General features: G+C 39.9%; 1 protein-coding gene across 1 annotated transcript; it reads left to right on the top strand.

The window, feature by feature from the left end:
• Positions 1–34,317: 34,317 nt before the first annotated feature.
• F9 (coagulation factor IX) lies at positions 34,318–66,596 on the top strand. The gene is made up of 8 exons (XM_021153368.2): positions 34,318–34,438; positions 38,716–38,879; positions 39,287–39,311; positions 45,344–45,457; positions 51,716–51,844; positions 54,608–54,840; positions 64,138–64,252; positions 64,597–66,596. Exons 1-8 carry the CDS (start codon positions 34,351–34,353, stop codon positions 65,142–65,144), a joined length of 1,416 nt encoding a protein of 471 aa, XP_021009027.1. The 5' UTR covers positions 34,318–34,350; the 3' UTR covers positions 65,145–66,596.
• Positions 66,597–72,089: the final 5,493 nt, after the last annotated feature.

Genomic DNA, 72,089 nt, shown 5'->3' with positions numbered 1-72,089 from the left:
CTAGGGCATATACACAAAGGATGTGCTATGATAATACCACAGGGACACTTGTTCAACTATGCTTATAGCAGCTTTATTCATAATAGCCAGAAACTAAAAACAGCCCAAATATCCTTCAGCCAAAGAATGGATACAGAAAATACTACTCAACTATTATAAACAAGGACATCAAGGGCTGGAGAGATGGCTCAGTAGTTAAGAGCACTGACTGCTCTTCTAGAGGTTCTGAGTTCAATTACCGGCAACCACATGGTGGCTCACAACCATCTGTAATGGGATTTGATGCCCTCTTCTGGTGTATCTGAAGAAATGGACCGTGTACACACATATATAAAATTTTTAAAAAGGACATCATAAAATTTGAAGGCAATTGAATAGAACTAGAAAATATCATCATGAGTGGGGTAACTCAGACCCAGAAAGGCATACATGGTATGTACTCATAAGTCATATTAGCTATAAAATACAGGATAATCATGCTAAGATCCACAGACCCAAAGAAGCTAATTAACAAGGAGGGCCTTGGGGAAAATAAAATAGACATCAGAGGTTGATTGGTGGGAGAGGGAGACAGGGTAGGGACAAGGTGTGAGGAGAGCAAGTGTCTGGGGAAGGGGGAAAGGGCTGGGAGAGGGAAGATAAAAATCAGTGGGGCGGGCATCTCTGGGACAAGTGGTAGACCAGGGATAGGGGAGGCTACTGGGAGGTTATGATGGTGACCCTCTCTGAGACTCCTAGCAGCGGAGGATATGGAGCTTGCAGTGGTCGCCTCCTGTAGCAAGAAAGAACTTCCAGTGGAGGCCGGGAGACAACCACCCACCCACCCACAAAACCTTCGACGCAAAATTTGCTCTCCCTAGAAGATGTGCAGGGATAAAGATAGAGCAGAGGACGAGGGGGTGGCTAATCAATGATTGGCCCAACTTGAAACCCACCCCTTGGGAAAGCGCCAACCTCTGACACTATTAATAATACTTTGCTATGCTTGCTAGACAGGAGCCTAACACAACTGTTATCTGCGAGGATTCACCCAGCAACTGATGGAAACAGATGCATAGTTCCACAGCTAAACATTAGGCAGAGCTCAGGGATTCTTGTAGAAGTCAGGGGAAGGATTGATGGCGCCAGAGTGGATCAAAGAAAGGGGATCAAGGACATCACAAGAAGACCTACCGAAGCAGCTAACCAGAGCCCATGTGGGTTCACAGAGACAGAACCACCAACCAAAGAGCATGCATGGTTTGGACTTAAGCCCAATACACATATGTAGCAGATATGCAGCTTGGTCTTCATGTAGGTCCCTTAACAATTGGAGTAGAGGCCAACTATGACTCAGATCTGTTACCTGACTTCGATTCCTTTCCCCTAGCTGAGCTGCCTTTTCTGGCCTCAGAAAAGTCAGAGAGGATGTTCTTAGTCCTGATGCTACTTGAGATACCAGGGCATGTTGGTACCCTGAGGAGGTAATGCCCCAACCTGCAGGCCTAAACAACGAGGGTCTCGAGGGAGTGAGTGAGAATGGATGGAACAAGGGATGTGAAGGAAGGAGACCTAACTGAAATCTGCTAAGACTCATTTATTTTCAAAAACAACTCAGCTTATAAAGCTACAAACCACAGTTACATAGCGCAATCAGTTGCTCAAGTACATGACAAGGTAGATGGAAAGTGCTTAGCAACCAGTTGAACAAAAGTAAAGTTCTAACCACAAGGTGTCTTTTTTTTAATTAGGTATTTTCTTCATTTACATTTCCAATGCTATCCCAAAAGTCACCCATACCCTCCCCCCCACTCCCCTACCCACCCACTCCCACTTCTTGGCCCTGGCGTTCCCCTGTACTGAGGCATATAAAGTTTGCAAGACCAATGGGCCTCTCTTTCCAATGATGGCTGACTAGGCCATCTTCTGATACATATGCAGCTAGAGACATGAGCTCTGGGGGGTACTGGTTAGTTCATATTGTTGTTCCACCTATAGGGTTGCAGATCCCTTTAGCTCCTTGGGTACTTTCTCTACCTCCTCCATTGGGGGCCCTGTGATCCATCCAATAGCTGACTGTGAGCATCCATTTCTGTGTTTGCTAGGCCCTGCATAGCCTCACAAGAGACAGCTATATCTGGGTCCTGGTGAGGATGTGTAGAAAGAGGAACACTCCTCCATTGTTGGTGGGATTGCAAGCTTGTACAACCACTCTGGAAATCAGTCTGGCAGTTCCTCAGAAAATTGGACATAGTACTACTGGAGGATCCTGCAATACCTATCCTGGGCATATATCCAGAAGATGTCCCAACAGGTAAGAAGGACACATGCTCCACTATGTTCATAGCAGCCTTATTTATAATAGCCAGAAGCTGGAAAGAACCCAGATGTCCCTCAACAGAGGAATGGATACAGAAAATGTGGTACATTTACACAATGCAGTACTACTCAGCTATTAAAAAGAATGAATTTATGAAATTCCTAGGCAAATGGTTAGACCTGGAGGGCATCATCCTGAGTGAGGTAACCAAATCACAAAAGAACTCAAATGATATGTACTCACTGATAAGTGGATATTAGCCCAGAAACTTAGAATACCCAAGATACAAGATACAATTTGCAAAACACATGAAACTCAAGAAGAACGAAGACCAAAGTGTGGATACTTTGCCCCTTCTTAGAATTGCGAACAAAACACCCATGGAAGAAGTTACAGAGACAAAGTTTGGAGCTGAGACGAAAGGATGGACCATCAAGAGACTGTCATACCCGGGGATCCATCCTATAATCAGCCTCCAAATGCTGACACCGACAACATTGCATAAACCACAAGGTGTCTTCAGGAAGGTTCTAACCACAAGGTCTCAAGGCTGGAAGGCTCCAACCACAGGGTTTCTTAACTATACTCTGGAAAGAAAAAACAAATCTCTTAAAAGCAGAAGTTAGAAATTATAATTGTAAAATAAGTAATGGCACAGGGACAAGATAAAGATCAGTCCCCAAAAGGGTAACAGGAAAGGGAGAGTGGTAGGGTGGGACTTGAGGGAGAGAAGAGAGGGGGCTGTGATCAGAATGATAAATAAATAAATAAATAAATAAATAAATAAATGGAAAAATTAAACATCCATAAAATAAAAATAATTGATGGGAGTGAGGAGGTGGGGGGGCATCTTCAGGACATGACCAAGACCTTAGATAAGGGAGGCATCCAAGAATCAATAGGGAGGACCTTAGCTGTGACTCACAGCATTGAAAATATGGAACCTGAAGAGGACACCTCCTGTACCCAGATAATAGGGACACCAACCCACCCACAAAACTTTTGACCCAAATTTTATTTTGTCTACAAAAATTGCAGGAATGGAGAGTGGAGCAGAGATTGAGAGAATGGCCAACCAATAACTGGCCCAACTTGACACCCATCCCATGGGCAAGCACCAATCTCTGACATTATTAATGATATTCTTGTTTGTTTGCAAGAAGGAGTCTAGAAAAGCTAGCCTCTGAGAGGCTCCACCCAGCAGCTGACTCAGACAGATGCAAGCACCCACAGCCAAACAGTGGATGAAGCATGGGAACTCTTTATTTGTTTGTTTTTATAGGTTATTTTATTTATTTACATTTCAAGTGTTATCTCCTTTCCCTTGTTTCCCCTCCACAACCCCCCTAGCCCATCTGCCCCTGCTTCTATGAGGGTGTTCCTCCACCTACCCACCCACTCCCACTTCATCACCCTAACATTCCCCTATACTAGGGCATCAAGCTTTCACAGGACCAAGGGCCTCTCCTCCCATTAATGACAAATAAGGCCATCCTCTGCTACATATGCAGCTGGAGCCATGGGTCTCTCCATGTGTACTCTTTGGTTGGTTGTTTAGTCTCTGGGAGCTCTGGAGGGTCTAGTTGATTGATATTGTTGTTCTTCCTATGGGGTTGCAAACCCCTTCAGCTCCTTCAGTCCTTCCTCTAACTCCTCCATTGGTGTCCCCATGCTCAGTCCAATGGTTGACTGTGAGCATCCAGTATTGGTCAGACTCTGGCAGAGCCTCTCAGGAGACAGCTATATCAGGCACCTGTCAGCAAGCACTTCTTGGCATCAGCAATAGTGTTTGGGTGTGGTGTCTGCATAAGGGATGGATCCCTAGATTGGGAAGTCTCTGGATGGCCTTCCCTTCAATCTCTGTTCCACTCTTTGTCCCTGTATTTCCTTTAGACAGGAGCAATTCACATAGGGACTCTTAATCAAGAGTTGGGGGAAGGATTGTGGGCCCCAAAAGGGATAGGTACTCCACAAGAAGACGAACAGAATTAACTAACCTGAACCCTTGAGAGCTCTCAGAGACTGAGTTACCAACCAACAAAATACACAGGCTGAACCTAGGCCTCCCCACACATATGTAGCAGATATGTAGCTTGGTCTTCATGTGGGTCTGGAACAACTGAAGTGGTGGCTATCCTAAAAGCTGTTGCCTATATGTAGGATATGTTCTTTTAACTGGGATGCCTATTCTGGCCTCAGTGGGAAAGGAAGCACCTAGCCTTGCAGAGACTTAAAGTGCCAGGGTGGGAAGATACCCAGAGAGCCCCCATCTGCTCAGAGGAGCAGGGGATATGGGAGGGGGAAGGATTGTGGGAAGGAGTGACTGGGAGTGGGGCAGTGAGCAGGATGTAAAGTGAATAAATTTTTTAAAAATCATATGAAAATTTCCAAAGCTTAACATAAGATTTGCATTTAATGGCCTATGGTTTCAGGAAGAGTCATTATCCACCTATTACTCTGTGTACTAATTTAAACATAAACAAATACAAACTAAAACAAAACAAAAATGTACCATCTGCTTACCAACAAAATAATATCTAAGAGTTAAGAAGGTTAAGGCACCAAAATCAAAGCAAGATTTCACACTTCACTTGAAGTGTTAAAATACTAATACAACAGACTACAGCAAGTGACATAACAATATTTTAATACCCTCAGTGATTGCTATAAAAATTATAAGATATTCTTTTAAAAACTATAAATAAAACAAGATGGATTCTTCAAACTTGCACAAAAATATGTGCAAATAAAAACAGACAGTAAAAACCAGAAATGCAAGAAGACAAGAAGTGAGGGGTCCCAATTAACCCTGCTTAGGTGTACCCACACTGCCCAGAATCCTCCTGAACCAGGTAAGAAATTTCCTACACCCTCTGGGAACCAACCCACCAGGTGCCAGTCTCCTGCAATTGGCCCATACCCATGCACAGCACCAAGAAATTTTGTGCCAGGCGTCCAGTAGGCACAACAGGCATAAACCAAACATGTCAATCTAGAATCCCCTGCCTAGGCCTAATTTTGCTGCCCAAGAACTTTCTGCACCAGGAGCTCAACCTTCATAGCCTTTCATGAATTAGGTCCACCTAAATTTCCCAGCAACCATGCTCTTTCTAGCCTCCTGCAGCAGCAAAGGATTTATTACTAAGTACAGCCCATTTACTGTCTTGCAGCAAGTTGGAGATTCTAGCTTCCCTTGCTTAGGTGAACCTATGCCACTCTGGAACTTCCTGCACCAGTGTCCTAGTTTTCCTCTCTGTTTCTGTCATAAATGCCATGACCAAAAACAATTTTTAAAGGAAATGGTTTATTACATCTTTCAGGTTAAGACAGGGAAGGTGTTCAATGCAGGAACCTGATGGCAGGAATTGAGGAAGACACCATGTTCTTTATTAGCTTAGTCAGTCACCTTTATTCAACCCAGGCTCACCTGCCCTGAGATAGCACCACCACAGTATGCTAGCCCTTACCAAATCATCAGCAGTCAGAAAATGCCCACAGACTGAACTACATGATAATTTGATGGAGGCATTTCCTCAATTGAGATTCTCTTTCCCAAGTATGTCTAGGTTTCTAGTAAGTTCACAAAAATTATGACAACCAGCCAAACAAACAAAAACCTGACATCTTGACTCTACTAAGTCCTCTCCTGAACATTGCAAACTTCTCCACTGAAAGAAGAAAGGCAACTCAAAGGACTGGAAAAAGGGAGGAAGGAGGGAAGGAAGGAAAGAAGGAAGGAAGGAAGGAAGGAAGGAAGGAAGGAAGGAAGGAAGGAAGGAAGGAAGGAAGGAAGGAAGGAAGGAAGGAAGGAAGATCTCAATGAACAATTTAACTCTAGCTGTGGAATCCCCATAAAACATCATGAAAAACCAATTATGGGCATAGAAGATTACATAATGAAGGCATGGAGAACATATTCAATATAATCATAGTAGAAAATTTCCCAAGCCTAGAGAAAGAGATACCCGTGTAGGTAAAGAGGCCTGCAAAACACCAAGTAGACAAGACTAGAAATGAAACTCCTCACAACATATTATAGTTAGAACATTAAAAAACACAGGATATTAAAAACTGTAAGAACAAAACATCAAGCCATCTGTGAAGCTTTAATAAAAAGTTAAAAAGTAAAATGAAAGAACAACACATCAGATCTATGAGACAAGGGATGTTTGCTCTCTCCACTCCTGTTCACCATAGTGCTTGAAGTCTTAGCTGGAGCAATAAGACAAGAGAAGAAAATCAAGGGAGTAAAACAGGAAAGGAAGAAATCAAAGTATACATATTTACAGATGATGTAATTCTATACATGAAAGACACTAAAAACTCCATCAGAAAATTCCTACAGCTGATAAAAACGTTCAGCAATGTAAGAGAATACAGAATTAATATAAAAAAAAATCAGTAGTCTTCCTATATACCAGTGACAAACATACTGAGAAAGAAATCAAGGAAATATTGCCACTCACAATAAACTCAAAATACTAGAATAAATACAAGCAAGACAGCAACGAGTACATAAAGTTCCAAAACAATTGAAAAAAAATCTGAATACTTATATGAAGACAAAAAATAAAAAAACCAGGCTATCACAATAATTTTGAACTGAAAATAAATAAGTAAAAGACATTTGTAAGTATTATGTTTATCTATTTTGGTAACTTCAAATAACTTTCAGAAAGGGAAAAATGTCTCCTGCAACTGATAATTGAGGTCTGCAAGGCCAGAACACAAAATCAATAGGTAAAAATCTATGAGGTTCTACTTCCCCACTGTTGGTGCAATATGCCCAGCTGAGCTCCTGCTGCCATGCCTTCCCCACCATGATAGAAATGTATCTATCCCTTCAAACTGCAAACCACAATAAGCCCTTTTTCCTTTAAAAAAATCAATTGGATTCTTACTTAGTAAAACTGAATATGTGAAAAAAATTAAAAACACAATAGCAAAAACTCCTAGAGGAAATTATGACTAATTAAAACAAGGTTTCAGGACAGAAGACTAAAATATAAAAGTCAATTGCTTTCTCACATAGTAGCAATGAACTAGTGGAATTTGGCATTTAAGACACAAAATGCCATACACAGTAAGACCATAAAAAACAAAAGACTTAAATATGACAAAATGGCTACAAGAATTATATAAAGAAGATTCTATGCTCCGATGGAAGAAATTTTAAAACCTAGAGATACTGTGCATTCATGGCTGATAATCAATATTGTCAAGATGTCAGTTCTTCCCAACACAGTCTATACATCCAGTGCAGTTCATATTTAAAAAATAACAGCAACCCATTTTATGGCTATTAACAGACTATTTTCAAGGTTATGCAGAGACATAATAGACCTAGAAAGAGGTCCAGAAAGAGATTCCAGAACTTACTTACAGGAAAAATTTGTCCTGCTGGAAGGTTTCCCAGCAACAATTATGTGATCCCAACCCCATAAGGACATAAGGACATCAGCATAAGGACATCAGCAATTGAACTTAGTAAGATATTTTTAAAAAGAAAAGAAGACAAAGTTGGAAAAAGATGTAAAGTTGGTAAGGAAATGTGTTAGGGAGATACAGGGATTATGCAGGTTGGGTGGGTAAATAGTTGGTAGACCTTATTTCATGGCATATGTGTAGGAAAGTCTTAAAGAATAAAACAATAAAACAAACAACCAGGCATGTTAGCCTACACCTATAATCACAGTTGTGAGAGGTGGACACAGAGATATGAGGATCCCCAGAGCTTACCAGCCAGCCACCCTAGACAAATCAATTATCCTGGGCTCTGTGAGAGAGGCTGTCTCAAAAAATAAGGCGAAAAGACAAAGATGAGGACACCCGAATTCAACTTCTGACCTCCACGCATGTGCACAAGGGTGAGCGCGCACACACACACATCACGGAGAATCCATTTCTCATACAAGGAAATACTTCTATGTCATATGATTGCTGTTTTTCATTATCTAAATTTTTCCACATTTTAATAAAAATACAAAAACACAAATCCACAACTCCCAGTGACCCCCCAAGAACACCTTCTATTATTATAGTCAATTCCTGAAAAACATGTTAAGAATATTTATGATTACCTTCTCATCAGAAATAATGAATGATGGGCTATAGTAACATATTTAATGTTCTTATATTGAGAGAAAAACACTCAACCTTGTTCTAAAACCAGCCAAATTATATTTTTTTAATGAAGGTAAAATGGAAATATCTTCAGATAAACTACAAGCTGAGAAAATGTATCGTGATACCTACACTATGAAAATTGTTAATGAAAATCCTTCAGAATGATGAAAATAACACAGCTTATTGGTTTTTTGTTCTATATATTAATAGCTCCAAAATGAAAATATGTGCCTAAACAGAACATATATTTCTTCATTTTAAAATTTCTTTGAAAGATTTTTTGCCCTTTTACAGTACAGCAAAAGTAAAAATTATATCATTTTAAGAAATCTACAATTCATAAAAGTAAAATATATCCAAACAATACCACATGGGACTGTAGAAGGTTCTACACATGTTCCTGCAGAGCACATGTTCCTGCAGAGAACCGTGGTTTATTCTCTAGATAGCAGCTTACAACTGTCTATTATTCTTGTTCTAGGGGAAATCTGACATCTTCTTCTGGCTTCCATGGGCATTGCACACACCTGGGGTACAGACATACATGCAAACAAACAGACATGCATATAAACTAGAAATGTCTCTAAAAATGCCATGAAGAATACAGGTAAATTGAAGTATAGTTTTATGGGATTTTTAAAATGTATTTAAGATAGTTTTTTTCTCATATAATATATCCTGATTACAGTTTCCTTTCCCTCTATTCCTCCCAGTTCCTCCAACCTTCCTTCCTCCCTCCCATCCATATCTACCCCATTTTTGTTTCTTGCTAGACAACAGTCAGTCTTCTACAGGATAAAAATAAAGTAAAATAAAATAAAAACTAATATATCAACATGAGACAAAATAAAAAAAAATTAGAAGAAGAGAGCAAAATACAAAGCACAAGAAACAGATACACAGTAGGAGACCCACTCACTCACACATTCAGGAATCCCATAAAAACACTAAACTGCCTTCAGCTATAATGCATACACAAAGAATCTGTAGGGCAAAATGAGAGATCAAAAATATAAACATAGCCGGGCGTGGTGGCGCATGCCTTTAATCCCAGCACTAGGGAGGCAGAGGCAGGTGGATTTCTGAGTTCGAGGCCAGCCTGGTCTACAAAGTGAGTTCCAGGACAGCCAGGGCTATACAGAGAAACCCTGTCTCGAAAAAACATTTTATATATATATATAATTTTTAAATGAGCCCTGACATGAGATAAAGAACCTTCAAATATGAGTTTACTATCTGTTGGCCATCTCCGGTTGGGCATGCAGCCTACCCTTACGAATGGGTTGTTTCCCCAGTGAGACTCCCTTGGGAAAAAGTAAAGTTTCATTTGCAAGTAATTATCAATTAGAGATCATTTCTGGTTAGTGATGAGAGCATGGTACAATTCTTTCAGCTCTAGGACCCCATCTGCTGCAGACCCGTACAGGCCCTGTATAAGCTGCCTCAGTCTCTGTGAGTTCATATGTGCACCAGTCCTGCTGACTGAGAGCACCTTGCACTCTTGGTGTCCTCCATCCTCTCTGGCTCTTACATTTTTTCAGACTCTTATTTCGCAGTGTTCCATGAGCTCTGGGGAAGAGAGTTGATGGAGACATCTTGTTTAGGGCAAAGTATTTCAAGATCTCTCATTCTCTGTGTATATTGCCTGGCTATGGGCCTCTGTATCTGTCCTCATCTGCCGCAGGAGGAAACTTCTCTGATGATGGCTGAGCAAGGAACTGATCTAAGAGTATAGCAGAATGTCATTAGGGAGTTATTTTATTGCTATGGTCTTTTAGTACATCAGTAGTATTTGTTTTTACCCTAGATCTCTGAGCTATCAAGTCTCAGGTTCCTAGTCACCAAAGCAGTGTTAGGTATGAATTTGATCTCATGGGGTGTGCCTTAAGTTGAAACAGATATTAGTTGGTTATTCTCACAAGCTTTGGGTACCACTGCACTAGCATAGCTTGCAGGCAGGACACCACTGTAGATCAAAGGGCTTGTAGCTGGCTTGGTGTTTATGTTTCTCCTTTGGTAGCATGCAGAGTACATTCCTGTTCCAGAGACACTGGCACATAGGAGTAAATGCTCTAGTTGGGCTCGAACTCAGGTTCTCCATGTCTAAGGAATTGTGTAGGCATTGTTTTCAGCAATAGGGCCATGCTATCAATTTGTGGGGAGCAATCACAAACTGTCTTAGTGACAGCCTGAGTTCTTCAGAAATTCCCATTCCCATGGGCCATCAACTTTGGCCGTCAACTCAATTAGCTTTAAGTCATTCCTGGTACTTTAAGCTTCCTTTGGTGATAAAGGAGGTTTGCCTCCCCCATTATTGGGCTATTCCCTTTACATTGCCTTCATATATGTATGTATTTTAGGAAGCTTCTACTATATTAGTTTTCCATACTGCCCCTTAAGTAGCTCTTAATTTTAGACATCTCTCTATATTATCTCCCTCAGATCCCTCTCCCATTCCCACCCCAGTCTATTCTCCCTTTCCACCCCCTCAATCCATCTATTATTATCTACTCTATCTGTCCCACATTCCCTTAATCTATACCTAACTTCTATGGTTCTATGAATTGTAGCTTGGAAATCATTGAGTTAACAATCGTTATCTACATGTAAATGAATGCATAACATTTCTGGGTCTGGGTTATCTCACTCAGGATAATCTAGTTTCATGCACTTACCTGTGAATTCCATGATTTCATTTTTTTCCTAGCAGCTGAGTAGTACTCCATGTGTAACTATACCATGTTTTCATTATCCAGTCTTTTGTTGGGGGACAGTTAGGTTGTTTCCAATTCCTGACTACTATGAATAGAGCAGCAATGAACATAGTTGAGCAAGAGTCTTGGTGATAAGATAAATTATCTTTGGAGATATGCCCAATAGGTGGATCTTGAGGGAGATCAGTTCCCACTTTCCTGAGAAACCACAACACTGATTACCATAGTGGATGTACAAGTTGGCACTCATACCACAATGCATGAGTGTTCCTTGTACTCCACATTCTTGCCATCATGAGCTGTCATCTCTTTATTTGCCTTAGTCATTTTGACCTGTGTTTAACATGAAATCTCAAAGTACTTTTAATTTGCATTTCCCTGATGACTTAGGACATCAATTTCTTAAGTGTTCCTCAGTCGTTTGTGTTTCCTATTTTGAGACTTATCTGTTCAGATCTATATCCCATTTTTATTTGAGTTGTTTTCTTGATATCTAATTTCTTGAGGTTTTTATAATTTATTTTTTATGTTAGCCCTCTATCAAATGTGGAGTTGGTGTTGGAAAAATCTTATCTCATTCTGTGGGCTGCAACTTTGTCTGATGGTGTCCTTTGCCATATAAAAGTTTTTCTTTTTATTATTGTTTTTTCTTAAATTTGCAAAACACATGAAACCCAAGAAGAAGGAAGACCAATCAGTGGATATTTCGTTCCTTCTTAGAATGGGGAACAAAATACCCATGGAAGGAGTTACAGAGACAAAGTTCAGAGCTGAGACAGAAGAAATGACCATCCAGAGGCTGCCCCACCTAGGGACCCATCCCATATACAACCACCAAACACAGACAGTATTGCATATGCCAGCAAGATTTTGCTGACAGGACCCTAATAAAACTATCTCTTGTGAGGCTATGCCAGTGCCTGGCAAATACAGAAGTGGATGCTCACAGTCATCTATTGAATGAAACACAGGGCATCTAATGAAGAAGCTAGAGAAAATACCCAAAGAGTTAAAGGGGTCTGCAACCCTATAGGAGGATCAACAATATGAACTAACCAGTACCCCCCCTCCAAACTATGTATCTAGTTGCATATGTAGCAGAGGATGTCCTAGTTGGCCATCAATGGTAGGAGAGGCCATGGCCTTGCGAAGATCATATGCCCCAATACAGGGGAATGCCAGGGCCAGGAAGCTGGAGTGGATGGGTTGGGGAGCAGTGCAGGGGGAGGGTATAGGAGACTTTCGGGATAGCATTTGAAATGTAAATGAAGAAAATATCTAATAAAAAAAAGAAAAAAGAAAAAAATTATTATTTAAATGCATTTTATACACCAAACATATTAATAAGATTGAGTATTTTGAGAATCAGATAATACATAAAAAAATTTGTACAACTTTTATTTTTTTTCACTGTTTTTTTTTATTACATATTTTCCTCAATTACATTTCCAATGCTATCCCAAAAGTCCCCCATACCGCCCCCCACTTCCCTACCCTCCCATTCCCATTCTTTTGGCCCTGGCATTCCCGTATATTGGGGCATATAAAGTTTGCAAGTCCAATGGGCCTCTCTTTCCAGTGATGGCCGACTAGGGCATCTTTCGATACATATGCAGCTAGAGACAAGAGCTCCAGGGTACTGGTTAGTTCATCATGTTGTTCCAACTATAGGGTTGCAGATCCCTTTAGCTCCTTGGGTACTTTCTCTACCTTCTCCATTGGGAGCCCCGTGATCCATCCAATAGCTGACTGTGAGCATCCACTCCTGTGTTTGCTAGGCCCCTGCATAGTCTCACAAGAGACAGCTATCTTTGGGTCCTTTCAGCAAAATCTTGCTAGTGTATGCAATGGTATCAGCGTTTAGAAGCTGATTATGGGATGGATCCCTGGATATGGCAGTCTCTAGATGGTCCATCCTTTCATCACAGCTCCGAACTTTGTCTCTGTAACTCCTTCCCTGGGTGTTTTGTTCCCAATTCTAAGAAGGGGCACAGTGTCCACATTTTGGTCTTCATTCTTCTTGAGTTTCATGCGTTTATCAAATTGTATCTTATATCTTGGGTATCCTAAGTTTTGGGCTAATATCCACTTATCAGTGAATATATATTGTGTGAGTTCCTTTGTGATTGTGTTACCTCACTCAAGATGATGCCCTCCAGGTCCATCCATTTGGCTAGGAATTTCATAAATTCATTCTTTTTAATAGCTGAGTAGTACTCCATTGTGTAAATGTACCATAATTTCTGTATCCATTCCTCTGTTGAGGGACATCTGGGTTCTTTCCAGCTTCTGGCTATTATAAATAGGGCTGCTATGAACATAGTGGAGCATGTGTCCTACTTACCGGTTGGGACATCTTCTGGATATATGCCCAGAAGAGGTATTGCTGGATCCTCCGGTAGTACTATGTCCAATTTTCTGAGGAACCGCCAGACTGATTTCCAGAGTGGTTGTACAAGCTTGCAATCCCACCAACAATGGAGGAGTGTTCCTCTTTCTCCACATCCTTGCCAGCATCTGCTGTCACCTGAATTTTTGATCTTAGCCATTCTGACTGGTGTGAGGTGGAATCTCAGGGTTGTTTTGATTTGCATTTCCCTGATGATTAAGGATGTTGAACATTTTTTCAGGTGCTTCTCTGCCATTTGGTATTCTTCAGGTGAGAATTCTTTGTTCAATTCTGAGCCCCATTTTTTAATGGGGTTATTTGACTTTCTGGAGTCCACCTTCTTGAGTTCCTTATATATATTGGATATTAGACCCTTATCTGATTTAGGATAGGTGAAGATCCTTTCCCAATCTGTTGGTGGTTTTTTTGTCTTATTGATGGTGTTTTTTGCCTTGCAGAAGCTTTGCAGTTTCATGAGGTCCCACTTGTCAATTCTCGATCTTACAGCACAAGCCATTGCTGTTCTATTCAAGAATTTTTCCCCTGTGCCCATATCTTCAAGGCTTTTCCCCACTTTCTCCTCTATAAGTTTCAGTGTCTCTGGTTTTATGTGAAGTTCCTTGATCCACTTAGACTTGACCTTAGTACAAGGAGATAGGAATGGATCGATTCGCATTCTTCTACATGATAACAACCAGTTGTGCCAGCACCATTTGTTGAAAATGCTGTCTTTCTTCCACTGGATGTTTTTAGCTCCCTTGTCGAAGATCAAGTGACCGTAGGTGTGTGGGTTCATTTCTGGGTCTTCAATTCTATTCCATTGGTCTATTTGTCTGTCACTATACCAGTACCATGCAGTTTTTATCACAATTGCTCTGTAGTAAAGCTTTAGGTCTGGCATGGTGATTCCACCAGAGGTTCTTTTATCCTTGAGAAGAGTTTTTGCTATCCTAGGTTTTTTGTTATTCCAGATGAATTTGCAGATTGCACTTTCTAATTCGTTGAAGAATTGAGTTGGAATTTTGATGGGGATTGCATTGAATCTGTAGATTGCTTTTGGCAAGATAGCCATTTTTAAAATGTTGATCCTGCCAATCCATGAGCATTGAAGATCTTTCCATCTTCTGAGATCTTCTAGAATTTCTTTCTTCAGAGACTTGAAGTTCTTATTATACAGATCTTTCACTTCCTTAGTTAGAGTCACGCCAAGATATTTTATATTATTTGTGACTATTGAGAAGGGTGTTGTTTCCCTAATTTCTTTCTCAGCCTGTTTATTCTTTGTGTAGAGAAAGGCCATTGATTTCTTTGAGTTAATTTTATATCCAGATACTTCACCGAAGCTGTTTATCAGGTTTAGGAGTTCTCTGGTGGAATTTTTAGAGTCACTTATATATACTATCATATCATCTGCAAAAAGTGATATTTTGACTTCATCTTTTCCAATTTGTATCCCTTTGATCTCCTTTTGTTGTCGAATTGCTCTGGCTAGGACTTCAAGTACTATGTTGAATAGGTATGGAGAAAGTGGACAGCCTTGTCTAGTCCCTGATTTTAGAGGGATTGCTTCAAGCTTCTCACCATTTACTTTGATGTTGGCTACTGGTTTGCTGTAGATTGCTTTTATCATGTTTAGGTATGGGCCTTGAATTCCTGATCTTTCCAAGACTTTTATCATGAATGGGTGTTGGATCTTGCCAAATGCTTTTTCAGCATCTAAGGAGATGACCATGTGGTTTTTGTCTTTGAGTTTGTTTATATACTGGATTACGTTGATGGATTTCCGTATATTGAACCATCCCTGCATCCCTGGGATGAAACCTACTTGGTCAGGATGGATGATTGTTTTGATGTGTTCTTGGATTCGGTTAGCAAGAACTTTATTGAGGATTTTTGCATCAATATTCATAAGGGATATTGGTCTGAAGTTTTCTTTTTTTTTTTTATTTTATATTTTTATTACATATTTTCCTCAATTACATTTCCAATACTATCCAAAAAGTCCCCCATAGCGCCCCCCACTTCCCTACCCACCCATTCCCATTCTTTTGGCCCTGGCATTCCCCTATATTGGGGCATATAAACTTTGCAAGTCCAATGGGCCTCTCTTTCCATTGATGGCCGACTAGGCCATCTTTCGATACATATGCAGCTAGAGACAAGAGCTCCAGGGTTCTGGTTAGTATATCATGTTGTTCCAACAATAGGGTTGCAGATCCCTTTAGCTCCTTAGGTACTTTCTCTAGCTTCTCCATTGGGAGCCCTGTGATACATCCAATAGCTGACTGTGAACATCCACTCCTGTGTTTGCTAGGCCCCGGCATCGTCTCACAAGAGACAGCTATATTTGGGTCCTTTCAGCAAAATCTTGCTAGTGTATGCAATGGTGTCAGCGTTTAGAAGCTGATTATGGGATGGATCCCTGGATACAGCAGTCTCTAAATGGTCCATCCTTTCATCCCAGCTACGAACTTTGTCTCTGTAACTCCTTCCCTGGGTGTTTTGTTCCCAATTCTAAGAAGGTGCACAGTGTCCACACTTTGGTCTTCATTCTTCTTGAGTTTCATGCGTTTATCAAATTGTATCTTATATCTTGGGTATCCTAAGTTTTGGGCTAATATCCACTTATCAATGAATACATATTGTGTGAGTTCTTTTGTGATTGTGTTACTTCACTCAAGATGATGCCCTCCAGGTCCATCCATTTGGCTAGGAATTTCATAAATTCATTCTTTTTAATAGCTGAGTAGTACTCCATTGTGTAAATGTACCATAATTTCTGTATCCATTCCTCTGTTGAGGGACATCTGGGTTCTTTCCAGCTTCTGGCTATTATAAATAGGGCTGCTATGAACATAGTGGAGCATGTGTCCTTTTTACCGGTTGGGACATCTTCTGGATATATGCCCAGGAGAGGTATTGCTGGATCCTCCGGTAGTACTATGTCCAGTTTTCTGAGGAACCGCCAAACTGATTTCCAGAGTGGTTGTACAAGCTTGCAATCCCACCAACAATGGAGGAGTGTTCCTCTTTCTCCACATCCTCGCCAGCATCTGCTGTCACCTGAATTTTTGATCTTAGCCATTCTGACTGGTGTGAGGTGGAATCTCAGGGTTGTTTTGATTTGCATTTCCCTGATGATTAAGGATGTTGAACATTTTTTCAGGTGCTTCTCTGCCATTCGGTATTCCTCAGGTGAGAATTCTTTATTCAATTCTGAGCCCCATTTTTTAATGGGGTTATTTGACTTTCTGGAGTCCACCTTCTTGAGTTCTTTATATATATTGGATATTAGTCCCTTATCTGATTTAGGATAGGTGAAGATCCTTTCCCAATCTGTTGGTGGTTTTTTTGTCTTATTGATGGTGTCTTTAGCCTTGCAGAAGCTTTGTAGTTTCATGAGGTCCCACTTGTCAATTCTCGATCTTACAGCACAAGCCATTACTGTTCTATTCAGGAATTTTTCCCCTGTGCCCATATCTTCAAGGCTTTTCCCCACTTTCTCCTCTATAAGTTTCAGTGTCTCTGGTTTTATGTGAAGTTCCTTGATCCACTTGGACTTGACCTTAGTACAAGGAGATAGGAATGGATCGATTCGCATTCTTCTACATGTTAACAACCAGTTGTGCCAGCACCATTTGTTGAAAATGCTGTCTTTCTTCCACTGGATGTTTTTAGCTCCCTTGTCGAAGATCAAGTGACCGTAGGTGTGTGGGTTCATTTCTGGGTCTTCAATTCTATTCCATTGGTCTATTTGTCTGTCACTATACCAGTACCATGCAGTTTTTATCACAATTGCTCTGTAATAGAGCTTTAGGTCCGGCATGGTGATTCCACCAGAGGTTCTTTTATCCTTGAGAAGAGTTTTTGCTATCCTAGGTTTTTTGTTATTCCAGATGAATTTGCAGATTGCACTTTCTAATTCGTTGAAGAATTGATTTGGAATTTTGATGGGGATTGCATTGAATCTGTAGATTGCTTTTGGCAAGATAGCCATTTTTACAATGTTGATCCTGCCAATCCATGAGCATGGGAGATCTTTCCATCTTCTGAGATCTTCTATAATTTCTTTCTTCAGAGACTTGAAGTTTTTATTATACAGATCTTTCACTTCCTTAGTTAGAGTCACGCCAAGATATTTTAAATTATTTGTGACTATTGAGAAGGGTGTTGTTTCCCTAATTTCTTTCTCAGCCTGTTTATTCTTTGTGTAGAGAAAGGCCATTGATTTGTTTGAGTTAATTTTATATCCAGCTACTTCACCGAAGCTGTTTATCAGGCTTAGGAGTTCTCTGGTGGAATTTTTAGGGTCACTTATATATACTATCATATCATCTGCAAAAAGTGATATTTTGACTTCATCTTTTCCAATTTGTATCCCTTTGATCTCCTTTTGTTGTCGAATTGCTCTGGCTAGGACTTCAAGTACTATGTTGAATAGGTATGGAGAAAGTGGACAGCCTTGTCTAGTCCCCGATTTTAGAGGGATTGCTTCAAGCTTCTCACCGTTTACTTTGATGTTGGCTACTGGTTTGCTGTAGATTGCTTTTATCATGTTTAGGTATGGGCCTTGAATTCCTGATCTTTCCAAGACTTTTATCATGAATGGGTGTTGGATCTTGTCAAATGCTTTTTCCGCATCTAAGGAGATGACCATGTGGTTTTTGTCTTTGAGTTTGTTTATATACTGGATTACGTTGATGGATTTCCGTATATTGAACCATCCCTGCATCCCTGGGATGAAACCTACTTGGTCAGGATGGATGATTGTTTTGATGTGTTCTTGGATTCGGTTAGCAAGAACTTTATTGAGGATTTTTGCATCAATATTCATAAGGGATATTGGTCTGAAATTTTCTATCTTTGTTGGGTCTTTTTGTGGTTTAGGTATCAGAGTAATTGTGGCTTCATAGAATGAGTTGGGTAGAGTACCTTCTGTTTCTATTTTGTGGAATAGTTTGTGAAGAACTGGGATTAGATCTTCTTTGAAGGTCTGATAGAACTCTGCACTAAACCCATCTGGTCCTGGGCTTTTTTTGGTTGGGAGACTATTAATGACTGCTTCTATTTCTTTGGGGGATATAGGGTTGTTTAGATCATTAACCTGATCTTGGTTCAACTTTGGTACCTGGTATCTGTCTAGGAACTTCTCCATTTCATCCAGGTTCTCCAGTTTTGTTGAGTATAGCCTTTGGTAGAAGGATCTGATGGTGTTTTGGATGTCTTCAGGATCTGTTGTTATGTCTCCTTTTTCATTTCTGATTTTGTTAATTAGAATACTTTCCCTGTGCCCTCTAGTGAGTCTGGCTAAGGGTTTATCTATCTTGTTGATTTTCTCAAAGAACCAGCTCCTTGATTGGTTGATTCTTTGAATAGTTCTTCCTGTTTCCACTTGATTGATTTCGCCCCTGAGTTTGATTATTTCCTGCCGTCTACTCCTCTTGGTTGAATTTGCTTCCTTTTGTTCTAGTGCTTTTAGGTGTGTTGTCAAGCTGCTAATGTGTGCTCTTTCTAGTTTCTTTTTGGAGGCACTCAGAGCTATGAGTTTTCCTCTTAGAAATGCTTTCATTGCGTCCCATAAGTTTGGGTATGTTGTGGCTTCATTTTCATTGAACTCTAAAAAGTCCTTGATTTCTTTCTTTATTCCTTCCTTGACCAAGGTATCATTGAGAAGAGTGTTGTTCAGTTTCCACGTGAATGTTGGCTTTCTATTATTTATTTTGTTATTGATGATCAGCCTTAGTCCATGGTGATCTGATAGGATGCATGGGACAATTTCAATGTTTTTGTATCTGTTGAGTCCTGTTTTGTGCCCAATTACGTGGTCAATTTTGGAGAAGGTACCATGAGGTGCTGAGAAGAAGGTGTATCCTTTTGTTTTAGGGTAAAATGTTCTGTAGATATCTGCCAGATCCATTTGATCCATAACTTCTGTTAGTTTCATTGTGTCCCTGTTTAGTTTCTGTTTCCATGATCTGTCCATTGGTGAAAGTGGTGTGTTGAAGTCTCCCACTATTATTGTATGAGGTGCAATGTGTGCTTTGAGATTTACTAAAGTTTCTTTAATGAATGAAGCTGCCTTTGTATTTGGAGCATAGATATTCAGGATTGATAGTTCCTCTTGGAGGATTTTACCTTTGATGAGTATGAAGTGCCCCTCCCTGTCTTTTTTGATGACTTTGGGTTGGAAGTCAATCTTATCTGATATTAGAATGGCTACTCCAGCTTGTTTCTTCAGACCATTTGCTTGGAAAATTGTTTTCCAGCCTTTCATTCTGAGGTAGTGTCTATCTTTTTCTCTGAGATGAGTTTCTTGTAAGCAGCAAAATGTTGGGTCTTGTTTGTGTAGCCAGTTTGTTAGTCTATGTCTTTTTATCGGGGAGTTGAGTCCATTGATATTAAGAGATATTAAGGAAAAGTAATTGTTGTTTCCTGTTATTTTTGTTGTTAAAGTTGGCATTCTGTTCTTGTGGCTGTCTTCTTTTAGGTTTGTTGAGGGATTACCTTCTTGTTGTTTCTAGGGCGTGGTTCCTGTCCTTGTATTGTTTTTTTTCTGTTATTATCCTTTGAAGGGCTGGATTCGTGGAGAGATAATGTGTGAATTTGGTTTTGTCGTGGAATACTTTGGTTTCTCCATCTATGTTAATTGAGAGTTTGGCTGGGTATAGTAGCCTGGGCTGGAATTTTTGTTCTTTTAGTGTCTGTATAACATCTGTCCAGGATCTTCTGCTTTCATAGTCTCTGGTGAAAAATCTGGTGTAATTCTGATAGGCTTGCCTTTATATGTTACTTGGCCTTTTTCTCTTACTGCTTTTAGTATTCTATCTTTATTTAGTGCATTTGTTGTTCTGATTATTATGTGTCGGGAGGTATTTCTTTTCTGGTCCAGCCTATTTGGAGTTCTGTAGGCTTCTTGTATGTTCATGGGCATCTCTTTCTTTAGATTTGGGAAGTTTTCTTCTATAATTTTGTTGAAGATGTTTGCTGGTCCTTTGAGTTGAAAATCTTCATTCTCATCCACTCCTATTATCCGTAGGATTGGTCTTCTCATTGTGTCCTGTATTTCCTGGATGTTTTGAGTTAGGATCTTTTTGCATTTTCCATTTTCCTTGATTGTTGTGCCCATGTTCTCTATGGAATCTTCTGCACCTGAGATTCTCTCTTCCATCTCTTGTATTCTGTTGCTGATGCTTGCATCTATGGTTCCAGATTTCTTTCCTAGGGTTTCTATCTCCAGTGTTGCCTCATTTTGGGTTTTCTTTATTGTGTCTACTTCCCTTTTTAGGTCTTGTATGGTTTTGTTCATTTCCATCATCTGATTGGATGTGTTTTCCTGTTTCTCTTTAAGGACTTCTACCAGTTTGGTTGTGTTTTCCTGTTTTTCTTTAAGGACTTGTAACTCTTTAGCCATGTTCTCCTGTAGTTCTTTAAAGTCCTTCTTGATGTCCTCTACCATCATCATGAGATATGCTTTTAAATCCAGATCTAGTTTTTCAGGTGTGTTGGGGTGCCCTGGACTGGGCGAAGTGGGAGTGCTGGGTCCTGATGATGGTGAGTGGTCTTGGTTTCTGTTAGTAAGATTCTTACCTTTACCTCTCGCCATCTGGTAATCTCTGGAGTTGTTATAGTTGTCTCTCTTCAGAGGTTGTTCTTCTGGTGATTCTGAGTATCCTCTGTCAGCAGACCTGGGAGACAGTCTCTCTCCTCTGAATTTCAGTGGTTAGAGCACTCCCTGCTGACAAGCTTTCCTCTTAAAGGGAAGGTGTACAGATATCTGGCGTTTGGACCTCCTCCTGGCCGAAGAAGAAGGCGGAAAACAGGACCTTTCCCAGATGCTGTGTTGCTTTGGCAGGTCACAGAAGCTGTAGGCTTCTGTGGTACACACTCTCAGCTGTGCAGACTAAGTTCCTAAGTTCAGTGGAGTCCTGGATCCAAGATGTGCTCCCTGCTCCTGAGGCAGAGGGCTCCTGTGCAGGGCAGATCACTGTCTTCCAGCTAGGAGGGTGCCGGATGTCTGTGGCCCCAAAAGGGTGCTGCCTCAGCGGCTCTGTGGCTCCCGCCTGTCCCAGAAGCTGTCTGCCTCTGTGGTCCTCAGTCTTACCTGTACAGACTAAGTTCAGCGGAGTCCCGGAGCCAAGATGGCGCTCCCTGCAGGGCAGGTCACTGTCCTCCGGCTGGGAGGGTGTCAGATGTCTGCGGCCCCAAAAGGGTGCTGCCTCAGCGGCTCTGTGGCTCCCGCCTGTCCCAGAAGCTGTCTGCCTCTGTGGTCCTCACTCTGACCTGTACAGACTAAGTTCGGCGGAGTCCCGGAGCCAAGATGGCGCTCCCTGCAGGGCAGGTCACTGTCCTCCGGCTGGGAGGGTGCCGGAAGTCTGCGGCCCCAAAAGGGTGCTGCCTCAGCGGCTCTGTGGCTCCCGCCTGTCCCAGAAGCTGTCTCTTGTACAACTTTTATATTCATATCCTTTAATCCCCCAAAATATCACTAATGAATGTTTAATACTATCCATAACAGAGGCTCCTGTATCTAAGCTGAATACCAAATTGTTTCAAAACATACAAAATATTCTTTGGAAATTAAGCATAAAATATTAAAATGAATCATTAATAAATATATTCATAATCCCTTATATAGTATCACCTAACATAGTGAGAGAGTATTTAAAATGCATTATATCTCTGTATATGTTGTCTAACAATCAGTTTACTTAAAAAAGATTATCAGGGTTTCTAGGAAATAAATTATTTTATCAGTAAGTGTATTTTTAAAATTTCAAAATAGCAAAAACTCTTTGAAGTTAAACATTAAGAAAATGCTAATTTCAAACACAGTGAGAAAAATTATCAATAATATTTCCATGTTTGTAAAACATGATTTCAATATTTTCAACTATTAATATTAAAAAAACATAATATTTATTTTAAGGTATATTTCATTGTTATGTCTCCCTTTTCATTTCTGATTTTATTAATTTGGATGCTGTCTCTGTGCCCTTTGGTTAGTCTGGCTAAGGGTTTATTTATCTTGTTGATTTTCTCAAAGAACTAGCTCCTGGTTCTGTTGATTCTTTGTATAATTCATTTTGTTTCTACTTGCTTGATTTCAGCCCTAAGTTTGATTATTTCATGCTGTCTACTCCTCTTGGGTATATTTACTTCTTTTCTTCTAGAGCTTTCAGGTGTGCTGCCAAGCTGCTAGGTGTAAGCTCTCTTTAGATTCTTTCTGGAAGCACTTAGAGCTATGAGTTTTCCTCTTAGCACTGCTTTCATTGCATCCCATAAGTTTTGGTATGATGTATCTTCATTTTCATTAAATTCTAAAAAGCCTTTAATTTCTTTCTTTAGTTCTTCCTTGACCAAGTTATCATTGAATAGAGCATTGTTCAGCTTCCATGTGTATGTATGCTTTCCTTGTTTTTGCTGGTATTGAAGACCAGCCTTAGTCCATGGTAATCTGATGGAATGCATGGGATTATTTCAATCTTCTTATATCTGTTGAGGCCTGTTTTGTGTCCAATTATATGGTCAATTTTGGAGAAGGTACCATGAGGTGCTGAGAAGAAGGTATATTCTTTTGCTTTCAGATGAAATGTTCTATAAATATCTGTTAGATCCATTTCGTTCATAACTTCTCTTAGTTTCACTGTGTCTCTGTTTAGTTTCTGTTTCCATGATCTGTCAATTGGTGAGAGTGGGGTGTTGAAGTCTCCCACTATTATTGTGTGGGGGGCGATGTGTGTTTTGAGCTTTAGTACAGTTTCTTTTATGAATGTGGTTACCCTTGCATTTGGAGCTTAGATGTTCAGAATTGAGAGTTCATCTTGGCAGTTTTTTCCTTTGACCATATGAAGTGTTCTTCCTTATATTTTTAAATAACTTTTGGTTGAAAATTGATTTCATTTGATATTAGAATGGCTCCTCCAGCTTGTTTCTTGGGAAATTGTTTTCCAACCTTTTACTCTGACATAGTGCCTGTCTTTGTCACTGAGGTGTGTTTACTGTATGCAGAAAAATGCTGGTCTGTTATCCAGTCTGTTAGTCTATGTCTTTTTATTGAGAAATTGAGTTCATTGATGTTGAGACATTAACGAAAAGTGATTGTTACTTCCTATTATTTTTGTTGTTAGAGGAGGAATTATGTTTGTGTAGCTATCTTCTTTGGGGTTTGTTGAAAGATTACTTTCTTGATTTTTCTAGGGTGTAGTTTCCCTCATTGTATTGGTGGTTTCCACCTATTATCCTTTGTAGATTTATGGAAAGATATTGTGTAAATTTGGTTTTGTCGTGAAATATCTTGTTTTCTCTGTCTATGGTAATTGAGAGTTTTGCTGGGTATAGTAGCCTGTGCTGGCATTTGTGTTCTCTTAGGGTCTGTATAACATCTGTCCAGGATCTTGTAGCTTTCATAGTCTCTGGTGAGAAGTCTGGTGTAATTATGATAGGTCTGCTTTTATATGTTACTTGACCTATTTCCCTTACTGCTTTTAATATTCTATCTTTAGTTCATTTGTTCTTCTAACTATTATGTGACAGGAGGAATTTCGTTTCTCGTCCAATCTATTTGGAGTTCTGTAGGCCTCTTTTATGTTCATGGGCATCTCTTTCTTTAGGTTAAGGAAGTTTTCTTCTATAATTTTGTTGAAGATATTTGCTGGCCCTTTAAGTTGGGAATCTTCGCTCTCTTCTATACCTATTATCTTTACGTTTGGTCTTCTCATTGTGCCCTGGATTTTCTGTATGTTTTGGGTTAGGAACTTTTTGCATTTTGCATTTTCTTTGACTGTTGTGTCCCTGTTTTCTATGGAATCTTCTGCACCTGAGATTCTCTCTTCTATCTCTTGTATTCTGTTGTTTATGCTTGCATTTATGACTCCTGATCTCATTCCTAGGTTTTCTATCTCCAGGGTTGTCTCCCTTTGTGATTTCTTTATTGTTTCTATTTCCATTTTTAGATTTTTGGACGGTTTTGTTCCTTTCCTTTCACTGTTTGATTGAGTTTTCCTGTAATTCAAGGGATTTTTGTGTTTCCTCTTTAAGGGCTTCTAGCTGTTTACTTGTGTTCTCCTGTATTTCTTTAAGGGAGTTATTTATGTCCTTCCTAAAGTCCTCTATCATCATCATGAGAAGTGATTTTAGATCTGAATCTTTCTTTTCCTGTGTGGTGGTGTATCCAGAATTTGCTATGGTGGGAGAATTGGATTCTGATGACGCTAAGTAACCTTGTTTTCTGTTCCTTATGTTCTTACACTTGCCTCCCATTATCTGATTTTCTCTAGTGCTACCTGCCCTGGCTATATCTGACTGGAGCCTGTCCTTCCTGTGATTCTGGTTGTGTCAGAACTCCTCAGAGTTCAGCTATCTCTGTGATCCTGTGATTCTGGGATCCTGTGATGCTGAGTTCCTGGATGTGTCAGAGCTCCTGCCTCTGGTACCCTAGATCCTGGTGTGACTAAGCTCCTGGGATCCTAGGATCCTGGGATCCTGATTCCTGTGGTACTGGGCATGTTAGAGCACCTGGGAATGGAGCTTCTTCTGGATGTTGTAGGACTGGCTGTGGAGTTTGTGCCCAAGGTCTGCTCAGGACACCTGCCCAGACCAGAAGGGAAGTTTTCACTTTCTCTTTTATCAGGTTCAGTGTTTTATGTTATGGTATTTGATCCATATGAAGTTGAGTGTTGTATAGAATTATAACTATGAATCTATTTGAATTCCTCTTCATGCAGCCATCTAGATGGACTAGCACCATTTGTTTAAAATGCTAGAGTTTTTTTCCAGTGTGTATTTCTGGCCTCTTTTATCAAAAACTAGGCATCCCGGGGCCTAGCAAACACAGGAGTGGATGTTCACAGTCAGCTATTGGATGTATCACAGGGCTCCCAATGGAGAAGCTAGAGAAAGTACCCAAGGAGCTAAAGGGATCTGCAACCCTATTGTTGGAACAACATGATGTACTAACCGGAACCCTGGAGCTCTTGTCTCTAGCTGCATATGTATTGAAAGATGGCCTAGTCGGCCATCAATGGAAAGAGAGGCCCATTGGACTTGCAAACTTTATATGCCCCAATATAGGGGAATGCCAGGGCCAAAAGAATGGGAATGGGTGGGTAGGGAAGTGGGGGGCGCTATGGGGGACTTTTGGGATAGTATTGGAAATGTAATTGAGGAAATTATGTAATAAAAATATATAAAAAAAAAAAAAAAACTAGGCATCCATGGCTGTGTGGATTTATATCTGGGTCTTCAATTCTACTACATTGATTAATATGCCTTGTTTGTGCTATTTTTATTACTGTATGTCTGTAGTAAAATTTAAGATCAGAGATGATGATACTTTCAGCAGTACTTTTATGATTTAGGATTGTTTTAGCTATCTCAAGGTTTCTTTATTTTTATATATGAAGCTGAAACTTGTAGTGTATAATTTTAAAAGACCCCACGCTTGTTCCAGCTGGGTGCCTACATCAAAGGTCACACCCAGACCCCAGACTAGCTTGATACCATGCCTCTCCCGTCTCAGTCTGTTCCTGGCCCCGTGCCATGGCCTGAGACCATGACTGCCACCCACCCATTTCTCTGGCTGGATTTGGCAAGCCAGAGCTCTGAGATTGCTCCCTCAACAGCCCACTACCCTGGGGCCAGCTCTGCTGATGTCACAGCTGCCACACAGCTGGACTCAGCCACCTGAATAATCTGGAATGGAAAACACCAGACAATCTTAATGTTAAAAATAAACAGAAGCCAGGCACAGTAGCACATGCCTTTAATCCCAGCACTTGGGAGGCAGAGGCAGGTGGATTTCTGAGTTCGAGGCCAGCCTGGTCTACAAAGTGAGTTCCAGGACAGCCAGAGCTATAAAGAGAAACCCTGTGTCAAAAAACCAACCAAACAAACAAACAAACAAACAAACAGGATGATGCAACAGGTGGGCGCGGAATCTGTTGTCCTAAATTCATTATCTATTCTTTGTTTGTAATTTGTCCAGTGGCTGAAGCCTCCTCCCAGTATGACAATTCCCCAGCCTACATCCGCATGTCCTCTTGCTCTTCGCCCTTTCCCCACGTCCTCTTCCTCTCTCGGACCTGGGAAACCCCGCCTCCTTCTCTTTGCCCAATTATTAGATTCTTGTGGTCTTTATTAGCCAATCAAATAATTAGAGAAAATTCCCATACAGAAACTTGTCCTGTAATGATCTGTGGAAAAATTGTCTTGGAATTTTGATATGGATTTCATTGAATCTGTACATTGCTTTTGGTATGTTGACCATTTTTAGTATATTAATCCTATCCTACTGGCCCATGAGCATGAGATATCTTTTTCATCTTCTGACATTTTTTCCAATTTCTTTCATAAATGTCTTAAAGTTTTTTTGTGTTTTTGTTTTTGTTTTGTTTTGTTTTACCGTACAAGTCATTCACTTGCTTGGTTAGAGCTACTCCCACATATTTTATATTATTTGGGGCTTATTGTAAAAGATTTTATTTTCCTGGTTTCTTCCTTAGTCAAAATGGCATTTGTATATAGGAAAGCTACTGATTTTTTTAGTTAATTTTGAGTCAGGCTACATCACTGAAAGTGTTTGTCACCATTTTCAGAGTTTTCTGGTGACATTTTTAAGGCTACTTATATATGCTACCATTATATCATATGCAAATAAAGATATTTCAACTTCTTTCTTTCCAATTTATATCCCCTTGATCTCCCTCGGCTGTCTTATTACTCCAGCTAAGACTTCAAATACTATATTGAATAGGTATGGAAAGAGTGGAAAACGTTGCTCTTTTTTAGTGGAATTGCTTTGAGTTTCTCTCCATTTAAGTTGATATTGGCTATGGACTTGTTGCAAACTGTATTTTGTTGAGGTATATCTCTTGTATGGATTATCTCTCCAGGACTTTTATCATAAAGTGGTGTGGGATTTTTCAAAGTCCTTTTAAATATTTAATGTGGGTTTGGTTTTTTGTTGTTGTTGTTGTTGTTGTTGTTGTTGTTGTTTTGGTTGGTTGGGTAGGGTTTGGTTTTGTTTGTTTGTTTGTTTGTTATTTTGTCTTTTTAAAAATAAATATATGTATGCTGAAAAATCCCTGTACCTCCTGAATGAAATCTATTTGATCCAGGTGAATCATAGAGTTTGAAAGTATTTAATTGAGAATTTCTGTATCTATTTTGAAAAGCAAGATTTGTCTGTAATTCTCTTTTTTGTCAGGGCTTTCCATGATTTGGGCATCAGAGTTTCTGTGGCCTTATAAATTTGGTTTTATTGTGGAATGTCTTACTTTCTCCATCTTTTGTTATTGAAAGTTTTGCTGGATTTAGGAGTCAGTGATGGCATCTGTAGTCCTTTATAGTTTGTAGAACTTATGTCCAGTTCCCTCTGGCTTTTAGAGTCTACATTCAGAAATAATTTGAGTCTAAATATTCTGCCAATGTTACTTGGTCGTTTTCCTTTGATGCTTTTAATATTCTTTTTTTTGTTCTGCATGTTTAGTGTTTCGATTATTATATGTGGGTGGTACGTTCTTTTCTCGTCTAAAATATTTGACATTCTGTATGTTTTTTTGTACTTGACAGACATCTTCTTCAAGCTAGGGAAATTTTCTTCTATGATTTTAAAATATTTGAAAATATTTTCTGAGCCCTTACCTGAGTTTCTTCTCCTTCCTCTACTCCTATTATTCATAGATTTGGTCATTTTGTAATGTCCCAGATTTCCTGAATGCTTTTTGATGGGATTTTTTTTTTTTTTAGATTTAACATTCTTTGATCAAGGTATCGATTTCTTCTACCATGTCTTCAACTTTTAGATTTTCTTTTCTATTTCTTGTATTCTGCTGATGAGGCTTGCCTCTAATGTTTTCAAATTCCTAAATTTTTCATTTATGCTGTCAGGTCTTAAGCTACTTTATTAATTCCCTTCCAGTACTAGTTTATGTTTTCATAAATTTCTTTACAGGATTTATTCATGTCCTCTTTAAGAACTTCTATCATATTCATGAAAGCAATTTTAAAGTCTTTGTCTTGTGCTTCGCTGAAGCAAATCTTGGTACCTAGTGTGGCAGGGTTGCTGGGCTCTGCTGAAGACATTGTCCTGGTTGTTACTGATTCTGACACTGATGTCTAGGTATCTATGTTCAGGGAGATTGTAATTCTAGGTGCTGGCATCTTATCTTGTCTTTGTTGGTATGGTATTTTGTTCCTTAGTTTCAGCTGTAATCTCTGGTCCTGTGGAGGTAAATGTGAGTTGCCTGGTATGGAATGTTTCTGGGATCCTGCTAGTTGTTGCAACTGGAGGTTCTGAGCAAAAATATGTTTCTAGGTATTGAAAGCTAACACTTGGGAGTGGAGATAAGCTAGGAGGAACTGAAGAGTCCACAGGAAGAAAGAAAACCTGGTCTTCCATGGGGATATGCTTAGTGACCTATAAAGCTAGGGATGAAACTGGGGGGATTAGATTTGGAAGAAAGTAGTGAGAGTGAAGATCTTAAGCTTGCCTAACTGCTAAGGTGGCCAACTTGCTTCTCTGGCAGGTGTAGCTGGGATACCAGGAGTGGGGAGAATTAGAAGGGGATATCTATATGATCCATTGGAAGTGAAGAGAGAAAGGGAGGTGAAACCATTGAAGGTGGTTTGCTATAGAGCTGGGGATGGGACTAGGGAACTGAAGAAGAGGAGGGAGAGGTTAGGATTTGCATTTAACCTACCTGCTTCCCTCTCTTGGAGTCCACATGAGTTGTTTCTTTGTTTTTCTTTGTTTTTTGTTTTGGTAAGGGTGGGGTTTTTTTTGTTTTTTTGTTTTTTTTGTTTGTTTTTTTTGTTTGTTTGTTTGTTTGTTTGGAGACAAGGTTTCAGTAGATAGATTTTGCTGACCTGGAGCTTGCTAGTTAGATAATGTCCATCTTGAACTAGCAGAAATACACCTGCCTCTCCCTCCCAAAGACTGAGATTAAAACATGTGAAAATCCATTTGGCAGTCAGAGCTATCACCAAGATAAAGCTAGCCTTAATGTTTGCGGTGTCTCCTATGTGGGGACTAAATGAAAGTGCTGATGCACTTCAAGTTGTCACATGTAACACCTGTCCTAAGCATAGGGGAACACTCCTGGAGTCTGCACCCTAACCCTAGCCACTCCCATGTCTCTTCCTGGTCTGCTGCTGCTCACAGCATCCAGTTCAGTGCTGGATTTTGGAAGAACAGCCTCCCATACCTCCTAAGAGACCCTGTTCTCTAGTGAGGTAAAGTATGAGCCAGGAAGCCTGCTTGCAGTAGTGTACCATGTCATCTTTTTGCACAGGCTGGCCACTGGCCACTTGATTAGTGCTTCTTAGTGCCACAGAAGCCTAGTTAGGAAGAGGCTGGATGCAAGTCCCAAGTAAATGCATTCTACCACATGCATAAAGCCACTTCTCTAGTGGTTTCTCCAGGATAGGTCATTCAAAGAGCTGGTCACACCCCAAGAATGGTAGGGGCTCCTTAACCTCTGTGGGAGGTTGGGTGTTGGCTGGGAGACTGGAAGGTATTCTGGATGATGTGAACAGAGCTTATGATTCAAGTTCATCCAAGACAAGGTGTCTGCCATCCCCAGTTCTGGGGATGAATCTGGGATGCACTAAGGAATAGTACTGAGACTATCAGAATTGGACACTAGGTAAGCAGCAGGATCAAGAAAAGCTAGAAGAGGAAGAAGTCACACCAATCCCAGACACTATTAATGATACTCTGTTATGCTTTCAGACAGGAGCCTAGCATGTATAAGATGTATACTTCAACATATCCATGGGGATAGTCACATACACATGTACATATACACATGTTTTTAGAGACTATTTCACTATATTGGCACATGGTATAAGAAAGATTTTAAGTTCCTGGTTAAAATGAAGTATATAAAGAATATTTCAGATTTAGTAGTCCAGTTTATAAACATATGTTAAGATAGATATATTTTTTACCAGTACTGTAGGATTAAAATTATATGAAGAATCTATAGTAGTCAAGATAACAGACACAAAAGCAGAGGGTGATTACCAGAGCCTGACAGGATAGGACTAAAGGAGAGATGTTGAATAGCATAGTGTTTCAGTAATCAAGATAAGAGTGCTGGATGTATCCAGTTTCAGGGTTTCAGTCTCCACCTGTAGCAGATCCTCTGCCACGGGGCTCCATATCCAAATAGCTCTGAGGGAGCAAGCCTCCCAGGAGTGCGGACAGGACTGTGAGTGCATGTAGGATCACCACCACTGCTCAAAGGAACCTGCCCAGAACCCTCAGGACACAGGAACCAAGGGGCTGCCTGGAACGGGAGCCTTCTACATGCAGAACTGGTCCTGTGCCACAGAGCTACATATACAAATACTTCCAGGAGAGAGCTGGTCTCCCAGGAATGCCTTCATACCTACGAGCACAGGTAAGACCACCACTTCTCTTCAAATTCCTGACCCAAGAGAGATACTCACAGAGACATCAGGACACAGGAACCAAGGATCAGCTGGGGACAGGATCCTTCTGGTCTCTGCACTCCAGACCTGACCCTGTACCGCAGCTCTCCATACCCAAATTCCTCCTGGAGAGAACTGGTCTCCCAGGAGTATTGACTGACACACAGGCTTACAGGAGGGACAAGTCAAAGTCAGAGACAGCAAGATCAGCTAACACCAGAGATAACCAGATGGCAAAAGGCAAGCATAAGAATATAAGCAACAGAAACCAAGACTACTTTGCATCATCAGAACCCAGTTCTCCCACCACAGTGAAACCTGGATACCCCAATACACCAGAAAAGCAAGACTCTGAGATAAAATCATATCTCCTGATGATGATAGAAAACTTTAAGAACTAAGATCAAAATCTCAGTTGAGAACAGATGCTAGCAAGGTTGTGAAGAAAGAGGAACACTCCTCCATTGCTGGTGGGATTGCAAGCTGGTAAACCACTCTAGAAATCAGTTTGGCAGTTCTTCAGAAAATTGGACGTAGTACTACCAAGGGCCAAGCTATACCACTCCTGGACACATACTCAGAAGATGCTCCAATATGTAATGAGGACACATGCTCCACTATGTTCATAGCAGCCTTATTTATAATAGCCAGAAGCTGGAAAGAACCAAGATGTTCCTCAACAGAGGAATGGATACAGGAAATGTGATACATTTACACAATGTAATACTACTCAGCTATTAAAAACAATGAATTTATAAAATTCTTAGGCAAATGGATGGAACTAGAAAATATCATCCTAAGTGAGGTAACCCAATCACAAAAGAACACACATGGTATGCACTCACTGATAAGCAGATATTAGCCCAAAGGTTGGAATACCCAAGATACAATTCATAGACCACATGAAACTCAAGAAGGAAGACCAAAATGTGGATACTTCAGTCCTTCTTAGAAGAGGGAACAAAATACCCATGGGAGGAATTACAAAGTGTGGAGGAGAAACTGAAGGAAAGACTACCCAGGGACTACTCCACCTGGGGATCCATCTCATATAGAGTTACCAAACCCAGACACTATTGTAGATGCCAACAAGTACGTGCTGACAGGAGACTGATATAGCTGTCTCCTGAGAGGCTCTGCCAGAGCCTGATAAATACAGAGGTGGAAGCTTGCAGCCAACCATTGGGCTGAGCACAGGGTCCCCAATGGTAGAACTAGAGAAAGTACCCAAGGAGCTGAAGGGGTTTGCAGCCCCATAGGAGGAGCAACAATATGAACTAACCAGTATCTCCAGAGCTCCCAGGGACTAAATCACCAACCAAGGAGTACACATGGAGGGACCCATGGCTCCAGCCACATATGTAGCAGAGGATAGCCTCATCAATGGGAGGAAAGGCCTTTGGTTCTGTAAAGGCTCTATGCCCCAGTGTAGGGGAATGTCAGGACCAGGAAGTGTGAGTGGGTGGGTTGGTGAACAGGAATAGGCAGAAGGGGATAGAGGGTTTTCAGAGGGAAAACCAGGAAAGAGGGTAACATTTGAAATGCAAATAAAGAAAGTATCTGATTAAAAAAAGAAAGACCTGGGAGCACAAAAAATATATATATAATAAGAAAAAAAAAGAGTTCTGGATATACTTTACACTTACTTAAAAATAGTCAAGAAAGTAAATTTGGTATTAGGTGTATTTTATCACAATTTTAAAATGTTATAGATGAAATCATCACAGAAACATGTTCAACCAATTCTTGTTATAGTTAATTCATCCTATACCCTTCTTTTCATGTCTAAAGAAAACAAGACAGTGTTGGAATACCAACCAGAATCTCGTCTTCTGCATAGACACAGTGCTTTGAATGATGTAAGCTTCCATAAGCTTCCTTGGGCATTTTGTGTTTCAGTATTGCATATATGTTTCCAGTAAAGACCTTTAGTAAGCAGTACCAGGTTAAGTTAATAAAACTTGGGAGTCAGTAACAGTTTTAGAATAGAAGGATGGTACCTCTGAGTGATGGGTCACTGTTAATCCAACTCAGAAGAACCCTTCAGATGTGGAAAAAATAAGTTTCAGAGTTGTGCCTACTTTTAAATCCTAGAGCAAAAATCTATGTGAACCCATAGAAAGTTGGGGATATATGATTAACTAGTAGTTAGATGATATAGCCCTAGAAGTAGGCTAAGTTCATCAACTAATAAGACACAAATTGTCTTTAATTCTAAGGGAATTGGAATTCTAATTCATAATTGCAGCAAAATTAGATACAAGCAAGGTATCTTTTTTTGCTTATCCCATTAGCAAGGACAAGAACATTGACAAAGACATGGAAAATGAACCATTTTATTTTCTCTATTCCATTTATTTCTCCATTTATTATTTATGAAAACACACATAGCAATAACAAAATACTGACAATAAATAATATCCATTAAGAGCTTTCAGAGTATTAAGACATCTTATTTATTAAGCTTCCAATGATGAAATAGGTACAGTAGAGGTACTGTGTACTGTTCCCACTTACAGATAAGGAAACTGAGGGGTTTTTTCAGGTTAAATTAATGGTGAATAATTTTAAAAATATGACGAGTCACAGGCTAATACATAGTTACTATTCTAAACATATATATATATATGTTTAGAATAGTATATATGAATTTCATATATATATGAAATTAGCATAAAAGACCAAATAAAAGGATTCGCTTGTTATCTTTAAACTCTATATTATTGCTCTGTGATGAAGATAAACTGAGTTCCCACAGATAAACTTACCTGGCAGCACAATTGTAGCTCTGCTCCAGTGGCAGCAGCCCATGAAACCAGAGTGCACTTTTTTTGTTGTTTTGTTTTCTTTTTTTGTTTTTGTTTTTTTTTGTTGTTTTTTGTTTGTTTGTTTTTCAAGACAGGGTTTCTCTGTATAGCCCTGGCTGTCCTGGAACTCACTTTGTAGACCAGGCTGGCCTCGAACTCAGAAATCCGCCTGCCTCTGCCTCCTGGGTGCTGGGATTAAAGGCATGCGCCACCACCGGCCTGCCACTTTTTTTTATTAGATATTTTCTTTATTTACATTTCAAATGTTATCCCCTTTCCTGGTTTCCCCTCCAAACCCCCTATCTCTTTCCCCCTCTCCCTGCTCTCCAGTCCACCCACCCCTTCTTCCTGGCCCTGGCATTCCCCTACACTGGGGCATCGAGCCCTCACAGAACCAAGAGCCTCAGAGTGTACTTTAATGACAAGTCCTGACCATTCTCTTCACTTGATCCAAGAAACAACTGGAAATAGCCCAAAGATACACCGAGGGAGATGGACAGCATTTCCCAGAAGTAAGTCCCATTCAGCTTGTACTTTGGAACGATTGATTAGCCCTGACACTTGCACAATCTCCTAACAAAGGTCATGAAGCACCTGAACACCGTCATGGCAGAATCCCCGGCTCTCATCACTATCTTCTTTTTAGGATATCTACTCAGTACCGAATGTGCAGGTTTGTTTCTTTTTCAATGCTACGCTTAATATGCTTCTCCTTTAAAAACAAGAATATTTAGAACTACCTTTATCAAGTAAAGCAAGATTTCATGATTTGACAGCTATAGTTTCTATTGTAACAGGCAGCATGTCAGCCAGGAACTCTGGCTCTCTGGTAACTTCAGTTTCAACATTTGAAAAAACGAACTACATTTACAGGACTTGTGGTGCATTTTTATTTAATAGATACAGTTATTCTTATGATTTGACAATATAATTCCTCTTAAAATTTATGTGACCTTGGTTTTATAAAAAAATGAAAATCGGAAAAATGTCTTAACAAAGAAATTGCACAATAAGCAGGAAACATGTTATTTTAGGATTTTAGACTCATCACCTTGAAATAAAAAGGGGAAACATCAAAACCACAATGGTTAATTTGCATAAAAAGTCTTTCTTGAATCTACATGTGTTCCAGTGTTTTAGAACTAGATGGTAAGGCATAGTTATAATGTTTAAACATATATTTATAGTTTAATTTCTCAGCTAAAATTGGAAGATTACGCTTTTATTACTAAGTTGCTGTCTGTAATGAAAGCTTTTACATAGATGGAAATAAATCAGCTCATCTGTCATACATCTCAGAGCTGATGTTTAGAGAACCATAATGCTCAGGGGCCTCCCTAGGGGACAAAAGTAAGTATACAAATGGCCAGAAAGAGGAGTAGCTTAATTCATGCAAAGTACAGCACATCAGGGTTTCGTTTGGTTTCGTTTTTGCAACAACAGTGGCGTTACTCCCCAGGGAAAGCCACACAGGAAGAACTTACTGGCCTTAGACAAACAGCCTGCTTGCCCCAGATGCATTTATCACACTTACTAGTCAACCTACTAAAATCAAGCAAGTGACAGTGCCAGGATCAGGGGTGCCAACCCTGAGCATCCCCAGAAAATAGGCTGGTCTCCTGGTTCCCACTCCAGACATGATGTCAACTGTGGAATCAGACTTAAAAGCTGAAATGATGATGTGAGAATGCAAAGGTTAAACTGCACTAGCAAAGTGGGTAGAGATGAAAAATACATGTTGGAAAACTCATTATGTGGACCATAAAGGCAGGTCATTCAACCTATTCCATCGGATTGACCTATGTGAGAACAAAAGATCCAAGCACTCTCTTATAAAGATCTAAGCACATCTTAGTGGTGAGGGAATCTCAGATGTAAAATGATAGAAGAAAAATCATGATTTCAGAGCTGTGGCAATAATGACTAAAGAGGTGTTAAATATATGATCCTCAGACACTATTGAGGATAAAAGCAACAAGGCTGTGAGTCAGTTTGGTCAGGGAACCAGGGAAATGACCCTGGCTGGGGGAGTGGGACTAGGTATTCATGAAGCACACTCTTCTGTTAAACGGTCCTGGGCTTTAGTACAGAGAGGCCACATGTTCCTAACTACTGCCTTATTGTGACAATTTAGAACGTGGAAATCAAAATTAGCTTGTGAAATGAATTTGTGCTTACAATGTATACAAATCCAAATTGTCTTTAATGCATGCATTTGGATATTAGTACATACTGTTGTGGTTCGTGGTACTGTGACAAGGTACTGTGGCAGACAGAAATGGGTTCAGAAAAAAAAGACTTTAATAGGAAGGGATAAGGTGTGTACCACATGCTTAGGAAGTACAAAAGAAGGAACATAATGGATGTAAAATCTCCTGAAGGATACAGTGTTTGGAGCAAGATCTGAAGAGATGAATAGTTGCTCAGTATCCTTAAATGTCTGACCTGGATGGTTCATTGGGCAAAACTGCTTTCCACCAAGCCTAACAACCTGAGTTTGATCCCAAGGATCTATACAGTGAATAAGAGACTTGACTTCCAGGATTGTCATTTAATCTCCACATGTATGAGAACACTTACAATGCATGTAAGCATAAATACACATGGATGTATATGCATGTATGTGTATATGTAAAGGCACACACATATTCTTAGGGTTTATGTAGTCATTTTAAACACCATGACCATAAGTAACTTGGGGCAAAAAGGTTTATTTCGGGGGGGGATGTCAGAGAGGGAACTGAAACCAGACAAGCTGATATAGAAGCCACGGAGAAATGCTGCTTACTGTCTTCCTCCTCAAGGCTTGCTCCGACTGCTTTCTTACACAACTCAGAAACAGGATCACCAGCTTATGAGTAGCACATCCAAAAGTGATCTTGGCCCTCCCACATCAATCATCATTCAAGAATATACTCCACAGTTTTTCTCACAGGCCAGTTTGGTGGTGGCATATTTCAAATTGAGGTTCCTCTTCCAAAATGACTCTAGCTTGTGTCAAATTGACATAAAAGCTAGCCAGAACACACACACACACACACACACATACACACACACACTGAGAGAACAATAAAAATAGTCACTAATATGGAGCATTTTGTGTATATAGTAACCCTCACAGAGAAAGATCTGTATACATAATAATGGAAGTATTCAAGATGCTTCATCTGGTTTAAATATTGACTGTTAGAAGAAGTAAGGCAAGAAAATGGGGTGGGCCAAGTCATCCAAAAAGGGTTCTAAGCTAAGGGAGATGGAACAGAAGAAAGCAATGTGGAGGTAAATTGTAAGAAACATATGTGTAAGAAGCACACCCTCACTATGCTATAACACTCACTCTAGAACACTATTAGGAACTGATGAGGCTCCAGGCCAGGGAGTCCAACCTTAAGTCTCTTGCAATCATCCAGTGGAAACAAAACAGCATAATGTGGACAATAGTAATAAAGAGAATACTGACAATTGGAGTGATAATTATAAAATAGTGCTGATATGATTTAATAGGCACATGCATATGAAAGGTTTGGGAGACATATATGGAGTGTCTGGGGATAATGTTATAAATCAACACAGCACAGGGTCTGTAGTCTGACTTCTGACTGTAATTACAGGCTGATCCTTTATTGTGTGACAATCAGTCAGGAAATCCATGAAGTCAAAAAGGTTCTTTCCATGGTTACTACCAATGATGACAATGGTAATTTTCTTGCACAGAGAGCAGTGAGAATGTAAAGACACTTTAAAGTGCATAGAAGCACTGGAGAAGAGAGAAAGCTAAGAAGGGGGAGGGGGATAGGATGAGCAACTTGGGAAGAAAGTGAGTAACCAGGATACACAAGCCTATAATTTTCTCAGAGATCCATCAACATGATGATGAGGTACATAACCTTACACTTCTGTTATATTCATTTTACGTTTTAAAAAGTTAAGGTCCAGCCAGACATTGTATGGTTTGTCCATGTTCATGCAATCAGTAAGAGATACACACACACACACACACACACACACACACACACACACACACACACACACACACACATATATATACACACTGAGGGAGAGAGACAGAGCGACAAAAATACATATAAAGAGGAAGAGACAAGGAGAAGGAAAAGGAAGAAGGCAGAAAACTGAAAGATTTCAATCCTCAAAAGACCTCATCATGAATTTCAGTGAAATGCTTACTTCACTGGCATTCATATGCCAACTAAAGACATCATGGGCCTGAAGATAACATCAATTATGCCATGATTATTCCTCACTATCTTATGAGAAGCATTGGAGTCACATTTTTAGCTGGCCTACAGTTGGGAGGTTGCTGTTTTTGTTTAATATATTTTCATACAAAATATTTTGATCATATTCTTTCCCCTCCCCCAACTCCCAGAACCTTCTTATCTCTCTACCCACCCAATTTCGTTCTCTCTTTTTCTCCCTCCCTCTCTCCCTCCCTCCCTTCCTCCCCTCCCCCTCCCTCTCTCTCCAAGCAAAAACAATGAAAATCAAAACAAACACACACAGGCTTCTGTTCTTCTCGGGATATTTGTTGCAAAGTCATTGGGAGGCTACACGCTGGAAACAGCCCAGCCAGAGGAATGATAGATCACCTTGGAAGGATCCTGTACTGAGCTATTTTCAAGAGATGACAAAGTGGGAACTTAACTGCTTAGTTGAGAACTTTCTTTTTCATCCAAAGTTAAATACAAATACAACTGAAGTGTAACCTTTTATTTCTGGCACTCTACCAATTAAAAATAAAATTGAATTTTAATTCCTAAATTTCCATGTGTATAGAGTACTGTGAAAAAAATCATAGTTTTTGGCTCTGTGCCCCAAAGAGAAATTAGCTATGGGATTACATGAACCCAAAACAAACCTTTTCTTTAAAAACATATTTAGTTTCCAGAGGTGTTTTTCCTAATACTAAAGAACTATACTTTTAAATTTCAGTTTTCCTTGATCGTGAAAATGCCACCAAAATTCTTACCCGTCCAAAGAGATATAATTCAGGAAAACTAGAAGAGTTTGTTCGAGGAAACCTTGAAAGAGAGTGTATAGAAGAAAGATGTAGTTTTGAAGAAGCACGAGAAGTTTTTGAAAACACTGAAAAAACTGTGAGTATACCCACATCATACCCGAATAATATGTCCCAGAGCAAAAGATAGAAAACCTCTATTTTCAAAAGGAGAGTGGAACGAGAGAGGTGACTCCATATTTAGGAGCACTCTGCTATTCCAGAGCACACAGATTCAAATTCAAGCATCTAGGAAACCCAACACTCTCTTCTGACCCTCTTGAGTAGTACATATACAGGGTGCATGTATGCACACAGATAGAACACTCATACACATAAAACAAAATACAAAGTATTATAGATCAATTATTAAAGGAAAATTGTATTTCAAATCTTAAAAATGTCAGTTCATATCATATCATCTATTACAAATGTTCTAAAAGGAAAGGAATCCATATCAAAATACTTTAAACACTATCATTAAGCTGTCCTCCTTTTTCCTTACAGACTGAATTTTGGAAGCAGTATGTTGGTAAGCAATACAATTTACTTTATTTCCTACCTGCTATATGAAACACTTGAGAATTGTGCCTTTTTTCTATATTGAGAGGTTGTAAAGTCTCAGTAAAAAAAAAAAATCAGGAAAAAAGCAAAACAACTGCATCTTAAAGCTAAATGTACATTTATTGTCACTAGTGGATTCAGAGATGATGATTGGGATGGTTTCCAATGCCCTCAGTGTCTTGACCTACCATCCCTTCTTGTTGCCCTTCTGACCACCTCTACTACTACTGCCCTCATTCCACAAAGGGCCTCCTTGCATGCCCTAGCAGTGTTCCCATGTTAGAGGAATGATCTGACTATCCCTGTTAGCTGAGTCTTCCCAGCTTCTTCTAAGCTATCTTACTTACCTTGCTCAGGGACTTGTCCAAAATTCCACCAACTCAGTAAGTCCTCCCTTGATGAGGTATTAATATTCCAACCTGCTCCCTGGTCGCTCTGTCATTTTAGACACATGTGTTCTGGTCTATTATATACATATATGGAATGAAATATATTTGGTATGAGACCCAATTCTAAATGTATAATTTGTTATATTGACATATATATTTATATGAATATCTAAATACATTTTAAAACACGTTGCGGAAAGATCCTGTCATACAATAATCTTTATAGTTTTGTTTATGAAACAATTTCACAGCATGATATTTTCCTCTTGCAGCACCACGTTGGTACCCAAACAATTTTAGATTTTGGAGTGATTTGAAATTTGAGCTTTCAGATTGAAAATACTCAACCTGTAGCATTTTCCACAACAGTGTCTTGTTCGTTTTCCCACCCTCCTAGAGTGCAAGCTTCATTTCGGCAGGAGTCAGAAGCTTCGCTTGTTGATAGGCTCCTGACATAACACTCTCTACAATGGAGGCACTCAGGAAATATCTGCCCAATGAACTGACCCAAAGGAAGAAATGTAATACTCTAACAATAACCAATTTTATTATTTTCTATTATATCTTTGTACACTTTTAAGTATTGTCCACAAATACAAATTTTATAAAAAAATGAAGTCCAGAAGTTGGATTTTGAGGGACATTTCACAGGCTGACTTCTTTCAGAGTATCTTCATGGACAGAACAAATGAACTTGGACTTTATTCACTGAGCTCCATCCACTTGAGGTCCAATTCAATTTTCTAGAATTCCATTTCTGGAGAAACTACTAGAAAATGTCATATCCTCATAACCCTTGTTTCTCCTCTTTCCATTTAAAGTTGTAAAAGAAAAGAGATTCGCTTTGGCCTTCCTCATTTTTAAAGATGACGGATACCAAGCCTACTTCTGAGTTAGCTCACAAATTTCATGCAAACTATTTATAATCAAGTTAAATAGTGGAAGCTTAATGCTTGTTTTTAAATGCAAACCACTGGAGCTTGGTCCTCGTACTCCAATCATTAATTATGAAAAAATTTTTACAGACCAATTGATGGAGGCATCTTCTCAATTGAGGTTCTTTCTTTCATGGTGACATTGGCTTAGTTAACAAACAACGAAAGCTGTTCAACCAGCACAGATGAAAAACCTTACTTTGTTCCTCATAACCCACCATTTTTTGTTGTTTGCATGTATTTGGTATATATAGTTTCAGGGATGATCACTTTGTATTAGAGAACCAACTAAGAGGCTGATACTTGGAGATCTCTCTCTCTCTCTCTCTCTCTCTCTCTCTCTCTCTCTCTCTCTCTCTCTCTCTCTCTCTCTTCCTGCCTGCCTGCCTGCCTGCCTGCCTGCCTTCCTCTCTTCCTTCCTTCCTTCCTTCCTGCCTCCCTTCCCACCTCTCTTACCAGTTGCCTGTAATAGTTTTGTCTAGGGGTGAGACTCTGAGACATTTTTTCCCCTTCCACATTAACATGTCCATTGATACTGTCACTGTTTATACAGCTATTTCCAACAGAGACTGTTTAATGGCAGACTTCCTGGTACTCCAACTCTTATAATCTTTCTGCTCTCTCTTCTGTGATGCTCACTGAGCCATACATGCAAGAACTGTAGTACAAATGTATTTAATAGAACTAGGCTTCTCTGATCATTGATCCCTCCATTGTGTCCAGTTATGGTTTGCTAGTATGGTCTCCATTTGCTGTACAGAGACGAGACACTTCTTTGATGAGGGGTGGTGGCTACACTTAGCTGTAGGCATAAGGAGAAGATTTAGAACATAGTTAGGAACTCTGCTGTCTAGCAAAGTGGCAGTAGTAGGTTCTCTTCTAAGAACCATGACCTCACTAACCCTAAAACCATATGGACGAAAAGAACAAAAATGACCCAGCAGGTTGTAGTTAAATACTTTTGCATTTATGTTTATGTAACAATAATAATCAAAGAAAATGAATTATCAATTTGAGTGTGGGAAACATGGAAGAGTTTGAGGAATTGGTTTGAGAGATACAAGGGAAAGGGGAAAAGTGTTGGAATTGTATTTTAATTAAAAGGCAGTGAAGATAATAAAAATAAAATAAATGCTAAAAAAATAAAATAAAATAACAGCTAGGTGTGGGTGGTGCTTGCCTATAATCTCTGCACTGAGAAGGTAGTGAGAGAAAAATCTCTGAGGCTTGCTGCCTAGCCAGCTTAGCCTAATCAATATTCTCCAAGTTCCATGAGAGAAAAACAATGCAATGACTTTCTCTCCCATTCCAAAAACAATATAATAAGTGAAAAAACATACCAAGGGTTGACTTCTACATACACACACACACACACTGAGAGATGGAGAAGGGAAACAGAGGAGAGAAAGAGAGAGAGAGAGAGAGAGAGAGAGAGAGAGAGAGAGAGAGAGAGAGAGAATGAGAGAATAAATCAGTGCTACAGTTGGACTCTCATGATCCCTTCACACTGCCCATCCTGTACATGCCCCAGCCCCGGCCCCAGCCCTGGCCCCAGCCCTGGCCCCAGCCCCGGCCCCAGCCCCGGCCCCAGCCCCGGCCCCAGCCACGACCACGACCACGGCCCCAGTCCAAGCAGCATACTTTGAAGTTGGGCAATGGCTTTCCAGGTCAGCTAAGTGCAGTGTTTACTATATCTTGGTTACAAATACCCATGAGACATCAAGGACATGCTTCTGTCATTACTATTTTCACTACAAACACCTAAAACAACACAGACAAGAACAAAAGAGCAATAACGCCCATACTTGTTTTCACATTGTAGTTAAGATTCTTACCTATCACAAAATTAGCCTGTACTAACTAGCAAGATTTTGCTGAAAGGACCCAGATATAGCTGTCTCTTGTGAGACTATGCCAGGGCCTAGAAAACACAGAAGTGGATGCTCACAGTCAGCTATTGGATGGATCACAGGGCCCCCAATGGAGGAGCTAGAGAAAGTACCCAAGGAGCTAAAGGGATCTGCAACCCTATAGGTGGAATAACATTATGAACTAACCAGTACCCGGGAGCTCTTGACTCTAGCTGCATATGTATCAAAAGATGGCCTAGTCGGCCATCACTGGAAAGAGAGGCCCATTGGACAGACAAACTTTATATGCCCCAGTACAGGGGAACTCCAGGGCCAAAAAAAATGGGAATGGGTGGGTAGGGAAGTGGGGGGTGGGTATGGGGGACTTTTGGGATAGCATTGGAAATGTAATTGAGGAAAATACGTAATAAAAAATATTAAAAATTAAAAAAGAAAAAAAGAAATTGCCTGGGCCAGGCTCCTCACTGCAACGTCTGGCTGTCTCTGTCATGACCTCATCATACAAAGAGGCCGACTGAACTACCATCTATCAGGCATTTTTAAGGCATTTTTTTATTAGATATTTTCTTCATTTACATTTCAAATGCTATCCACAAAGCCCCCTATACCCCCCCCTGCCCTGATCCCCAACCCACCCACTCCTGTTTCCTGGCCCTGGCATTGTTGAATACAGTTCACAGAAGCAGTTTATAAAATGCCTATCCCATTCGCCAGTCACAGCAGTCCCACAGGTAAAGCATTATGGAAGGAAACGGAAAAGGAAACAGGCTTGGAGGGGGCAAGGGATTTACCTTGGATCACCAAACTGGGAAATCACAAGACCAGGAAAGGAACCCAAGTTCTCTCCTAACCAACTGTTTCTTTCATATAACATCTTATGATCATGAAATCTGAATGTTATTGTTTGTTTGATTGTTGTTGTTGTTGTTGTTGTTGTTGTTGTTCTTCTTCTTCTTCTTCTTCTTCTTCTTCTTCTTCTTCTTCTTCTTCATAAGGGTTTATTTATTTTCATTTTATGTGTATACGCATGCCATCTGAATAAGTGTCTGGGTACCACATATGAGCCTGGTAACTGGAAACAAGAAAAGGGGTATCAGATTCCCTGAAACTGTAGTTATGGACTGCAATAAACAACCATGTTAGTGCTGGGAATTGAACCCAGGTCCTCTGTAAGAGCAGCAAATACTCTTAACCACTGAATCATCTCTCCAGCTCCAGAACCCAGTAATATTTAAAAGAGAATCTCACATGGCAGGGTCTTGTCTCCTGTTGTCTTTGACCCCTACTAACTATGGCTTTCTCCTGGCCTATAGTACACACAGACAAGAAAGCAAAAGAACACTAAATTCAAAAGAAAATGACACTCATTTTGAAGATATGTCTCAGCAAATGAGTTTCCTGTATGGCTGGCTGCAAGCCCAGACCCTTTCACTAAAACACCCTAAATAATTCAGATTCATTGGTCTATAATATAAAGTGCAAATGTAGCTCATTTTTAGACCAGTTCTGAACATCAATAATAATAAACCAGAGATAATGTATTTTGTTTTCATACAATTGGAACAAATTGCAGTATCTGTGCAAAGCACATTGGATCAAGGGGCAGAGAGGGCAAGGTCTAATTTTTACAGCAATCCAATTTTCCAGAGAGTTTATTTCTGGAAAAGGATACTAGCTCCATAGTCAACAGACCATGGACACGTGTTTCCATCAGAGAATAGGGAATGTGGTTGTCTACACAAGAAATGTCAAGGGGTTTGGCTAGAAAGTATGACTAATAACTAGAAATTTCTCTTTGATTCTTCTCATTTTTCTCTCCTTCATACCATTTCATCTTATTGTTTTCTTTCTCATATGTGGAGTCTTACAGACATAGAGTTTTTCTATAGCTCAAAATACATAGCCCTCTCCTTGCGGTTGGGTTCATCCTATCCCTTGATGCTTTCTTAGTAGTATGAGCGGAGGCCAGACACTAAGAAACCAGACTTAAAGGTTTCCTTCTGTTCCTGACCCTTCTCCATTTGCCTATTCATTCTCCCAGTTTTTGTTTGTTCTGCTGTCAGCATTTTCAGTCTCTGTAAATGTAGAAACTTTGGAAAACACAAAATGGAATAGATACAGCAAATGTATTCCTGAAGGTCACCCAATAGTACTTTTAAGCTTCTGATGATACACATAACATAGTTGCCTACTTGGAACCTAACTAGTATGCAAAAAAACTATTATCTTTATGCTTCTGGCAAGTTTGCTGTCACAGCCCCTTATTTCATATGATACATAAACATTAAAAGGCAATACAAGGAAATAGATACATTTGCCCTATATCAGTGCTACCAGTCCATGAGTGAAAACACCTTTATCGTCTAACATGGTTTGTTGTGCAAGACCTTCAATAAAATGTCCTCGTATGAAATATAAATAGTATTCATTGAAGTGGTTCAATTCAATTTAATTTATGGTTAACTTGTCCCCATTCCAGGAAGAAACACTGATATTCCTTCTCATTGTATGCTGAATATAATATTTCCATACAAACACATTTCCCCCTCGTTCCTTGGATTATATAAACAGTGTATGCCTCCTTCTGTGTAAGTTTTGAAGCTGGCATTAGCCTGAAAACCTTTGCTGCAGTGACTTTTAGAAACTTGGAAAAGCAGGCACATCACTTGCCTATATGCAGATAGCTTGCAGCTCAGTAGTTCTCTAATTCTAAGATCACAATCCTACCCTCATGAATCTGTTCAGGGGAGGACTGGGCATTTTAGGCAGCTCTCTGCTAATTCAATTTCTTACCCTGTCTTAAAGATGGAGATCAGTGTGAATCAAATCCTTGTTTAAATGGTGGAATATGCAAGGATGATATTAGTTCCTATGAATGTTGGTGCCAAGTTGGATTTGAAGGAAGGAACTGTGAATTAGGTAAGTAACCTTTTATGTATTCATATTCAAAGTTTCCTTTTTAAACCAGATGAAACAGGAGATTTAAATGTCTTTATACCACACAATTCTCTTAAAACACATTTTCTATGCTTATAAACATTTACTTTCTCTATAGTCACTTTCTAGGATAAGAATTCAAGCTAGTATTTAGGGGTAATGTTCCATTCACTTTATGTATTAATCCTTAATAATCCTTAATATGTCTTCAGTACCATTATTATCCCCCACTTTTTTTTTAATTAGGTATTCTCCTCATTTACATTTCCAATGTTATCCAAAAAGTCCCCAATACACTCCCCCCCCCACTCCCCTACCTACCCACCCCCACCCCTTGGCCCTGGCGTTCCCCTGTACTGGGGCATATAAAGTTTGCAAGTCCAATGGGCCTACTCTTTCACAGTGATGGCCGACTAGGCCATCTTTTGATTATCCCCCATTTTATGAGCAAGAAAACTTTAGCTCAAATATCAAACATAAAAATGGTTGAGCCAGGAAGTGAACTTCTTGTACTGTACTCAAAACTCTGAGAAAACTGTACCCATAAAAAGATTGGAGCTTGTGACTGAGCTACTGTGGATTTAGATAAAGTGAATAGCCTATAGAGCTGGGCATGGCAGGTCCCCATGTAATAAGAACTCTTCCAGATGAACAAAACATTTTATAAGTTAAATTTGTCATAAAAATCAGAGGTTGTTCCTTGATTCAATGTATTGATTATATCAGAGAGTAAACAGAAGAAAAAAGCATCTTGCAAATGCAAGATTTTTGTATACTTTCCTGGAATATTTCTTTTTTTGAGATTTTGGTCATTTGAGCAGTAAAACCCCAAGGTCCTTTATCTCCTTGGTTACTGCCTCTGGATGCAGTATTGATGACATGGTGGTTGAGAAGAAGCACATGGGACCAAGAAAAGATGACGCACTCCGAAATTCTGGGAGCGTAAAGGTACAATCTGAGGGAAAGATTCTCACAGCACATGCCTAAGGATAGAAAGGAGAGAAGTAGCAGGACACTATTAAGGCAATATAGCCATTGCTCTGACACATGAAAGGAAAGGCGGCAGCCGCTGGACTGCTCCTATTGAGAAAGGGGATGAAAGTCCCTGTAATATTGTCCAATACCAAGGGGAAGTGCATTGATCATCTTTCTTTGAGATCTGAAAGATCTCAGAATAAAAAGGAAAGTTGAAAGGACAAAGGAATTGAAAAAGAAAGAATGAACAGAAGTGGCTGAGCTAACATACTCAGGCTGGACTTGCATTTGTTTAGGATTCCTGGTGTGGCAATACACCACTGCTTGAGTTCCCACTCCTTGGGGGGTGGGACGGGGTGTTAATCGGTTCAACATCCCTAAAGTGCCATTCTTTCTGAAAGATTATAATTTCCAATTCCTTATAAGTGAAACTCAGTCCTCATATTCCAGATACATACAGAAGTTCTTCGAGCAGTTACTCTGAAACCATTGGAGTAAAGGGAATGAATAACTTAGTCTTTGCTGTAAGTGAAGGTTACACTGTAGTGGGTGGTAATTACAAACATAAAGGTGGCTCAGTGGTTAAGAGCACTGACTGCTCTTCCAGAGGACCTGGGTTCAACTCCTAGAACCAACATGGTGGCTCACAACTCTCGGTTCCAGGAGATCCAAAGCTCTCTTTTGGCATCCACAGGCACCAAACATACCCATGGTGCACGAATTTACATGCAAGTAAAACATACTCCTATATGTAAAAATATAATAAAATACATTTTAATTTATAAAATTTTAAAAACATAAGTCTCGAATTCATTTTTTACACTCCATATTCCATTCCTAGCCCCTCCCCATCCACACTCTGACTGCTCCACATTCCTCACCTCCTCCCCACCCCACCCCATCTCCACATGGATGCCCCCATCCCCCACCTCACCTGACCTCTAAACTCCCTGGGGCCTCCAGTCTCTTGAGGGTTAGGTGCATCATCTCTGAATGAACACAGACCCAGAAGTCCTCTACTGTATGTGTGTTGGGGACTTCATATCAGCTGGTGTATGCTGTCTGTTTGGTGGTCCAGCATTTGAAAGATCTCGGGGGTCCAGATTAATTGAGACTGTTGGTCCTCCTACAGAATCGCCCTTCTCCTCATCTTCTTTCAGTCTTCCCTAATTCAACAACAGGGGTCATCTGCTTCTGTCCACTGCTTGGGTGCAGATAACTGCATCTGACTCTTTCAGCTGCTTGTTCGATCCTTCTGGGGGCAGACATGCTAGGTCCCTTTTTGTGAGCACTTCATAGCCTCAGTAATAGTGTCAGGCCTTGGGACCTCCCCTTGAGCTGGATCCCACTTTGGGTCTGTCGCTGGACCTTCTTTTCCTCAGGTTCCTCTCCATTTCCATCCCTGTAATTCTTTCAGACAGGAACAATTATGGGTCAGAGTTTTGATTGTGGGATGGCAACCCCATCCCTCACTTGATGTCCTATATTCCTGCTGGAGGTGGGCTTTATAAATTCCCTCTCCCTACTGCTGGGCATTTCATCAAAGGTCTCTCCCTATGAATCCTGGGAGTCTTTCACCTCCCAGGTCTCTGGTGCATTCTGCGGGGTCCCCTTAACCTCCTATTTCCTGAGGATGCCTGTTTCCATTCTTTCTTCTGGCCCTCAAGGCTTCAGTTCTTTTACCTCACCCAATACGAGATCAGGTTCTCCTCTAACCCCCCACTGCCCCTCCACACCGTCCACTTTCCCTCCCAGGTTCCTCCCTCCCTCCCCACTTTCTTCTCTCTCCCAAGGGGTACTGAGGCATCCTCACTTGGTCACTTCAGCTTGTTGAGCCTTTTTGAATTCTGTGAACTGTATCTTGTGTATTCTGTATCATTTTTTTTCTTTTGTCTAATATCCACTTATTAGTGAGTACATACCATGTAGCCACAAATAGTATAAAATATCTTGGGGTAACTCTAACCAAACAAGTGAAAGACCTGTATGACAATAACTTCAAGTCTCTCAAGAAAGAAATCGAAGAAGATCTCAGAAAATGGAGAGATCTCCCATGCTCATGGATTGGCAGAATTAACATACTAAAAATGGCCATCCTACCAAAGGCAATCTATAGATTTAATGTAATCCCCATCAAAATCCCAACACAATTCTTCAAAGACATAGAAAGAGCAATTCTCAAATTCATCTGGAAAGGCAAAAAACCCAGAATAGTCAAAACAACTCTTAACAATAAAAGAACAGCTGGGAGAATCACCATCCCTGACCTCAAGCTTTACTACAGAGCAATAGTTTTACTTCATGTTTCAGGATATTTTGTATAAATGGTTATCTGTGTGCCATGTGCATGCAATGCCCATAGAGGCCAGAAGATGGCATAGGATCCTCTGCAACTGAAGTAAAAGGTGGCTGTGAACCTCCATGTGGCCTTTGGGAACTGAACTTGGTTCATCTGAAAAAGTAGCAAATGCTACCAATGAGTCGGTTCTCCATCCCTCTATCTTATTTTAAAAGATAGCTTAAAAGGAGGAAAAGAATACAGTTGAGGAATGTGGACATAAGTTTGGAGTTCTATAACAGGATACACTGTGGTTGGGGAGGTTATGGTCCACAAAGAAAACTTGCTAAATCAACAATTGGCAACAACCCAATGCCAATTGAACTCCTTGGTTCCCACATTTCTGTTTGGTCAGGGCTCTAGCTGTACTACAGCCACCACCATGCTTAGCCTCTAGGGTATATTGATCAGATCCAACCAATTTGAGAAAGGGTTTTTTCAAAAAATCTTTTCAGCCTAGCTGATTCAGAAACAAAATGGGAATTCTGTCAGAATACCCTTTATCTCCGATACTACAGGAGAGCAACAACAAAGCATAGACAAACTCCCACTTAAGCTTCTTGCCTCCAGCTGAACTAAACACAAATCTGAAAAGTCACAAGACATCACAGGTATGTGGGCCCATGCCTTACCTTGTCTTGAGAAAGGAAAGATTTCCACTATTGTAAACCTTTGCTTTCTTTTTCCCCTGTCCATCAGGAAGGCTCTTAGTTGGGGGAGTAAGGAACAAATATTTGGGGCATGCTTTCTAGTTAGAAAACAATTAACTGGCTACTGGGTCCGTTTGGCTAAAATAAATATCTTTGAATTTCCTCTGCTGGAGAAGAGATGCAAATGTCTATCAGGCAGATTAAGGTCTGCAAGAATCTAGTCAGCCTTTCCTCCTGAAGAATGCAGAAAAACAAAGTGGAAAGTAAAAATTACAAACAAAAGAATAGTTTCTGGGGGTCTTTTGTTGTTGGTTTGCTTGCTTTTTCAGTTTTTCAGCACACCCAAGCCCCAACTGTCTCATTTATTATGTACTTTGGGGTTGGGAAAAATGTTGAGGTTAGCTGAATAAGATGTTTTCTGGCAAACCTGTTCAACAAAATTGTGTTAAGGTTCTGGTGAGCAACCCTCTGCTATCAGGAAGAGAAAGAAAACACATGCTTTAAATGGTTCCTCAGTGGATATTCTAGGTACCAAGGCCAGCCTTAGGACTAAGAAAAACCCATCCCCAACCTAGCGTGTGACATCTAAGTGCTGGATAATTGACTGAGTTCAGTTCTGTTTCTCAGGTCCTGCTCTATTGACCTCTCCCCTGGAATTTCTTGTGCTATGATTTTATTTCTAGAATCCTGAACCTTTTGACTGCAGGCAAAAGCCTGCTGATGTTACAGCAATACATCCATCCCACCACATGCATCAAACAAGCCAAAGATCAAGAGTAACATGCTGGGCCAGAAAGGGCAATAGCAAACAGGAAAAAGGTTGAGAGGTCTGGTTATTTAACCAAGGACACAGAAGCAGAATAGAAAAATCATACCAAGTTTACTCATTCATTAGAACACAACTAGCCTGTTCTCCCCATCCACCTCTGTTAACTTATCACAACCTCATACTGATGGAACATTTTCTACAGGTAGTATTTGATTTGGCTGAACACTTTGGTATTGCTTTGTAGCAACAATATGATAGCCAGGAACAAAAAAAAAAAAAAAAAAAAAGTAACCAGAGATGTTATTACCACTCGAGGAAAGGGCCTCAAAGCTAAGGAAATACAAAAGACCATATGCCATCTTTTTTGTCATAAACTTAGTGGATTAATGGTAGCAAAAATGAAATCTGAGGTCAGTTCCTTTATTCCCTTCCCCTGATAATAGTTTATTTTCCTCCCCCGATTTACTGGACTATGCAATTAAAATAAATAAACAAACAGAAAAGACTTTGTATATGAAGACAATAAAAATAGCAATTATATTTGTACCATAATAAACAGAATATAAATTTTGGAACAGTGTAAAAATTGAATGCTTAGTAATAAAACATATACAAGTACTCTACCCATACTCTGGCTTCTTTGGCTATATACACACACGCACATCCGTATTTTATTTTATTTTATTTTCAAAAACATTGCCCATTTCTTTTTCTTTTATTAATTAGATATTTTCTTCATTTAAATTTCAAATACTATCCCGAAAATCCCCTATACCCTCCCCTGCCCTGCTCCCCAACCCACCCACTCCTGCTTCCTGGCCCCAGCTTTCCCCTTTACTGGGGCATATGATCTTCGCAACATCAGTATTTTTAACAAATAGTAGAATAGGTGGGTGAAAATGTATTAATACAATGGAACTACTACACAGCAATGTAAATGAACTATTGGTTTACAAAACCACATAGATAAATCTCATAAATAAATTGCTAAACCATAATAATATATGTGCTGATATATAAAGCTCATGAACTATCAATAGTGTTTACAATGTTTGAAATGCAGGTAACAACTCTTGTAATGGAGGGAAGGTAGAATGGCTGGGAGGGAACATTATGGAACTTGGGGCAATTGATGATGTCCTAGTTACTAACCTATGAAGCATTTCAACAGGTGCACTTACTTTGTAAAACTTCACACAAAAGTTTTATTGACTTTTCCTGGATTTATGTTTCACTTTAATAAATAGGTCTCTAATCATAGTTCATGATTTGGTTAAAGGACAATTTCCAAATATTTAGTTGTACGCAACCTCAAAATATTGCTGACACCATCATCACACCTTTCTGAGAATCTTATTTTACTTCATCTTCCTTCTCTTAGTTGGAGGCTCCCAGATTGTTTCAACTTGTGTTTAACCCATACATGAGCCAGTGGTTCCATATACTTTTTTTGAAGTGTATTTCAGATGAGCCATTACGTTTTTTTTTTTTCTTTTCTTTTCTTTTAGATGCAACATGTAACATTAAAAATGGCAGGTGCAAGCAGTTTTGTAAAGACAGTCCTGATAACAAGGTAATTTGTTCCTGCACTGAGGGATACCAACTTGCAGAAGACCAGAAGTCCTGTGAACCAGCAGGTCAAAATCTAAATAAGTTCTTTAAAGAAAACTTGCATTTAAATCTTAAGCATTTAAGCTACACTATTTTAGGCTTTTTTTAAAAGGATTTATTTATTTTCATTTTATGAGTGTCTTGTCTGCATGGGTTTTTTTGTTTTTTGTTTTTGTTTTGTTTAGTTTGTTTGTTTTTGGCTATTACCAGTATTTTTTTTTTTACTTTTAGTTTAACTATGAACAAAATTAGGTTGGGCTAAATTAACAACTTTAGTTTACATGAGCATTTACTTATAAGTCATTTTGGTACTAAGTACATTGAATAAAAAAGAAACCACAATTACATATAGACAGATAATATGTATACCTATTTTTATGCCATGCATGTGCTATATACTTCTGGAGGTAAAAAAGATGGTATCAGATCCCCTCAAACTGGAGTCTCAGAATTTTAATGAGGTACTCTGTAGGTGCTCACTAACCCACCATGACTCCAGCTATAACCCGGGTTCAGATCCTCTGCCCCTAGATTACCTTATTCCAGTAGTGCTGGCATCAACTCCCTTTTGTAACTGAACAAAAGATTAGTATCTTGAAATAAACAAATTAGCTTTCCAAATGTCACCATAATTTCACACTTTAATAATTATGTACAGCTTGAATTCTTTTCTAGGTCCATGTTTTTTTTTTTCTCTGATTTCTGTATTACAAAGAAATGGCTTTCTGTGATCGCATATGCAATATTTGAGATTCAGTACATCAAATAAATAATACAAAAGACATATAAATACTTGGCTGACTGATAGGTTTCTAGTAAAAAAAAAAAAAAAAAAAAAAGATGCTAAATGTTAAGCATAAGTCTGTTGGAGCCTAACTACTTCCGTCTATGAAAATGACTTCCTGACTTGCGTCATAAACTGAGTTTTTGAACTTGCTGTCACACTAGATTCAGCCACTGTTACATGCTTTCCTAGGCTGATCTGCATCGTCTTTACAGTAAAGGGAAAGGCAAGGTTTCACAGCTGTGTGAGCATGCTATCATGTCAACACCTAATTCCTCTATTTAGAGTATCTCCACACTCGTTTCTTACCTCTGAAACCACAGTTTTGATTCAGAGAGAGGGAGAGAAGCTTTGTAAGACTAACAGAAAGAGAATAAATCAGTTAATATGCAAGCCTGAGGAGCTGAGGTCAGATACTCAATATAGAAAAGCCAGGCAGTGTGCGCCCAGCACTAAAAGGAGAGGGGAAGATAGGACCAGCTAGAAATTGTGAGCTCCAGACTCAGTGAGAGATCCAGTCTCAAAAGAGTAATTTGGAGAGCAGAGAAATAAGTGAAGATGTTTGATGTTAACCCCTGGCTTCCACACATGCAAGCATGGACAATCATACCAGCACATACATGTGCCCACACCCATATAGCATACTTACAGATAAAATATAAACACACTTTTAAAGCAAGCCAGATATAGTTTCTCTTTCATTTCCAAAGCCAGATCTTTTATTAAATTATGAACCACTCCCCTGTAACTGTGGGTTTGATACCTATCTCAGCAATGTACCAGGCAGAGGAAATTAAAGAAAAGGACAGAATACAACAGTTCACCTGCTACAAACAAAACCAAGAGTCTCTGACGCTTCACCTTCTGCCTGCTTTTTCACATGCACTGACTTACCCAGTCCTTGACTTAAAAGTGTGTATGTGTTTGTCTCTGTGTGCTTGTGTATGTGCACACGCATGCACACTTAACATTAAAAAAAAACTAACTTCTCATAAAGGCAGCTGGTGCAGAAGTTTAGTCCTTATAAACACTTTTATTTCTAAGAGAGGAAAAAATTGAAAAGCGTCTCCAACTATTAAGAGTTCTATTTGAATGTAGCATTAGCTTTAGCAGAGTAACTAGGCCAAACCTAAAATAGCTGTTCTGCCTTTTGAAAGATAAAGGCCCCTCTTTTCAATCCATTGTTGATCGTGTGTATTTGTGCATAAGTATTTTGAACTAATTTCCTATTTTTTCAACCACAAGCTGCTTTCATGATACTTAGCCACGGCTGGTTGCTATAGAAATACCTGGTATATGAAATGTATCTAAGAGGAGAGTAAAACATGAAAATGAAGTGTGAGGTGACTTTGGCTACAAATTTTCATTTTGGTGGTCCCTGGTGTATCAGTAGATAATTTGTTGAGAAATAAGTCAAATAGGGCAGGATGGGAGAAAACATGGCTGGATCCCAGTAAATATGGATTTAACAATATTAGTAACCTATTTGGTAAATTTTTGACAAATATGCAGTTGAATCACAAAGCTCTCCCTCCAAAAAGTCCATGTTGGAATCTCTAGTGCATAAATAATCTACAAAAAGGCCCTATTAATAGGAAGTAGTGAGAGGCTTTAGCTTCTCCTAGAAGGAAAATTCCACAGCATACCTTCTTGATCTCCATCCAGGGCAAGGGAATTTTGAAGTAAGACCTTAATTAAGAAACTAGATAGAAAGTAATTAGATGTCTTTTTTTTAAAAAAAATCTAATAAATTTGATTCCAGAACATCTATTTTATTTCCATGAAGATGGTGGATTTCAGAGCCCAATGTTTCCCATGGAAGCTTTGAAAACTTTACATGAAAATACTACAGTCAGCCTTTTAGTTTGAAAATATATATATATATATATAAACATCGACATACTCAAAGTGATAGCAATGAATGAGGCTCATTCTCAATTATTGGAATGCATTTCTATATGCCACGGTGGAATATCAGAATATTCTCTTTTTTCTATTTTTGTAGTTCCATTTCCATGTGGGAGAGCTTCTATTTCATACAGTTCTACAAAGATCACCAGAGCTGAGACTGTTTTCTCTAATATGGACTATGAAAATTCTACTGAAGCTGTATTCATTCAGGATGACATCACTGATGGTGCCATTCTTAATAACGTCACTGAAAGTAGTGAATCACTTAATGACTTCACTCGAGTGGTTGGTGGAGAAAACGCAAAACCGGGTCAAATCCCTTGGCAGGTACTTTATATTGATCATGTATCTACAGGCTGGGGCTCAGATGACAGAAGAGGCCATCTGAGGAACAGGGCTAGGATATTAGAAAGACCTGTGAGCATTGTGAGAAAAATTAGGTAAATTTCATCACTCGACAAAATAAAAAGCCTTACTGGTAAGCATATGGTGAAAGATAAGTCCAGCAGCAGCTACCAGACAATGTTCAAAAGAATTTGGCATTAAACAAATAGCACAGTAGAATTCCAAACAACTTATTAGCAATAGGCATGTCCATAAATGAGGTCTCTCTGTCTCTCTCTGTCTCTCTCTCTCTGTCTCTGTCTCTCTGTCTCTCTCTGTCTCTCTGCCTCTCTCTCTGTCTCTCTCTCTCTCTCTCTCTCTCTCTCTCTCTCTGTCTCTCTCTGTCTCTCTGTCTCTGTCTCTGTCTCTCTCTCTCTCTCTCTCTCTCTCTCTCTCTCTCTCTCTCACACACACACACACACACACACACACACACACATTGGGACTCCTGCATACCCTCAGGCCCTAGGAAAACCAATGAGTCAGATGATCTCTAGGCACAGACTGACTAACTGATAGGGATAATGAAAAGGGACATATGTGGAAAGAATTAAGGCAAAACTTATTTCTTAGAATAAGCACATGGGCTCTGACCTACTGCCACATTTCTCCAAGTCTGACAGTAAGTCCAGATCACTAGGAATTTGTTAGGTACACAGTCTCACACTCCACCTCAATCTCCCTGGATTTGAACGACTAGAGAGTGAAGCCCTGCAATCTGGGTTCAAGGAAGCCCTGCAGATCATTCTGATACTGTAGTTTAGAAACCCACTGTCCTAAAGGAAGCACACAGAAACCTGTCTCCAAAATGTCAAATAATGGAGTCAATCTATGCTGTCCTCCAAGTGTGTTCACCACAGAAACTGCATAGACAGTATTACCTGTGCATATTGCTTTAAACTAAGAGTTAGATTAGGAGCAAAACCCAGGCCTTAACTATATATTTAACCAAAGCCCAAGTGATTCCATCAGGGAGGAGAGGCAGGCCACCTCCTACCTCAATGAAAGGAGCCAGTCTAGACCTTACATAAAATTGGAGGGTCAGTACATGTGGCTACTTTACTTAACTAGTTAAAAACATTAAAATTTTTTCAGTTCCTTTGTCACTTTTGCCACACTTTTAGGGAATCATGGCCACATGTAGTTGGTCACTATTTTACTGGACAAGGCAGGTATTAAGAGAAAATTTCCATCATTACGTGTATTTCTGTTAGATAGTACATATCATGGTTTACTCTAGCTTAAAACTCCTTGGGTCATAATTATAATTTAGTAGTGATTTCAATGATTCGTCACACGACAATAACTTCTCTAATAAAGTATGAACTTCTGATAGCTTAAATGACACTGCAATCATCAAATTAGCTACAATTTAAGGAGGTCAGGTAGATGTTTGCATCTAAATTTCACATTTAACAGCACTAGAAATTTCTGAAACTAGCTATGTATACTAGCTATGGGTCTATCAAGAATTCTTCAAAATGTCTGCTACTCTGCCGTTTTATAATATACTAGATGACAGATGTCAAACATATATTTAGGGATAGAGGAAAGTCATATAGACACTAAACATGTAGGCAATAATATACACTGTATATACATTTATATATCCTCTAGCCCTCCTTAAGGGCACCTTACCAGAGCTACTTCCCTTATCCCGCACCATCCTTTCCTTTGCTCTCACAGCTTTATTGTTCTTCACTATTCTTAGTCAAACTAACCATCTTCAGTGACCTTTCTTTAAACAATCTCTCTTGGGTAATGACACAGTAATGTTTTCATTCTATTTGACATCAGTATAGTTAACTCTATTTTTTTTTGTTTTTTGTTTTTTTTATATTCTCATGTATTTTTGTTCCTTATATCCCTAATATACATGTATAAGGTGGTTTGCATTAGTTATCTTTCTGTTGCTGTGACAAAACACCATAACCAAAGGCGACTTAAGGAAGGGAGAACTTACTTTGACTTGTAATTCCAAAGGGACAGAGTCTATCACACTGTGGAGGCATGGCAGCAGGAACTGGAAGCTGAGAGATCACATCTTGAACCAGAAATATGAGACAGAGCCAGAAAACAAGAAGTAGAGTGAGGTGATGGATTCTCAAAGCACACCCACCAGCAAGGTGCCCCAGCTCCCCAAACAGTGCCACTTGGGAACGAAGTGGTCAAATGCCCTAGCCTATGGGGAAGATATCTTTCATTTCAACCACCACAGTGTCCCTAACCCTGCCCCCAAATCCTATAACTTTGATCCTGTAGGGGCATAAAGCAATTTGTCCAGAGACTTATTGACTAACAACATCATTTCCTCTTTAAATAAGATAGGATGCTTTTTTTTAATCCCAAGATGTGGTGTTAGCATTGTCCCTCATTAAACAAAATAGAAAAAAAAAAAACAGTTAAACCAGAACTAAAATGGGGGACATAGTCTCAGTTTTGTCACATAATCTGTATTTTCCATCCACTCTCCTTAGAGCAGATGCTTAGCAAATACCTATAGAAATAATTTCTTAAAGAAATTTTAGTAAATCTAGAAGAGACTACTAGGTGGTGGTTACACTATTTCAAATGTTACTCCCCTCTCCTGGTTTCTTAGACAAAGAAGAAACAGGAAGTGAAAGCAACCACAGCCTCTTCTCACTTGGGAAATGATCAACTCTGCCACATTGGATAATCTGTCACAAGAGAGTACTATAGTTTTTAATTAGCTTATTTATTCTATGTGTATAAATATTTTGCCTGAACATATGTCTGTGTACTACATCTGTGCCTGGTTCCCAGAGACATCCAGTTCCCCTAGAGCTGGAGATGCAGGTTGTTGTGAGCCAAGATGTAGATGCTAGAAACAAAACATGTCCTCGATAAGAGTGCCAGGGCCATCTCTCCAGGATAACTAGATTTAATTACAGACAAGACTGCACCCAGCTGCTGTGGCCAAGGCATTGTGAGAAAGTGAGAGCTGGCGTCTTCAATGATCTCCATACTACATCTCTAGTTCTGCAATATGAACTACCATTCTCAACTGTCACCTAGAAAAGTGACTCGAGTTGCTGATGTTGCCCAAAGGCCTTTCCATTCGGACTTGATTCTTTTGTTAGGGAAGTCAGTTGGAGTAAGGGACAAAGTGAGCACGCAGGAGTAAAGAAATCCCACAAAGAACAAAGAATTTTCTTTCATCAGGAATCACCAACAGTTTGAATGAACTAGACATGTTTAGTCTGTTAAAGGGTTTTGGTGGTGCTGGTGGTATTTCAGTAGTAGAGTGCTTTCGTAACATCAGTGTAACCTTGAGTTAAAGTCTCAACATCCACGCACACACACACACACACACACACACACACACACACACATAAACACAAGTTTAAATGAGCTATCCACATCTTGCCAAGGGGATGGGGAATAGAAAGATATCTGTTTCTTTGTCAGTTTACAGGTAAAAGCTGTAGGTAGATAGTCTGGTCTCAATTAAGAATCCTTTTTTGAGTCGCTGACTCAGTTGCTAGGCTGGTCAGCTTTTACAAGAGCCTTGTTTGAGCAAATGTTTTGGCATTGTCAACTGGCAGAGCTCTTCTGACCCCTAGAGTAGCAAGTATAGCCTGAGAGTCAGAGAATGTTCATCCATCAGGTGAGAAACCGATGGACACAGGTTAGAGGATTTCCAGAGCCTGGCTACTGTCCCTCTCTTTTCTCACACCATTCCAGGGCTTCCACTTCTTTTGCCTGGCTAGTTGCCAGGGACTAAGTGGCCTGTCTAAACAGACTGTCAGGATCACTTTCTAGGAACTCTAAGGCTTCTGAGCTGCACTGCTACCCAGTTCAGGCTCAAACTCTTCCCCTCAACCCCTCAATCCAGGCCAAAGGTGCAAGCCAGGCAGCAGAGATGTTTCTTTCAGGTTCTCCCACAGTGAGATCGGACCTTCTTGGAAAAGAGGCAGAGATACTGAAGGAACACTTCAGGGTTGGATGGGTAGCCAGAGAGTCAAGTATACCACACATTAACAGAAACTTGTTTTTTTTAGAAACTAGCTGACTGAGAAAGCTAAAACAGCTATATAGGAAGGACTAAAAGCTTTAGAACATTAGAGGGAGGGAAACCCAAACTGTACCGCCTATATTACTGGATCATCACTTTCCTCAACAACTCCAAAGTAGAGGTTTGAATAAACAACACAGCTCCTGTCTTAAGACTTAATATAGTCTTTCTTCCATAGTCACAGACAATCTAAAGATAGCTTGAGCATGTGTAAACCTTTTTTTTTTTTAATTTCTGCTAATATCTGTGGAGACTATACAAATACCTGATCTTTTTCAAAGAGGTGGTTTTATCATTTTTGTAGTCTTAGCACAAATATCCTCCTTAAACACCTTCCTTTTCCCTATTCCCTACTTTCCTCGGCTTGGTCCCCAAGCCATCGTTGAGGTCACCTGAGCTCTTTGCTTATGCTGCATCTGACAGATCTACTCCACAATAGACAGTAGCCTTCAAGTATGAATGAGCCAGAGATATTTTCTTTTCTATGACTGTCATAATTCTACAAAAATGTTTTACTTATCTATGTGTGGTGGTGTGCACATCTTTTATCTTACCATTCAGGAGAAAAACCAGGTGGATCTCTGTGAGTTCAAGGCCAGCCAGGTCTACAGAGTTCCAGGAAATCTGGGCTACATAGTGAGACCATGTCTCAAAAGCAAAACAAAAAATGTCTTCCTTAAAAGAGACAAGCTTATGAAAAATGGCAAGTGTAATCTCATCTACAAAGCCAGTTTGAACAAAACATTTAGACTATTAACTTGCAGGATTGCTTGATGAAGTATATATCAATGTCTAGTTTATTTGTTGGTTATAGTTAACCATTAGAAAGCAAAGTGAGTATTCCTTCTGTGCTCAACAAAATAACCTACTGCCATGAATTTGGCAAGCAAAATTTGTGGGTCTATCAAATAGTACACCATGCACCTTAGTTTGTATAACAGAAAGTATAGAATGAATGGTGTTGTTAGATAGCTGAAATAGATGGCCATGGAGAACAGAGGTTTTAGGGAACTCACAGGAAAGGCTAGGCTAGACTTAAAGTAAAAAGCAAGAACAATGAGACAAAAGCCATTGTCATGGGCTGCCATTGCCATGAAGAGCAGAAATACAGATTGTATGTATTTTCTCAGTGTATAGAGGTGTGTCTGAGGTGAGGGTGCTAGACAGAAGCAAGCTCCTACTAGACTGTCTCTATGAAAATATTTGACAGATCAGAACTTGGATGTTGTGCCCAGAACATATCCTTTCCTATTTTCCCCATCATTCTCTGAAGTCTTATAAGAATTTGTCCTTTCCGGGCAGATGGCTCATCTTCCAAGTAACTAATATTTAAATAGCTATGATCCTGAGATGGCCAAGCAAGCATTCCAAAACCACGCATTTGTAATATTTTAATTGCAAATATATCTTAGTCCTTGTTTCTTGGCAAAGGTGTTTGCTAAAATTTCTAACGTCAATTAGGGATTGGCAAAGAGTGCTCGTCAGGCTTAAAAGGACACAGTCATCTACTGGAAAGCAGTAGCATCTCCAAGCAGCAAACCTTTGGCAGAGTCATGTACAATACATTACCGTCTATGTGCCCAAGGGCGGTGGATACCATTCAGGTTGACCTAAACTAACACACTAAGCTGGGAGCTGTTCAGTATTGCCATAACAGTACCCAAAAGAAAAATGAATATTCTACTGCAACATGTTAATTTTACTTCCAGAGACAGGTGTGTTGGATTATAGGATAGTGAACCATGTAGTATTAGAATCATGTTACCCAAATTCACTTGATAAAAATTATTTGGCATCAGGATGAGGCACTTCATCTTTTGACCAGTACACTTGTACAGTGCTGTATACTGAGAAGGAGAAGGATACCATATCAAATATTAAGTATTTTGTACTTGTATTCTGTAATGGAAGTCTAATGAGACAATAGAACATGTGCTGAAGACATAGAACCTTAGATTACTATAGTCACATTTTTTGTCACTTTTGACTCCCCTACCCATGATACTTTGTAACAACTACCACTTCCCACACACTTGTCCAGTGACCACTGCCATCTCCCTATCCATGTTACTCGGGAAAACTCCCTCTCATCACTCCAACACAAATGCCATTGCTGCTCTCCCTTCCTCCAGGGTTGGCACAGGCAGAGGAAAGATTGAGGTCAAGTACCCATACTCGTATCATGTGGTACGTAACATGCATAATCACATAGCATCTCTGAACCAAGAGAATTGTTCCTTCTGAGCATGCAGAAAGTGAAGACTCCAGGTCCCACACATGCTCCCAAAGAAGTGCATTTGTTTTAGAAACACCTTTCTGCCTTGGTGGCTGTGGTATTCCACCACGGAAAGAGTGATGAACCCTCCCCTGTTAGGAATGGTGCAAGGTATATAGGGAGGTGTGTCTGGAGCTATCGGTATCCTTTCAAGACTATGTGTGCTGAGCTGCACACTATAGCCCCTGGACACATGTGAAGGCTTGCAGCCAGCAAACATCCCCATGCAGGAAGGAGTATAGCATTTAAATGAGTTTAGAATGATGGGACTTGAAAGCTGCCCTAGAAAAAAGGGGAGTATTTTCTCTTTCAGTATCGTCAATACCACTTATATCTTGGTTTTAGAACAACGGGCCTCATGTATTATTATTTCCCATTGAACCTATGAATTATGTTTTCATCCAGAGTGAACATTTTTAAAACATAAAGATTACCCAGCCATGAGAATTTGGATTCACTAGCCATGTAACACTTCTCAAACATAATTGTGAGAACTATAAAAATATTTTGGAATTTCATTTTTCTCTACCCACAAAATATTCTCATCAAGTCTCTATGAACCCACAAATCTGTTTTTATAAGAAACTCAGACCATTCTACCACAGTTGTTTCTCAGGCAATCTCTAAGAAATTCTGAATGCTCAGGAGCATAAATACTGGAGCCAGGAAGACTGTGTGTGTGTGTGTGAGTGAGTGTGTGTGTGTGTGTGTGTATGTGTGTGTGTGTGTGTGTGTGTGTGTGTGTGTGTGTGTGTATCCATATGCCACAACACACATGTGGAGGTTAGAGACCAAATTGCAAGAATCAGTTCTCTCTTTCTTCTATATGAGTCCCAGGGATTAAACTAATGTCATCAGGCTTGGTAGTAAGTACTTTAACTTTCTCTGCCATCTCAGTAGCATGAGTGGGTATGTCTCTTTAAACCTTAATTTGCTCATCTGTGGAAGGATAAAGTAAGATTCTATACATGTTTTGTGTTTTGAGTACCAAATGTGTATAAGTAGTACAATTATTAGCACCAAATCATCTAGGTTGTTAGCTATATAATTAGGTTTTTCTGTATTTTTGCCACTTTTGAAATATAAACCAATAGCTATAAAGAGTGAGAGAGATTAAGTGTGGGAAAGAAGGCAAGAGACCCGTAACCATTGGGTGAGTCCCTTAGGATTCTATTTACAAAGCTAGTATTTCAGTGTCCAGGACACAGTAGCTGATCAGTAAGTTGAATTCAGGCCCAGAGCAACCTTCAAAAGGACCATTTGTGCCCCACACTCAAAGGGACCAACAGCCCTCTTTGTCTTGCTTAGGAACAGGTTGTTTATAACTTAGGCAAAAGGGCATCAGCTCAGCAGCTGGCAGGCTACTGCTCAGTTTACTGAATGCTGAGTGTGCCCTCTAGTGTCCACAATTTTCAGCTTTTTTTTTTCTGTTTTTTTTTTCTCACTTTTTTTTATTAGATAGTTTCTTCATTTCCATTTTAAATGATATACCAAAAGTCCCCTATACTCTCTCCCCGCTCTGTTCCCCTACCCACCCACTCCCACTTCTTGGCTCTGGCATTCCCCTGTACTGGGGCATATAAAGTTTGCAATACCAAGGGGCCTCTCTTCCCAATGATGGCCGACTAGTCCATCTTATGCTACATATGCAGCTAGACACACGAGCTCTGGGGGTACTGGTTAGTTCATATTGTTGTTCCACCTATAGGGTTGCAGACCCCTTCAGCTCTTGGGTACTTTCTCTAGTTCCTATATTGGGGGCCCTGTGTTCCATCCTAGAGATGACTGTGAGCATCCACTTCTGTATTTGCCAGGCACTGGAAAAGCCTCACAGGAGACAGCTATATCAGGGTCCCTTCAGCAAAATCTTGCTGGCATATGCAATAGTGTCTGCGTTTGGTGGCTGATTATGGGATGGACCCCCGGGTGGGGCAATCTCTGTATGATCCATCCTTTCGTCTTAGCTCCAATCAAGAAGGAAGACCAATGTGTGGATATTTCATTCCTCCCTAGAATATGGAATAAAATATCCATGGAAGGAGTTGCAGACACAGTTTTCAGCTTTATCTCTGAAAATGTATTCGCAAGATCTTCATTTATATCAAATCTGGAATTCTCTTAGGTTGATTTAGTAAAAATGTTGATGATCCTCTTTGATTATGATGTAAATATAGACAAGAAAGAATAAGTTATCCTCTTAACTATAACGTCCATGTTCAATGTCACACTTTAAACACTCCTGTCCACACTGTGTAAAAATCTAGTGCAGCAAAGCAGCCTTTTTAGAGCAAGGATAGCTTACCCTTCCAGTCAGAGGTGAGGGGAGATGGAAGGGATGTGTGGATCCTACTGATGATCAGCTCATAGGTGACTAATAAACACAGGTCCTGTGGAGTCCTTAGGTCTCATTTCATAATATTCTAATTTTGATAGTGCTTGAAACAGCTCCTGAAAAACAAACTGGTCATTTTTCTCTTTCAAGTGACAAGTAGCAAAGAGATGTTGTCATACAGGGCCAGAGACTTTATAGTAATTATTCATCCTTGGTAGTTAGTATTTTCTCTCATATCCACTGTAGCTCCCTCAATAACTTGTGTCAGCAGACTCTGTAGATAGCATGGGAAAGGAACTCAAGGACCCCACATCACACACCAGAAAATAGCACTCCTCAGATTCACCTCACCCGGAGAACCATCCCCATCATACCACCTCTCATTCTGCATTCACTTCAAGATCATTACAGAAACAACAGTCCAGTTTGTGCTCTAGGAATACTAATTCATCTGCAAATCTGACACTGTCCAGAAATACTTTATTTCTGCCCAGCACCTAGAAGTCAACTTTTCCACACCCCTGCAAGTGGAATATAGATCCATTTTCTCTGGATCAAATATCATATGTCATGATCTTCTTAACTTTATTTCCACAGGTCATTTTAAATGGTGAAATTGAGGCATTCTGTGGAGGTGCCATCATTAATGAAAAATGGATTGTAACTGCTGCCCACTGCCTTAAACCTGGTGATAAAATTGAGGTTGTTGCTGGTAAGTAAACAAAATAGATAATCCTTAGCAACATTAGTGCATGATGGACATATCATATGAACAAATGTCCAATGGGGTTGTTACTGAGTAAACTGGGCAAATGGGAGAGGGGCCATAATTCCAAACCATAACTTATTCCACCTTCCAAGCCCCATAATTCTTTTTTGTGAACCCATAAAGCACTCTCTGCATAGTAAAATGATTTATTGATTACCAACTTCCCCACCCACTATATTACATCATTAAACCTTAGTTGCTAATGATCAGTGAAGCCAACCAGACTGGGGACCATGGGGAATGCATTTATGTGAAGGACTATAAACTATGAGATTTGTTTTCAACAGGTGAATATAACATTGATAAGAAGGAAGACACAGAACAAAGGAGAAATGTGATTCGAACTATCCCTCATCACCAGTACAATGCAACTATTAATAAGTATAGTCATGACATTGCCTTGCTGGAACTGGATAAACCTTTAATACTAAACAGCTATGTAACACCTATCTGTGTTGCCAATAGGGAATATACAAATATCTTCCTCAAGTTTGGTTCTGGCTATGTGAGTGGCTGGGGAAAAGTCTTCAACAAAGGAAGACAGGCTTCCATTCTTCAGTACCTTAAAGTTCCACTGGTGGACCGAGCCACATGCCTTAGGTCCACAACATTCACTATCTATAACAACATGTTCTGTGCAGGCTACCGTGAAGGAGGCAAAGATTCGTGTGAAGGAGATAGTGGGGGACCCCATGTTACTGAAGTAGAAGGGACAAGTTTCTTAACTGGCATTATTAGCTGGGGTGAAGAATGTGCAATGAAAGGCAAATATGGAATATATACTAAGGTTTCCCGGTACGTCAACTGGATTAAGGAAAAAACAAAACTAACTTAATGAAAAACCTATTTCCAAAGACAATTCAGTAGAATTGAAAATGGGTGATGCCCTTTACAGACTAGTCTTTCTACGTTTTGTTAAATTTAAATATATAAGTTCTACAAATACTGATTTTTCTCTGTGCATGAGACAAGCCCATCTAGGATCTATATTGTTCTAGAGTAAGTAGGTTAGCAAATATAATCACTAAAGAAATAGTTTAGTAAGAGATTCACCATTTCTGTAAGCCCAGCCCCTGTTAAAATTAGAAAGTAAAGCTTTCCGTGGTGCCCATAAGGCGCGATGGTTCTTGATAAAGAGATGTACCCAATTCTCCCTCCTTGGCAGCAATTCATGTTTTAGCTCTTCCTTGCTACTCTCAATTTTATTAGTTTTCTATCCAGAATCTTTAACCCATTTATGGCCAGAGGAATACAAGAGCAGTGGACAAATTAAAACTCATCAAAAGCATGACTTCCTCTCCTGATTTTTCTGAATCTTGTATCTTTTTCAACTCCCAATCCACAAATCACTGACCTCTTCATCATTCTCACCTTCCCTTTCTCCATCACCACTGAAGGAGGAAGCTATATGAGTTCCCGGACAGCCTAGGTACACAGAGAAACCAGGTCTTGAAAGAAAAGAGAGGGGGGGAGGGGGAGGAGGAGGGAGAGAGAAAGAGAGAGAGAGAGAGAGAGAGAGAGAGAGAGAGAGAGAGAGAGAGAGAGAGAGAAGAGAAGGGAAGAGAAGAGAAGAGAAGAGAAGAGAAGAGAAGAGAAGAGAAGAGAAGAGAAGAGAAGAGAAGAGAAGAGAAGAGAAAGAAATTATTAATTTAATCATATTGGTAATATATATATACATATATATATATGATATCTCTTTTAAAATAGTCACTAAACCTTACTTGTAACAACTGCTTATTTCTATGGTGTAAATATTACCTTGGTAGATTTCAAGCTATTAACATGAAGTTACTGGAAAAGGAGTTGAGAAAACATATGCAAAATTACTCTTAAAACTGTTTCAGCCAGTTTTTAACCTAAAAGCAGCTGAGCTTTCTAGGAATACTTCAACAGTGCATCTTCAGCCTTCTCCAGTGCCAACCTACTTAAGGGTCATGTCTCTCACAGCAGGCTCAAGGCTGCAAGAGTCATTGCAAATGGCCACTGACTTGCCCATTTCTGGTTTTCTGCTCACCAGTAAACTATGTTATTGTAATTAACACTGCCATATTGAATTTTCTAGAGGGGTGACCATCCGACCCATTTCTCATCTGAAACTTGGTGAACTGGCATTTTAATACTTATCTGGATCTTTGTAGTGATGCATAAATAGTTTGAACCCCTTGTCACTGCCACCTGCCTCCACCACACAAAATCCTACTTCATTACTGCTGACTCTACTAACATTCCACTACTTGTTGCCTCTTTTGTCTTGCAAGAAGTATCAATAAACATCTTTCCAGATTGCTCCAAGTGTTTCTTGTTAAATCATTTAGGGTGGATCCCAAAGAACACAATCAACAAAGCCCTGAAAAGAATGTGTCCGATGAGATGTAACGCTGACTTTATGCTCTATGTTGCAAAACTTCATGCAGGGAGCAATGATTCAAATCCACAGATAACTCACATCCCCTTTGAGGAATTAATACCTCCATTTGTATGAGAGATTTTGAGGAGACACTATTAGGAGGCCTTTGAAATGTTAAGAATACATAGGGTTTTTTTGTTCTTCATCCCTTCATTCAACAAATATTCAAAGAGAGGTCTCCTGTGTAGTGTCACCAAAAAATGCTGATTACACGTTGAAACAAGTATATTTGTATTTGGAAAATTTACAAAAATGTGTGTCAATTACCATCAGTGCCTACTACACTCTGACAGTAATTGCACAATAAATGTTAGCTGGGACTACAAAGATGGCTCAGCAGTTAAAAGCATTTGCTGTAGCACTTGCTTCTTGTAAATGGCTCAGGTTCAATTACCAGCTCCACATCAAGAGACTTAACAACCATTTGTAACTCCACCTCCAGGAGATTTGATGCTCCCAGCTGGACTCTATGGGCACTGCACATGTGGTGCACATACAGGCAAGCAGGCACACACACACACACACACACACACACACAAATGAAAATACATTAGATGAATTGGAGTTCATGTTTGTTTCAGAATAGCAGTTAGACTTGCATTGAGCAATGTGAAAGGGGACCATACTTACATTAACAAATGTTACTGAATTTTAAGCCTCATAAACAAACCAGAGCAATAAGTTCTGTTATCATTGGCTGAAGGAGATGAAGAGAGATGAGCCACTCTACGTGACAATTTTACATTTAAGGAGAATGCTAGTTCATTCGTGAAGCATGTTACTTCAAATCTGAATAACTAAAGCTCTATGACCCCAGTGCTCAGTTGGAAAAGGAGTCACTGACCATGTTGTCATGGAAACCACCCCTTACAAAAGCAGCAATGGTGAACTGCCCTCACCCCTCAAACCATTAGCCGTGTCTATAAACAGGGAGAAACTTGTAAGCTTTGCAGCCTCTGAGCCATAATTACCCTTTTTCCTGTGAGTTCAAAAATGACTGAATCCATTCTGAGCCATCTGTGACATGTTGCCACTACTAAACATGGAGGCCTTTAAGCACACCTATGAGCCAACAGTCTCAGAGCCAAGGCCTCACTGGATTCTGCCTAGAGTACTTGCAGTCACTATATAAGAGCCATTAGTACATTCCAAATTGCTGTAGCTACTTAACCTAAATGGGCTGAAATATGCTGGTATAATATTGGAAGTGACAGATTAAAATAGAGCTCTTGCTGAGTGAGGGAAAGTATGTTAATACCATGCATGCATTTTACCTTGATGCTTAAATCTGATTGCTTGTAGTCTTTTGGTATAGCAGTCACTTTGTGGTGTCAGGGACCAAACATGGTCCTATTTGCTCTGCCAAGGGAAAAAGAAAGGGTACTCTCCTGAACACAACCATTTATAAACAGCTTCCTTATAAATTCTGCATAATTTCAGCCTAAGAGTGTCAAAAAGGCAAGATTCATTAAACAACATCCTCTCCACTGCCTTTCTATAAATGAGAATACAGAGGTCAAGAGAAGACCAGGCCCAGGTAACACAATGGCAGAGCTCAGATGGGAGTTCAGAGCTCCAACCCTACACTGAGCACAGCACTTTCAACCAGAGTGTATTTGTGCCACTGTCCATCGTTTTACAGCAGCCAGTGCCATTAACATTGATGGAAAACTATGCAGAATGTCTGAGCATGAAAGCTGCCCAGCATTCTGATGAATGGAGTTTTCCTTTGAGTGGAAAACACATGATAAAATCAAAAGCTGCAGGTAGCCTGGAAGACAGAGTGGTAGTCAAATAAACTGGAGCAGGAGTCTGTGGCTCGTAGCAGGTACTCAGTAAACACATGGATAATAAACCCTCAGTACTTTATCCCAACTGTGAGTACCAGGCCTTCCATATGTGACATTTGACTTGTGGGAGGTGCTGCTCCCAACCACTCCAGCAGCAGAATATTTTCTTCTTTGTAACCATGCTGGGGAAAACATGTGCAGCACCAGGAGAATGCAGGCTACTGCAGAAGCTGTTCGGGGCTAAAGGAGGTCTTCAAAGGCCCACGGGAACTGGGAGTCTAACCACGGGGCACAGTCTGCACGCCAGGGAAACGTTACAGCTGCTGACAGGCCTGTCTGGGGAAAGCAATCAGAAATTAGAGTGATTTTTTTTTCAATGTGAGGTTTATGCCATGTAAAAATCTCAGTTATAGCCACAAACATCTGAAGTGCTCTATAAACCATAGAGGCTGTTGAAGGATTTGTAGCAGGGGAAAAAAAGAATGTGGGAACCCTGGGAACATGTTCTTTCCAACTATTCCACTCTCACAGATCTGTCTCCTCCTTTCCTCCCACAGTTTCAAGCAGACTTTTTTCATCCTGTTCTTCAGAGGTTTTAGTTAATCACAACTTCTAATAAAGGTAAGGGGAGCAGATGCATTCATTCTAAAATCTACAAAGAAACAACAGTAATTTAAGTGGGGTCAACGCTCTTTCTCCACATCCCACAGACTAAGGCAGAGCTGTTTCAGTCTCCTGGCCCAATCAGCTCACTGTAGTCCAAAGCAACTCCTTTGGGTGAGAGGTTAGTGACAGAATCAGGGATATTCCTGCTTCCAAACACTTGTATTCAAAAAGCTGGTTCAGCAGCAAGATGGCCCATTGGATAAAGGCAACTGCTACCCAGCCTGATCACCTGAATTCCATCTCCAGAACCAACATGGTGGAAGGAGAGGTCCAATCCTCATAATTTTGACCTCTATACACACATCATGGCATGAACACAAATGTACCCAAATAAACATAATTTTGAAAATTTAAAGGTGCTTCAGTGCAATGTGAAACTTAAATTTCCCCATCTATAAAGTTGTATCAATTTACTGTCTATCTTAAACTTTTAGAGTGATTGCAGATCTGTCCCTTTGACACACTTTGCTTGCTGAGCTCATTAAGATAAAAAAATAAATAAAAGACCCACACTCAGCACACATTTTAATAAACATTCTCTGTAAATAAAAAGATTTTATTCTTGAACTCTATTTTTAAAAAAGTAAGCATGCTTACTATTAAAATTCCTCCCTGGAAGGGAGAGCAACAATGAGTACACCCCTACTAAGTTCCTGACAAGAAGTAAGGTTTGAAACAAAAGTTCACTCGAGAAACCTGTGAGTTTATTTGGTTTACTTACAGAGAGCAATAAGTGAGGAGCTTAGGTGATCTTTAAGCAGTCACTCTGGAAGGTGTGCTTCCATCAGGAATGATGGCTTCCCCACGGATGAGTAGATAAAGCCCCTCCTCTCATCCTCTAGAGCTCCCCCAAAACCTGAGGCCACCACAATTTAGGCAGAATGGCCCACAACTGGTTGGGAGGACTGACTGGATACTCAGTTGAAGGTCCCATGACCTTCCCCACTCCTTTCTTCTATGAAGGAAAGTGAATAGTCAACGTGCCCACAGTGCTGATCACTGATGAGCAGGCCCAATGGAACAAAGCAGTTGCACATAGGAACTCACAGAGACTGTGACAGCACACACAAGACCTACACAAGCTCAAGTCAGAGCAAAATCCTGGCATGGAGAGGGGGAGGAGGACACAAAGGCCACCCCTGGCTGAGGACCTATTGGTAACTGATACCTTTAGGAGACAGAAAGTAGCTTTTCTCTAGGGATAAGACCAGCTGATAGGTTGACCACATTCTAGGACAGGCTCAAAACCCCAGTCTTTCTGCAACACAAACTGCATTCAATCAGCTTGAAAAGAAGAACATGTGAAGTTGAGTGAGTAGAGAGGTAGGGATGGATTAGGGAGGAGTTAGAGAAGGTGGACAAATATGAACAAAATACATTGAATGAAACTCTCAAAAAATAATAAAAATATTGTTTAAAAAAAATACGTGGGAAGCCCAAGGCCTGACACTATTACTGAGACAATGGAGAGCTCACAAAAAGGGCCTATCATGACTGCCTTCCAAAAGACCCAACAAGCAGCTGAAAGAATCAGATGCAGATGTTTGCACCCAACCAATGGACAGAAGCAGCTAATCCCTGTTGTTGAATTAGGGGAGGCTGAAAAAAGCTGAGGAGGAGGACGATCCTGTAGGACCAGCAGTCTCAATTCATCTGGACCCCAGGATTTCTCAAACACTGGACCACCAACCAGGCAGCATACACCAGCTGATATGAGGCCCCCAACACACATAGAACAGAGCACTGCCAGGTCTGTGTTCATTCAGAGATGATGCACCTAACCCTCAAGAGACTAGAGGCCCCAGAAAGTTTAGAGGTCAGGTGGGGTGAGGGATGAGGACATCCACATGGAGATAGTGCAGGGTAAGGAGGAGGTGTGGGATGTGGAGCAGCAAACAGAGGGTGGATGAGGAGGGGTGGGGAATGGAATATGGAGTGTAAAAAATAAATTAAAAATAAAAATAAATTTAAAAAAATAGAAATATTTCAAAGAATCTAAAACTAAAAAAAAAAAAAAAAAAAAAAAAAAAAACACTTGGGAAGCTGCTAGACTGAGGTTTCTTCATTAGTGCACTAAGGCCTAACGTGAACAGAGGAAGGAACTAGAGATGGTACTAATCAGAGCCATCAGCTAGCATTTAACGTGTTTGCTGTGCTCCTTTGTTCAGTTATCACAGCTCACTGCTCACACTGCTGCAGAGCTCTCAAAGAAATCATGCTGGGCTAAGTAAGACCCCATTCTGCAGGTGTTCTTCGCTCAAATAAATGGGGTTTAACTGATTTGGTCTAAAGTGTTCCCTTTTAAAAAATATTTTTATTTGTTTTGGGGTATGTGTGTGTGTGTGTGTGTGTGTGTGTGTGTGTGTGTGTTGCCTGCATTATGCCTGTACAGCATATGTATGCCTGGTGCCTGTGGAGGTCAGAAGAGGGCACCAGATCCCCTATCCTAGAGCAATATCTGTTCCTCAATTTTTACATTTTATGAACCAAGCAGGCAGGAGTTTAAGATTTATCAATTTATTAAAGGTTCAAAAATTTATTTATGTTTATTTTATGTATATAGGTGTTGTAACGAGTGTTCATGTATCATGTGCATGCAGTGCCTGACAGGTTTCTTTGGAGGCCAGAAGAAGGCATCAGATACTCTGGAAGTAGAGTTACATATGTTTGTGAGCCATGATGTGGTGCCCTTAACCACATGGCCATCCTTCCCAGCCCCAGAGGTTCTAATCTTAAGCTTAGTCATCTAGGTCTGAAAACAGAGCATAAAGAACATAACATAAACATGAAAACAGAGGAGGCCTGCTGGTTCAAATAAAATCCTTGTGTCCAAGAATATCAGCTTGTCTGAAAGTGTTAAACTTCATTATTCGGTCTTTTGAGTACATATTCTAGGAAAGACAAAGTTGCAAAGACA

The sequence above is a fragment of the Mus caroli genome, unplaced genomic scaffold, assembly GCF_978045245.1.
Source record: "Mus caroli unplaced genomic scaffold, Mus_caroli_1 scaffold_5, whole genome shotgun sequence".
Classification (NCBI taxonomy): domain Eukaryota; kingdom Metazoa; phylum Chordata; class Mammalia; order Rodentia; family Muridae; genus Mus; species Mus caroli.
The sequence above is the reverse complement of the archived record's forward strand: the minus strand, read 5'-3'. Positions and strand labels throughout refer to the sequence as shown.

Bases quoted from the DNA above. Each gene is read 5' to 3' on its own strand.
- F9 (XM_021153368.2), top strand. From the start codon at position 34,351: ATGAAGCACCTGAACACCGTCATGGCAGAATCCCCGGCTCTCATCACT. The intron at 39,312-45,343 runs GTAAGCAATACA...CCTGTCTTAAAG, and splicing joins ATTTTGGAAGCAGTATGTTG to ATGGAGATCAGTGTGAATCA. The intron at 45,458-51,715 runs GTAAGTAACCTT...CTTTTCTTTTAG, and splicing joins AGGAAGGAACTGTGAATTAG to ATGCAACATGTAACATTAAA.